Source organism: Engystomops pustulosus, chromosome 11, assembly GCF_040894005.1.
Source record: "Engystomops pustulosus chromosome 11, aEngPut4.maternal, whole genome shotgun sequence".
NCBI classification, from domain to species: Eukaryota; Metazoa; Chordata; class Amphibia; order Anura; family Leptodactylidae; genus Engystomops; species Engystomops pustulosus.
The window spans coordinates 19,678,731-19,750,819 of NC_092421.1; the positions used below are offsets into that span (position 1 = coordinate 19,678,731).

At 44.6% G+C, this 72,089-nt stretch overlaps 1 protein-coding gene across 2 annotated transcripts; it reads left to right on the plus strand.

Moving 5' to 3' along the window:
- Positions 1–33,032: 33,032 nt before the first annotated feature.
- Positions 33,033–39,480, plus strand: LOC140105705 (uncharacterized). Of its 2 annotated transcripts, none has more exons than XM_072129730.1 (3): positions 33,033–33,190; positions 36,433–38,383; positions 39,449–39,480. In XM_072129730.1, exon 2 carries the CDS (start codon positions 36,451–36,453, stop codon positions 38,380–38,382), a length of 1,932 nt encoding a protein of 643 aa, XP_071985831.1. In that variant the 5' UTR covers positions 33,033–33,190; positions 36,433–36,450; the 3' UTR covers position 38,383; positions 39,449–39,480. The 2 variants fall into 2 exon arrangements, with proteins under 2 accessions (XP_071985831.1, XP_071985832.1); XM_072129731.1 differs by having other exon boundaries at positions 39,452–39,480.
- The last annotated feature ends 32,609 nt before the right edge of the window (positions 39,481–72,089 follow it).

Genomic DNA, 72,089 nt, shown 5'->3' on the forward strand with positions numbered 1-72,089 from the left:
AGGAGAGAAGAATCCAGAATGTTCTTTGGTGCTTATGCTGAGAGTTCAGCGGCTGGGGGTAACCCCTTTCAGACGGCGCCTGACGACTCAAAAAATGAGGGTTCCCCAGGCGGTATTTAAAAAGTATACAATGAAAGTACGTTTAAATGAGGGTCCTCTTGAGTTTACAAACACAAATGTACAGGATCTGAACCAAGTAGCCACAACCTGTTTAGATGTTTTAAGAAAACGAGAGAATCCAAAAAAAATCCAAAGACAGTTCTGTTAAAGGGAGACTCTATAACAGCAGCCATTGTGGCTGCTATGAGGCCCATGGTGAGGATGTGCGGCACTAATGTCTGAAGTCCTTTCTCCAAAGTCTTTAATACATTATGGATCCTTTACATCATTCAGGGTAAATGAATACCATTAGTTACTAGGCTGCACTCCTGGATAAGGGTTTGAAGGGCTGAAATGTGCGTCGGGGTGGCACACTTTAGGCAAAATCCCAAAGGCTAATTCCTACATATACCTTATATCTCTAAAATTCCTTTTACTCTATTTTAGAATAGATGTTTACATTTTGTATCGGACATATACTTTTCCTATGTATTTACTAGATGTTATATACCCTTCACCCTTACATGGGTTACTAATATATACAAGATCAGTACAGACTTTATATTGATAGATTTGTTGGATTGCTGCCTGTGTTACCTTTTTTGTGCTGTGAATCCTTCCTCCTTTTATATTACGTGTTGTGTCTATGGGATTTTGTTATAATGAATACTATGAGTTTAACTTGGCATTCCATTTCCTTAGTTGGTTGAGTATGCATTAGTGGATTTTGCCATACAACATACTGGGGCACATTTACTTACCCGATCCTGTTGCGTTCCGCGCTGTGCGTTGTCCGACGATAATGGACTCCAAAGCGATTCACTAAGATCATGCACCCGATATCCTGCATGTGTCGCTTTCCCGCTCAGATTAGCCGGAGTTCACCTTCTTCTTCCCGGTGCATGTAAGTGCATTGTCTTGCGACAAAATTTTATTGTTAAATCCTGCGCTCAGTCCGAATCCGTCAGATCGTCCGAAGGTCCGCCCCCCAATCCAATTGCGTGCGAAACAATCCCCTTCTAAATGCCTGTCCCGGTGATCCCCGGAAAGTCGGAAAACCCAACGAAAATACGGCCACGTGACCCTTAGTAAATAAGCCACACTGTGCATAAACTTTACTTGGTAAACTACCAAACTGGCTGAGCATAGGTTGTGCTATAGGCTGGTAAATATATACATATATATGTCTATATATATATATATATATATAGATATATAGATATAGATATATATATATATAGATATAGATATATATAGAACAGCAAAAAAATGGCAGCACTCCGAGATTTGTGGACATCAGAAAAACGTACTCATTTATTCACACATGTGTCAAGGCTACGTTTCGGCTCCTTGCATCTGGAGCCTTTCTCAAGCAAAGGTGCATGTAACACAGTGAAAAATTTATACAAAATACACAGGAAGTGACATCATCTTACAGGTCATGTGATCACAGCAATACCAAGTTTAAATCACATATTTGAATACAAAAAGGACTTTACAATTACATATAAACATTAAGTTAGAGACCTAGTGCAGTCATGTGCATAATAAAAGGAAGATCTAGCGCCTACCTAAGGATCAGTAGCTGGCAGGATGTGGAATAGTGGCGTGCCCCCATGGAGCACCGCCTCTGACACAATCATGTGACTCATATAAACAGAGCTGGCAGTCACGTGACGCCATCTTGTGAAAGGGAGAACCATGTAGTGTATAATAAATACGAGATTATTGTCTCAAAAACGGGTGCCGGGTCTCAATGGGTCCACAGAGTGCCATGCACAGACATCAGTCACATTATCGTGACTGAGTTATCAGCACGGCCCGATCCGTAGCTACCCTTTCAGGACCGGAGTACAGCGGGTGCATAATGCAGGTCAGGTTATCACTCTATATCTGGCCCATAATAGAGACCATTTGCAACCCAAAATAAGTGCAGTCTCCCTATAGATCAATAAAGGTTACTGAAGGAGGTGAATCATGATATGTAGTGTCTGATCCTTAGGATAATCAGCGGAGATCACATCTGCAGAGTGAAGAAAACAGTGGGGTGCCTCTAGTGAAGTGTTTGCGAGATCTAAAAAAGAAGAAAAAGTGGTAAGTATACGGCTTGGTAGGAAATAATCATTATAAATATACAATATCATACACCAATGTTTCACTGATTCAGATAAGGTGACCAAGAACTGGGTTCAAACGCCCTAACATGAGTCATGACGAAAGAGAGTCATTGAGGACTCTTGCCCAGGATGACAACTTGGTTATCAAACCGGCCGATAAGGGCGGGGCGGTTGTCATCATGGACAAGGCTCACTATATAGCGGAGATCGAGAGACAACTAATGGATGTGAATGTATATCAACAAGTGTCCTCTGATCCCAGATTTGCTATAGAACGTTAGCTACTGATCCTTAGGGAGGCGCTAGATCTTCCTTTTATTATGCACATGACTGCACTAGGTCTCTAACTTAATGTTTATATGTAATTGTAAAGTCCTTTTTGTATTCAAATATGTGATTTAAACTTGGTATTGCTGTGATCACATGACTTGTAAGATGATGTCACTTCCTGTGTATTTTGTATAAATTTTTCACTGTGTTACATGCACCTTTGCTTGAGAAAGGCTCCAGATGCAAGGAGCCGAAACGTAGCCTTGACACATGTGTGAATAAATGAGTACGTTTTTCTGATTTCCACAAATCTCGGAGTGCTGCCATTTTTTTGCTGTTCTATGGTTTGATGGACCTTGGTTCAGGTCCTGGGAATTGCACCCGAGTTCATAACTTTTCCCGAGTGCTGCCTCACCTCTTTGTATCTTTATATATATAATACTTTATTATCCCAAACGGGAACTTAAAGTGTCACCTCCGCAGTACATCAAATTGACAAGACATCACATATATAAAAAAACTCACATAAAAAGAACACATATACAATAAAACAGAGTAAAAACACCAATACACATAAATAAATTTCACCTGATATTCAATAACTAATTACTTAAATAGATTATAAAAGTAATAAAATAGTACCCATTCTTCCAATAGTCTCACTTTCTAAAACATTCCTATTTTACCCCTAATTGCGGTATTTGATAGCTCGAGAGCGGCCGGTATAAACGTCTTTTTAAATCTCTCCGACCTGCAGCGCAAGAGAATAAACCGGGAGCTAAAACCACTAATCTGTGCCTGCATCACGCCATACAGTGGATGGTCACTATTATTTCTAATTTTTTCCAATTTCCTTATTATCCCGCACTGTACAAGTTTTTCCCATCTATCAAATTGCAAACCTACTATCGAGGAGGCTTTCTTAATTATTTTATCCATCTTTTGACAGTCCCTACTAGAGATACAATTGCCCCAAGCCACTAGGGCAAATGCAAATGCACTCACCATAACCGTATTATAGAAACCGACCATCATAGTCCTTGGGATGTCAAATGCTCTTAGTCTACGTAAGAAGAATAGATTACTATTAGCACGTCTAGAGACCTTATCAATATGCTCATGCCAGCTTAATTTATTGTCAATGATTACGCCCAAGTATTTATAGCTACCAACCTGCTCCACTTCTGTCCCTGCTATAATAAAAGGCATAACGCCCTTTTTCCTTGAAAAATCTATAACCAATTCTTTCGTCTTATTTACATTTAGTACAAGACCATTTGAGCTGCACCATTCAGTAAAAGTGTTCACTGACTCTCGATATACATTGTCGTCCCCCTCTGTAATACAGCCCACCATTACCGAATCATCCGAGTATTTCTGAAGAAAACAAGCCGGATCATTTTTCCTAAAATCCGAGGTGTATAAAATAAACAAAAAAGGAGCTAACACAGTACCCTGGGGGGCCCCCGTACTGCACACCACCTCATCAGACCATGTGTCACCCAACCTAACCCTCTGTGGTCTGCAGCGCAGATAAGTCATCAGCCATTTGATCATGGTCGGTTCTATCTGCATAACCTGTAGCTTAGACTCTAGCAGTGCTGGAATGATCGTATTAAATGCGCTGCTAAAGTCGAAAAAAGTCAAGCGTACTTCTGTTTTAGGGGATTCAAGATGAGCACATGCTCTGTGTAACAGGTTAATTAATGCATCATCTACTCCCAGCCCACGCCTATATGCAAATTGTAGTGGGTCTACAAAATCCTTCACTACACTAGATAAATGCCGCATAACCAGTCTTTCTAAGATTTTCATGACCACCGGGGTCAACGCTATTGGTCTATAATCGTTTAACGTTTTCGGTCGAGGGACTTTATTCACAGGAACTATAACCGAAGTTTTCCATAAAGTTGGCACTGCTCCACATTGTAAGCTCATATTAAATAAATGTGTAAAAACCTCCCCCAGCTCCCTACAGCACGTTTTCAGAACCCAATTATCCAACATATCTGGACCTCCAGCTTTACTAGATTTTATCCGTCCTAATTCTAGTACCACATCCTCAACTTTTATCGGCGGCATCATCTCCTGTTTTCCTCCCTCGTAGTGTTCCCCCACCACATTTAAATTTACACCATCCCATACATTACTTCCCGACACTATGGAATTACTCATATCATCAAAACGATTAAAGAAATTATTCAATTCGTTGGCCTTCTCTATATCCCCTTCTGCCCCTTCAGTTCGCGTTGGTGTACCGGTGATTAGTTTTAGACCCTTCCAGACCTCTCATATATATATATATGAGAAACATTATGTCTCCTCTGTGGAACTTGGAATGTTATAGTCGTGGCAACTGGTGATTTCACGAGAACACAGCCACGGTAACCCATTATATCATAATAGAGCCCCATCTATACCTACCTGGTTTCTACCTGCTGGGATCAGACTTGGTACTTCCCTGACTCTTGACAGGAAGCACCTAGCTCTTCTCCTTGCGATTTCGCAGCTCTATTATTAGTGATTTTTTTCAGCTCTTCTAAAACTTCCGATCCAGCACCTGTGAATGTAATATCATAAGGTAACAATATTTATTTGTATCAATCTGTGATTTGTTGCATGTCTTCCACTTATGTCACCTATTGCCATCCATTAATGGGAAGGTGGGATACACTGTAAGTAGAGATGAGCGAACACTAAAATGCTCGGGTACTCGTTATTCGAGACAAACTTTTCCCGATGCTCGAGTGCTCGTCTCGAATAACGAACCCCATTGAAGTCAATGGGAGACTCGAGCATTTTTCAAGGGGACCAAGGCTCTGCACAGGGAAGCTTGGCCAAACACCTGGGAACCTCAGAAAAGGATGGAAACACCACGGAAATGGACAGGAAACAGCAGGGGCAGTATGCATGGATGCCTCTGAGGCTGCCTAATCGCACCATTATGCCAAAATTATGGGCAACAGCATGGCCATGACAGAGTGACAGAATGAAGCTAGATAGCATCTAAAACATCCAATAATTGACCCTGACACTATAGGGGACGGCATGCAGAGGCAGCGGCAGCAGGCTAGAGAGTGGCATGGCGACATACCCTAATTGGACTCAGGCTTCAAACCAATGGGTGTCAGAGAGGAACCAAAGGAGGTGAGCAAGAAGCGCTCAAATAATATCGGTACATGATAAAAGTTTGCCAGTATATTTTGTGGATTACACAGCAGGGTGGCGACAAAGTTAACATGGAAGCCATGAAAACAACCCAAAATTCTGCCTGACACAGCTCGTTTGATAAGGGGACCATGTATGCTTACAGTTCATGCCAGTCGCTGCACTGGCTGCCAGTCTCCTTTCGAATACAGTTTAAAATAATAATAACCTCATCCATAAAGCTCTGTATAATGCTGCACCCCCCTACCTCTCCTCTCTTATCTCAGTCTATCGCCCAACCCGTGCTCTTAGATCCGCCAGTGATCTTAGATTAACCTCTACCCTAGTGCGGACCTCCCACTCGCGTCTCCAAGACTTCTCTAGAGCTGCACCAATTCTATGGAATGCTCTGCCCCGGACTATCAGACTAATACCTAACCTCCAAAGTTTCAAACGTGCTCTTAAAACCCATTTCTTTAGGCAAGCCTATAACACTCATTAACTGCATGAAGTTTTAACTCTTCTACTAACCCGTCCTGTGTCGTCCTCCCATCTGTTATCCAGCAACCAACAGGCACCAGACTTCTCTGCAGTCCCATTCACCCTGGACCTGGTATATAAGATGACGGCTGAGTGTTTCAAGCGACAGCAATTCCATTTATTATATTTTTTTCTATTCCCTAAGAAGAATGGCTTGACCATTAAATATTCTTTTACCTCGTGTTACCCCATCATCTTCATAAACCGTAAGCTCTGGCGAGCAGGGACCTCACTCCTGTTGTTCCATACAAATGTTGTGCTCTGTTACATTACATTTGTATTTGTTTCCTATGATTTGTAAAGCGCTACAGAATATGATGACGCTATATAAATAAAGATTATTATTATTATGGAGGCAGTGAACTAGTAGTAGATTAAAGGTGCTGCAACTATGTTAGTTGGATCTTGGGATGGAGCTGGCGCTCTGCAGCCAGGCGAGCTTTCGCCAATCCAAGCCCCTGTCTCTAGGCTACTCCCCAAACAGCACTTCTAAGAACCTTTTGTATAAGATCAAGTGTAGTAGCGTTCTTATAAGTTTAGGATATGCCGGGTGAGGGGAATGTAAACAGATGCGCAAGAAGCGCTGAAATAATATCCCTAAATGGTAAAAGTTTGCAAGTATATTTTGTGGATTACACAGCAGGGTGGCGACAAAGTTAACAACTTTGATGTGGAATGCCCTGTAATAGCTCTTGGGCGGTGTGCCTTTTATCGCCTAGGCTCAGCAGTTTCAGCACCGCCTGCTGTCGCTTAGCGACGGCACTGCTGCTGTGCCTAGAGCTACCGACTGATGGCGCCATGCCCACGGATGGTAATTCGGAGGAGGAGGAGGTGGAGGAGGGGTGGGAGGAGGTATAGTAGGCCTTTGAGACCTGGACCGAAGTAGGCCCCGCAATTCTCTGCGTCGGCAGTATATGACCAGCCCCAGGGTCAGACTCGGTCCCAGCCTGCACCAAGTTAAGTGTAGTAGCGTTCTTATAAGTTTGGGATATGGCGGGTGAGGGGAATGTAAACAGATGCGCAAGAAGCGCATGATGCGCATGGAGCTGGCGCTCCGCTGCCAGGCGAGCTTTCGCCAATCCAAGCCCCTGTCTCTAGGCTACTCCCCAAACAGCACTTCTAAGAACCTTTTGTATAAGATCAAGTGTAGTAGCGTTCTTATAAGTTTAGGATATGCCGGGTGAGGGGAATGTAAACAGATGCGCAAGAAGCGCTGAAATAATATCCCTAAATGGTAAAAGTTTGCCAGTATATTTTGTGGATAACACAGCAGGGTGGCGACAAAGTTAACAACTTTAATGTGGAATCCATGAAAACAACCCAAATTTCTGCCTGACACACCTCGTTTGATAAAGGGACGATGTATGGAGGCAGCTATATGGACGACTTTTGGAGGTAGCAATGGAGACAACGTGTGGAGGCTGCTATGGAGACAATTTAATTTGGATAGTGCCTGTATGTGGCAGTCCCAAACATTTTTCAAACCAGAGGAGCAGGTAGGTGGCCCTCCAGTAAAATGGAATAGATTGAGTGCCTGTATGTGGCAGTCCCAAAAATGTTTCAAACCAGAGGAGCAGGTAGGTGGCCCTGCAGTAAAATGGAATAGATTGAGTGCCTGTATGTGGCAGTCCCAAACATTTTTCAAACCAGAGGAGCAGGTAGGTGGCCCTCCAGTAAAATGGAATAGATTGAGTGCCTGTATGTGGCAGTCCCAAACATTTTTCAAACCAGAGGAGCAGGTAGGTGGCCCTCCAGTAAAATGGAATAGATTGAGTGCCTGTATGTGGCAGTCCCAAAAATGTTTCAAACCAGAGGAGCAGGTAGGTGGCCCTCCAGTAAAATGGAATAGATTGAGTGCCTGTATGTGGCAGTCCCAAAAATTTTTTAAAACAGAGGACCGGGTAGGTGGCCCTCCAGAAAAATGGAATAGATTGAGTGCCTGTATGTGGCACTCACAAAAATTGTTTCAAACAGAGGACCGGGTAGGTGGCCCTCCAGAAAAATTAAATGCATGAAGTACTATAGCAAGAGCCAGTGGGCCCTGTCAAAAAATAGCCATTTTCCTCTGCTTTACTGTACAAAGAGGAGGAGAAGGAGGAAAATGAGGAGGAGGTGGAGTGGATCAATTATTCAGGTTGAGCTTCCTTCACCTGGTGGAGATTGGAAATTCTGAGAAATCCAGCCTTTATTCATTTTAATAAGCGTCAGCCTGTCAGCGCTGTCAGTCGACAGGCGTGTACGCTTATCGGTGATGATGCCACCAGCTGCACTGAAAACCCGCTCGGACAAGACGCTAGCGGCAGGGCAGGCAAGAACCTCCAAGGCGTACAGCGCCAGTTCGTGCCACATGTCCAGCTTTGAAACCCAGTAGTTGTAGGGAGCTGTGTGATCATTTAGGACGATGGTATGGTCAGCTACGTACTCCCTCACCATCTTTCTGTAAAGATCAGCCCTACTCTGCCGAGACTGGGGACAGGTGACAGTGTCTTGCTGGGGTGACATAAAGCTGGCAAAAGCCTTGTAAAGCGTACCCTTGCCAGTGCTGGACAAGCTGCCTGCTCGCCTACTCTCCCTCGCTACTTGTCCCGCAGAACTACGCACTCTGCCGCTAGCGCTGTCAGAAGGGACATACTGTTTCAGCTTGTGCACCAGGGCCTGCTGGTATTCATGCATTCTCACACTCCTTTCCTCTGCAGGGATGAGAGTGGAAAGATTTTGCTTGTACCGTGGGTCCAGGAGAGTGAACACCCAGTAATCGGTGCTGGAATAAATTCTTTGAACGCGAGGGTCACGGGATAGGCAGCCTAGCATGAAATCTGCCATATGCGCCAGAGTACCAACGCGTAAGAATTCACTCCCCTCACTGGCCTGACTGTCCATTTCCTCCTCCTCCAACTCCTCCAACTCCTCCAACTCCTCTTCTTCTGCCCATACACGCTGAACAGTGAAGGACTCAACAATGGTCCCCTCTTGTGTCTCGCCAACATTCTCCTCCTCTTCCTCCTCATCCTCCTCCACCTCCACCTCCTCCGATATGCGCTGAGAAACAGACCTGAGGGTGCTTTGGCTATCAACAAGGGAATATTCTTCCCCTGTCTCTTGTGACGAGCGCAAAGCTTCCGACTTCATGCTGACCAGAGAGTTTTTCAACAGACCAAGCAGCGGGATGGTGAGGCTGATGATGGCGGCATCGCCACTGACCATCTGTGTTGACTCCTCAAAGTTACTCAGCACCTGACAGATATCAGACATCCACGTCCACTCCTCATTGTAGACTTGAGGAAGCTGACTGACCTGACTACCAGTTCTGGTGGAAGTTGACATCTGGCAGTCTACAATCGCTCTGCGCTGCTGGTAAACTCTGGATAACATGGTCAGTGTTGAATTCCACCTCGTGGGCACGTCGCACAACAGTCGGTGAGCGGGCAGTTGGAGGCGGCGCTGCGCTGCCCTGAGAGTGGCAGCATCTGGGCTGGACTTCCTGAAATGCGCACAGATGTGGCGCACCTTCGTGAGCAAATCAGACAGATTGGGGTATGTCTTGAGGAAACGCTGAACTATCAGATTTAACACATGGGCCAGGCATGGCACATGTGTCAGTCTGCCGAGTTGCAGAGCCGCCACCAGGTTACGGCCGTTGTCACACACAACCATTCCCGGCTTGAGGTTCAGAGGTGCCAGCCACAGATCAGTCTGCGCCGTGATGCCCTGTAATAGCTCTTGGGCGGTGTGCCTTTTGTCGCCTAGGCTCAGCAGTTTGAGCACCGCCTGCTGTCGCTTAGCGACGGCACTGCTGCTGTGCCTAGAGCTACCGACTGATGGCGCCGTGCCCACGGATGGTAGTTCGGAGGAGGAGGTGGAGGAGGGGTGGGAGGAGGAGGAGGCATAGTAGGCCTGAAACACCTGGACCGAGGTAGGCCCCGCAATCCTCGGCGTCGGCAGTATATGAGCAGCCCCAAGGTCAGACTCGGTCCCAGCCTCCACCAAGTTAACCCAATGTGCCGTCAGCGATATATAGTGGCCCTGCCCGGCAGCACTCGTCCACGTGTCCGTGGTCAGGTGGACCTTGTCAGAAACGGCGTTGGTCAGGGCACGGATGATGTTGTCTGACACGTGCTGGTGCAGGGCTGGGACGGCACATCGGGAAAAGTAGTGGCGGCTGGGGACCGAATACCGAGGGGCGGCCGCCGCCATGAGGTTGCGAAAGGCCTCGGTCTCTACTAGCCTATAGGGCAGCATCTCCAGGCTAAGCAATCTGGAGATGTGCACATTAAGGGCTTGGGCGTGCGGGTGGGTTGCACTATATTTGCGTTTCCGCTCCAGCGTCTGGGGTATGGAGAGCTGAACACTGGTGGATGCTGTGGAGGATCGTGGAGGCGACGATGGGGTTTTTGTGGCAGGGTCCTGGGCAGGGGGCTGACTATCAGCTGACACAGGGGAAGGAGCAGTGGTGTGCACGGCCGGAGGTGAACGGGCTTGTTGCCACTGAGTGGGGTGTTTAGCATTCATATGCCTGCGCATACTGGTGGTAGTTAAGCTAGTAGTGGTGGAACCCCTGCTGAGCCTGGTTTGGCAAATGTTGCACACCACAGTCCGTCGGTCATCCGGTGTTTCCTTAAAGAACCTCCAGACTTCTGAAGATCTAGCCCTCGCCGCAAGAGCCCTCGCCACGGGAGCTTCACTAGTTGACACATTTGGCGCTGATGCACCAGCTCTGGCCCTGCCTCTCCGTCTGGCCTCACCACTGCCTCTTCCAACCTGTTCTGGTCGAGGACTCTCCTCCGTCTCAGAAGCACTGTGTTCACCCGGCCTCTCAACCCAGCTTGGGTCTGTCACCTCATCATCCTCCGATCCCTCAGTCTGCTCCCCCCTCGGACTTCCTGCCCTGACAACAACTTCCCCACTGTCTGACAACCGTGTCTCCTCATCGTCGGACACCTCTTTACACACTTCCACTACGTCAAGAAGGTCATCATCACCCACAGACTGTGACTGGTGGAAAACCTGGGCATCGGAAAATTGCTCAGCAGCAACCGGACAAGTGGTTTGTGACTGTGGGAAGGGTCCAGAAAACAGTTCCTCAGAGTATGCCGGTTCAAATGCCAAATTTTCCTGGGAGGGGGCAGACTGGGGGGGAGGAGGCTGAGGTGCAGGAGCTGGAGGAGTGGCGATTTCGGTGACATGGGTGGACTGCGTGGAAGACTGACTGGTGGTGGACAAATTGCTCGAAGCATTGTCAGCAATCCACGACATCACCTGTTCGCACTGTTCTGGCCTCAACAGTGCTCTACCACGAGTCCCAGTAACTTCAGACATGAACCTAGGGAGTGTAGCTCTGCGGCGTTCCCCTGCTCCCTCATCAGCAGGTGGTGTCTCACCCCGCCCAGGACCACGGCCTCTGACCCCTGCAGTAGTTGGACGCCCACGTCCCCGCCCTCGTCCTCTACCCCTAGCCCTCGGGATAAACATTTTTAAAATGAGAGTTATAACTTTATTTTTTTTTTAACTTTTTTTTGTTTTTTTTTGTGTTTTTTGTTTTTTTTTTGTGTTTTTTGTTTTTTTTTGAGTTTTTAAAACCAAACAATGCTATCCTATTGCTATGGCTATTTTCTAGCCAAGTATCAAAGCACACTACTATGCCAGATGAGATGACACTGAGTTAGTGCCTAATTGAAATCCAACCTCTACTAAATTTTCCCACTTCGGTCTTTGCTATGGATATGTGCGTCACTAAGCGCAGAACACAGCGGTCGCAAGTCTCACTACAAATTGCTCAGAATTGGCTAGTACATGCACTGCAGAAAGTACAGCCACCAGCAGATCAACCAGAAATCAAATATATAGAACGCTACTGTAGGCGTAAGTAAGCTGTTTATATTCTCCTATGGCTATTTTCTAGCCAAGTATCAAAGCACACTACTATGCCAGATGAGATGACACTGAGTTAGTGCCTAATTGAAATCCAACCCCTACTAAATTTTCCCACTTCGGTCTTTGCTATGGATATGTGTGCCACTAAGAGCTAAACACAACGGTAGCAAGTCCCCCTGCTAATTCCTCACAAAATGGTACTAGATGCAAATTAAAATAAAAAAAGTAGAACGTTATTGTAGCCCTAAGAAGGGCTGTTGGGTTCTTTGAGAATCACTCCTGCCTAACAGTAAGCTAATAGAACACCCTAACGCTTTCCCTGACCAGCAGCAGCTCTCTCCCTAGCGGCATCCAGACACAGAATGATCCGAGCAGCGCGGGCAGCGGCTAGTCTATCCCAGGGTCACCTGATCTGGCCAGCCAACCACTGCTATCGACGTGTAAGGGTACCACGTCATGCTGGGTGGAGTGCAAAGTCTCCTGGCTTGTGATTGGCTCTGTTTCTGGCCGCCAAAAAGCAAAACGGCGGGAGCTGCCATTTTCTCGAGCGGGCGAAGTATTCGTCCGAGCAACGAGCAGTTTCGAGTACCCTAATGCTCGACCGAGCATCAAGCTCGGACGAGCATGTTCGCTCATCTCTAATTCCCCCACTTTGTATAGAAAATATAATTGATATTATCTGAGTCAGAGAAATGATCTCATATAGAAGGTGGGAGTAAAATAATTTCATAGTATGTAGATTGTAGCCATAGCTCAGATAATAATTTCATGTTCAGTCACCAATATGACCTAGTTTCACTTGAGCTGTAAAGTATTTTTCGGACTATAAGGCGCACCGGAGTATAAGGCGCACCATCAATAAATGCCTGCTAAAATGTCTAGGTTCATATATAAGGCGCACCTGATTATAAGGATGAATGACCAGCAGGTGGCAGACCTGTGCACAGTTCAAGGCAGCTGTTGTATGTAAGTAGGGTTCATATATAAGGCGCACTGGACTATAACGCGTTTCTTTGATTTCTGAGAAAATCCAAAGGGTTTTTTGTGCGCCTTATAGTCTGTAAAATATAGCTAGACACAATTTAAATACTAAATAAATCTCACAAGTTTCTCTTCACTTCCTTGTAGTTATGATGACACTCATAAACATGACCACTACAGCCCATCACTGGCCTCAATGATGTAACATAAAAGGCACAAGACACTGAAGAGCAGTGATTGGCTGCAGCAGTCACATGGTTGTACATGAGATCATCAATGCATTACAATTGAACAGAGATCAGTGGAGAATATTAAAATGGCAGGATGTCTGCTTTAGGGTCCCAAATTGACCCATACGAGGGCTGTGGGTAGGCAAAAACTAAAATAATAAACTTTGGTACTTACATAGATGTGAGTCCGATGAGGCATATTGGACTCACATCTCCAGATCCTGCGTCGGTGCCTCTTGCATTGTACCAATTAAGCGGAGCCTACACTGTGCATGCGGGTTACCTACAGCGCTGGTGCAGTGAAGACAGGGTGTACTACGTCGGCTTCACTTCTCCGATCACACAGGTGCCAAGTGGAACAAGGGACAAGGTGAGTATCATTTTTTTTTATACGCCCGCATATAAATTCCTCAGGGCAATTTGGAACGCTAAACCACCGGCCCATAAAGTCAATTTTGTCCTTTGCCATGTATGCAGAACACTGCAAAAGCCCCGGGAACTTTTTTGTTTAATGGTTGATTGCAGGCACAATTTTCTTGGGAATTAATCTTTGGATGTCAAAATTGGCAAATAATACAGTAGAGCGATAAAGGGATGAGTCATCCCATCATCACTCGGATCCCTGAAAGCTTACTATGCCTATGTGTGTTGACTATACGAGGTAGGTATTACATGTTATTTGCAGTCAGTCACTACTTTCCTAGGAAGACTGGATACCACAGACGTTATCGTGTTGCTGTTGACTAACATACAACTATGAAGCCAAGGAACGCAAATATCTCTTATCAATTTCCCTGGAATGTGTTTCAATGTTGGAGATTCTCTACACTGTCCGGCCTGCCAGTAATATACTTTATCGGGAAATTATACTTTTTTTTACATCAAATATACCCATATAGATACATTTTAATAAAAATGAAATGTATTACCACAGATAAAGAAGCTGTGAGCGATATTTTAGAGATATTTGTTCAGTGTCGGACTTCCTTAGGCCCACCAAAGAAAATCAATTTGGGGACCCACTCTTCATTATCCCCCAGGGAATATACTCTAGCAGTCTCTAAATTGTGGTGTTTTCTGATGGACCTCTGGGGTTCAGTATTGGGTTGAGCCAGGGCCCACCGGAGGATCTTCTGGTACTCTGGTGGGCCAGTCCGACACTGTGCAAACAAAACCAAAAAGAAGTTAGTGCTCTACTCCGATATGCAAATCCATCTGTATTTGATCCACAGATCAGTCTCACCAGCTTAAAAAATGGTTAAACATAGAGGAGTTCCTCGGTAATTCCTCCTGGCTTTCTGTGAATTTCCTGCGGTAGTCTCAATAATGGACCTCGTTCCACGAAAATCCTGTGCTGGAAATTTGGTACAGATAGTGCGGATTACCGGGGTAAACAAGTAAAATGATTTATTATCTTATACTCACAAAAATACGTTTATAAAAGCGTGCATCACATAAAAGTCCATACGGACTAGGTTTCGCCCACTCTGGCTTCTTCCGGGGCCTGATGTCTGACACAATGGGGCACATTTACTTACCCGGCCCATTCGCGATCCAGCGGCGCGTTCTCTGCACAGGATTCGGGTCCGGCTGGGATTTAAGATGGTAGTTCCTGCGCCGTCCACCAGGTGGCGCTGCAGCGCCGAAAATAATCTTAACGCCCCGGAATGCACCATCCCATAGAAGGTGAAGGTGAGCGCTCCCCAAGCGACACATTTTCGGTTTTTAAATGCGGCGGTTTTTCCGAATACGTCGGGTTTTCGTTCGGCCACGCCCCCCCGATTTCTGTCGCGCGCATGCCGGCCCCGATGCGCCACAATCCGATCGCGTGCGCCAAAAACCCGGGGCAATTCATGTACAAGCGGCGCAAATCGGAAATATTCGGGTAACACGTCGGGAAAACGCGAATCGGGCCCTTAGTAAATGACCCCCAATGTCCGGGGTTTAAATCCCAAGGTTGCTCATATTGGTTACAAATTACGTTGAATAAAATCGCATATACAGTCTACATATCAAAGATTACATAAAAAACATATACATTATACATATGACTGATACAAACAAATACGTAGTTAATTATTAGAGATGAGCGAACATGCTCGTCCGAGCTTGATGCTCGGTCGAGCATTAGGGTACTCGAAACTGCTCGTTGCTCGGACGAATACTTTGCCCGCTCGAGAAAATGGCAGCTCCCGCCGTTTTGCTTTTTGGCGGCCAGAAACAGAGCCAATCACAAGCCAGGAGACTCTGCACTCCACCCAGCATGACGTGGTACCCTTACACGTCGATAGCAGTGGTTGGCTGGCCAGATCAGGTGACCCTGGGATAGACTAGCCGCTGGCCGCGCTGCTCGGATCGTTCTGTGTCTGGATGCCGCTAGGGAGAGAGCTGCTGCTGGTCAGGGAAAGCGTTAGGGTGTTCTATTAGCTTACTGTTAGGCAGGAGTGATTCTCCAAGAACCCAACAGCCCTTCTTAGGGCTACAATAATGTTCTACTTTTTTTATTTTAATTTGCATCTTTTACCATTTTGTGAGGAATTAGCAGGGGGACTTGCTACCGTTGTGTTTAGCTCTTAGTGGCACACATATCCATAGCAAAGACCGAAGTGGGAAAATTCAGTAGGGGTTGGATTTCTATTAGGCAATAACTCAGTGTCATCTCATCTGGCATAGTAGTGTGCTTCCTTTGATACTTGGCTAGAAAATAGCCATAGGAGAATACAAACAGCTTCTTGAAGCCTACAGTAGCGTTCTATATATTTGATTTCTGGTTGATCTGCTGGTGGCTTTAGTTTCTGCAGTGCATGTACTTGCCAATTCTGAGCAATTTGTAGTGAGACTTGCGACCGCTGTGTTCTGCGCTTAGTGGCGCACATATCCATAGCAAAGGCTGAAGTGGGAAAATTCAGTAGGGGTTGGATTTCTATTAGGCACTAACTCAGTGTCATCTCATCTGGCATAGTAGTGTGCTTCCTTTGATACTTGGCTAGAAAATAGCCATAGGAGAATACAAATAGCTTCTTGAAGCCTACAGTAGCGTTCTATATATTTGATTTCTGGTTGATCTGCTGGTGGCTGTAGTTTCTGCAGTGCATGTACTTGCCAATTCTGAGCAATTTGTAGTGAGACTTGCGACCGCTGTGTTCTGCGCTTAGTGGCGCACATATCCATAGCAAAGGCTGAAGTGGGAAAATTCAGTAGGGGTTGGATTTCTATTAGGCACTAACTCAGTGTCATCTCATCTGGCATAGTAGTGTGCTTCCTTTGATACTTGGCTAGAAAATAGCCATAGGAGAATACAAATAGCTTCTTGAAGCCTACAGTAGCGTTCTATATATTTGATTTCTGGTTGATCTGCTGGTGGCTTTAGTTTCTGCAGTGCATGTACTTGCCAATTCTGAGCAATTTGTAGTGAGACTTGCGACCGCTGTGTTCTGCGCTTAGTGGCGCACATATCCATAGCAAAGGCTGAAGTGGGAAAATTCAGTAGGGGTTGGATTTCTATTAGGCACTAACTCAGTGTCATCTCATCTGGCATAGTAGTGTGCTTCCTTTGATACTTGGCTAGAAAATAGCCATAGGAGAATACAAATAGCTTCTTGAAGCCTACAGTAGCGTTCTATATATTTGATTTCTGGTTGATCTGCTGGTGGCTTTAGTTTCTGCAGTGCATGTACTTGCCAATTCTGAGCAATTTGTAGTGAGACTTGCGACCGCTGTGTTCTGCGCTTAGTGGCGCACATATCCATAGCAAAGGCTGAAGTGGGAAAATTCAGTAGGGGTTGGATTTCTATTAGGCAATAACTCAGTGTCATCTCATCTGGCATAGTAGTGTGCTTCCTTTGATACTTGGCTAGAAAATAGCCATAGGAGAATACAAATAGCTTCTTGAAGCCTACAGTAGCGTTCTATATATTTGATTTCTGGTTGATCTGCTGGTGGCTGTAGTTTCTGCAGTGCATGTACTTGCCAATTCTGAGCAATTTGTAGTGAGACTTGCGACCGCTGTGTTCTGCGCTTAGTGGCGCACATATCCATAGCAAAGGCTGAAGTGGCAAAATTCAGTAGGGGTTGGATTTCTATTAGGCAATAACTCAGTGTCATCTCATCTGGCATAGTAGTGTGCTTCCTTTGATACTTGGCTAGAAAATAGCCATAGCAATAGGATAGGATTGTTTGGTTCTAAAAACTCAAAAAAAAACAAAAAACACAAAAAAACACAAAAAAAAAAAAAAAAAAGTAAAAAAAAAAAAAAAGTTATAACTCTCATTTTAAAAATGTTTAACCCCAGGGCTAGGGGTAGAGGACGAGGGCGGGGACGTGGGCGTCCAACTACTGCAGGGGTCAGAGGCCGTGGTCCTGGGCGGGGTGAGACACCACCTGCTGATGAGGGAGCAGGGGAACGCCGCAGAGCTACACTCCCTAGGTTCATGTCTGAAGTTACTGGGACTCGTGGTAGAGCACTGTTGAGGCCAGAACAGTGCGAACAGGTGATGTCGTGGATTGCTGACAATGCTTCGAGCAATTTGTCCACCACCAGTCAGTCTTCCACGCAGTCCACCCATGTCACCGAAATCCCCACTCCTCCAGCTCCTGCACCTCAGCCTCCTCCCCCCCAGTCTGCCCCCTCCCAGGAAAATTTGCCATTTGAACCGGCATACTCTGAGGAACTGTTTTCTGGACCCTTCCCACAGTCACAAACCACTTGTCCGGTTGCTGCTGAGCAATTTTCCGATGCCCAGGTTTTCCACCAGTCACAGTCTGTGGGTGATGATGACCTTCTTGACGTAGTGGAAGTGTGTAAAGAGGTGTCCGACGATGAGGAGACACGGTTGTCAGACAGTGGGGAAGTTGTTGTCAGGGCAGGAAGTCCGAGGGGGGAGCAGACTGAGGGATCGGAGGATGATGAGGTGACAGACCCAAGCTGGGTTGAGAGGCCGGGTGAACACAGTGCTTCTGAGACGGAGGAGAGTCCTCGACCTGAACAGGTTGGAAGAGGCAGTGGTGGGGCCAGACGGAGAGGCAGGGCCAGAGCTGGTGCATCAGCGCCACTGTCAACTAGTGAAGCTCCCGTGGTGAGGGCTCTTGCGGCGAGGGCTAGATCTTCAGAAGTGTGGAGGTTCTTTAAGGAAACACCGGATGACCGACGGACTGTGGTGTGCAACATTTGCCAAACCAGGCTCAGCAGGGGTTCCACCACTACTAGCTTAACTACCACCAGTATGCGCAGGCATATGAATGCTAAGCACCCCACTCAGTGGCAACAAGCCCGTTCACCTCCGGCCGTGCACACCACTGCTCCTTCCCCTGTGTCAGCTGCTAGTCAGCCCCCTGCCCAGGACCCTGCCACAAAAACCCCATCGTCGCCTCCACGATCCTCCACAGCATCCACCAGCGTTCAGCTCTCCATACCCCAGACGCTGGAGCGGAAACGCAAATATAGTGCAACCCACCCGCACGCCCAAGCCCTTAATGTGCACATCTCCAGATTGCTTAGCCTGGAGATGCTGCCCTATAGGCTAGTAGAGACCGAGGCCTTTCGCAACCTCATGGCGGCGGCCGCCCCTCGGTATTCGGTCCCCAGCCGCCACTACTTTTCCCGATGTGCCGTCCCAGCCCTGCACCAGCACGTGTCAGACAACATCATCCGTGCCCTGACCAACGCCGTTTCTGACAAGGTCCACCTGACCACGGACACGTGGACGAGTGCTGCCGGGCAGGGCCACTATATATCGCTGACGGCACATTGGGTTAACTTGGTGGAGGCTGGGACCGAGTCTGACCCTGGGGCTGCTCATATACTGCCGACGCCGAGGATTGCGGGGCCTACCTCGGTCCAGGTGTTTCAGGCCTACTATGCCTCCTCCTCCTCCCACCCCTCCTCCACCTCCTCCTCCGAACTACCATCCGTGGGCACGGCGCCATCAGTCGGTAGCTCTAGGCACAGCAGCAGTGCAGTCGCTAAGCGACAGCAGGCGGTGCTCAAACTGCTGAGCCTAGGCGACAAAAGGCACACCGCCCAAGAGCTATTACAGGGCATCACGGCGCAGACTGATCTGTGGCTGGCACCGCTGAACCTCAAGCCGGGAATGGTTGTGTGTGACAACGGCCGTAACCTGGTGGCGGCTCTGCAACTCGGCAGACTGACACATGTGTCATGCCTGGCCCATGTGTTAAATCTGATAGTGCAGCGTTTCCTCAAGACATACCCCAATCTGTCTGATTTGCTCACGAAGGTGCGCCGCATCTGTGCGCATTTCAGGAAGTCCAGCCCAGATGCTGCCACTCTCAGGGCAGCGCAGCGCCGCCTCCAACTGCCCGCTCACCGACTGTTGTGCGACGTGCCCACGAGGTGGAATTCAACACTGACCATGTTATCCAGAGTTTACCAGCAGCGCAGAGCGATTGTAGACTGCCAGATGTCAACTTCCACCAGAACTGGTAGTCAGGTCAGTCAGCTTCCTCAAGTCTACAATGAGGAGTGGACGTGGATGTCTGATATCTGTCAGGTGCTGAGTAACTTTGAGGAGTCAACACAGATGGTCAGTGGCGATGCCGCCATCATCAGCCTCACCATCCCGCTGCTTGGCCTGTTGAAAAACTCTCTGGTCAGCATGAAGTCGGAAGCTTTGCGCTCGTCACAAGAGACGGGGGAAGAATATTCCCTTGTTGATAGCCAAAGCACCCTGAGGTCTGTTTCTCAGCGCATATCGGAGGAGGTGGAGGTGGAGGAGGATGAGGAGGAAGAGGAGGAGAATGTTGGCGAGACACAAGAGGGGACCATTGTTGAGTCCTTCACTGTTCAGCGTGTATGGGCAGAAGAAGAGGAGTTGGAGGAGTTGGAGGAGGAGGAAATGGACAGTCAGGCCAGTGAGGGGAGTGAATTCTTACGCGTTGGTACTCTGGCGCATATGGCAGATTTCATGCTAGGCTGCCTATCCCGTGACCCTCGCGTTCAAAGAATTTATTCCAGCACCGATTACTGGGTGTTCACTCTCCTGGACCCACGGTACAAGCAAAATCTTGCCACTCTCATCCCTGCAGAGGAAAGGAGTGTGAGAATGCATGAATACCAGCAGGCCCTGGTGCACAAGCTGAAACAGTATTTCCCTTCTGACAGCGCTAGCGGCAGAGTGCGTAGTTCTGCGGGACAAGTAGCGAGGGAGAGTAGGCGAGCAGGCAGCTTGTCCAGCACTGGCAAGGGTACGCTTTACAAGGCTTTTGCCAGCTTTATGTCACCCCAGCAAGACACTGTCACCTGTCCCCAGTCTCGGCAGAGTAGGGCTGATCTTTACAGAAAGATGGTGAGGGAGTACGTAGCTGACCATACCATCGTCCTAAATGATCACACAGCTCCCTACAACTACTGGGTTTCAAAGCTGGACATGTGGCACGAACTGGCGCTGTACGCCTTGGAGGTTCTTGCCTGCCCTGCCGCTAGCGTCTTGTCCGAGCGGGTTTTCAGTGCAGCTGGTGGCATCATCACCGATAAGCGTACACGCCTGTCGACTGACAGCGCTGACAGGCTGACGCTTATTAAAATGAATAAAGGCTGGATTTCTCAGAATTTCCAATCTCCACCAGGTGAAGGAAGCTCAACCTGAATAATTGATCCACTCCTCCTCCTCCTCCTCCTCATTTTCCTCCTTCTCCTCCTCTTTGTACAGTAAAGCAGAGGAAAATGGCTATTTTTTGACAGGGCCCACTGGCTCTTGCTATAGTACTTCATGCATTTAATTTTTCTGGAGGGCCACCTACCCGGTCCTCTGTTTGAAACAATTTTTGTGAGTGCCACATACAGGCACTCAATCTATTCCATTTTTCTGGAGGGCCACCTACCCGGTCCTCTGGTTTGAACAATTTTTGGGACTGCCACATACAGGCACTCAATCTATTCCATTTTACTGGAGGGCCACCTACCTGCTCCTCTGGTTTGAAGAATTTTTGGGACTGCCACATACAGGCACTCAATCTATTCCATTTTACTGGAGGGCCACCTACCTGCTCCTCTGGTTTGAAGAATTTTTGGGACTGCCACATACAGGCACTCAATCTATTCCATTTTACTGGAGGGCCACCTACCTGCTCCTCTGGTTTGAACAATTTTTGGGACTGCCACATACAGGCACTCAATCTATTCCATTTTACTGGAGGGCCACCTACCTGCTCCTCTGGTTTGAAGAATTTTTGGGACTGCCACATACAGGCACTCAATCTATTCCATTTTACTGGAGGGCCACCTACCTGCTCCTCTGGTTTGAAGAATTTTTGGGACTGCCACATACAGGCACTCAATCTATTCCATTTTACTGGAGGGCCACCTACCTGCTCCTCTGGTTTGAAGAATTTTTGGGACTGCCACATACAGGCACTCAATCTATTCCATTTTACTGGAGGGCCACCTACCTGCTCCTCTGGTTTGAAGAATTTTTGGGACTGCCACATACAGGCACTCAATCTATTCCATTTTACTGGAGGGCCACCTACCTGCTCCTCTGGTTTGAAGAATTTTTGGGACTGCCACATACAGGCACTCAATCTATTCCATTTTACTGGAGGGCCACCTACCTGCTCCTCTGGTTTGAAGAATTTTTGGGACTGCCACATACAGGCACTCAATCTATTCCATTTTACTGGAGGGCCACCTACCTGCTCCTCTGGTTTGAACAATTTTTGGGACTGCCACATACAGGCACTCAATCTATTCCATTTTACTGGAGGGCCACCTACCTGCTCCTCTGGTTTGAAGAATTTTTGGGACTGCCACATACAGGCACTCAATCTATTCCATTTTACTGGAGGGCCACCTACCTGCTCCTCTGGTTTGAAAAATGTTTGGGACTGCCACATACAGGCACTATCCAAATTAAATTGTCTCCATAGCAGCCTCCACACGTTGTCTCCATTGCTACCTCCAAAAGTCGTCCATATAGCTGCCTCCATACATCGTCCCTTTATCAAACGAGGTGTGTCAGGCAGAAATTTGGGTTGTTTTCATGGATTCCACATCAAAGTTGTTAACTTTGTCGCCACCCTGCTGTGTAATCCACAAAATATACTGGGAAACTTTTATCATGTAGCGATATTATTTGAGCGCTTCTTGCTCACCTCCTTTGGTTCCTCTCTGCCACCCATTGGTTTGAAGCCTGAGTCCATTTAGGGTATGTCGCCATGACACTCTCTAGCCTGCTGCCGCTGCCTCTGCATGCCGTCCCCTATAGTGTCAGGGTCAATTATTGGATGTTTTAGATGCTATCTAGCTTCATTCTGTCACTCTGTCATGGCCATGCTGTTGCCCATAATTTTGGCATAATGGTGCGTTTAAGCAGCCTCAGAGGCATCCATGCATGCTGCCCCTGCTGTTTCCTGTCCATTTCCGTGGTGTTTCCATCCTTTTCTGAGGTTCCCAGGTGTTTGGCCAAGCTTCCCTGTGCAGAGCCTTGGTCCCCTTGAAAAATGCTCGAGTCTCCCATTGACTTCAATGGGGTTCGTTATTCGAGACGAGCACTCGAGCATCGGGAAAAGTTCGTCTCGAATAACGAGTACCCGAGCATTTTAGTGTTCGCTCATCTCTATTAATTATCTCAACAATATTGCACTTAAACAGATAACAACTCTATAAAATACTCCAAAATAGCTAACAACCAAAATAAGGATTTAAATACTTCGTATACCACCGGCCATTGGGCAACGTATGTACCATACTCATTATGGTTACCTTAGGAAGATAGAGCTGTTATCTGTTTAAGTGCAATATTGTTGAGTGAATTAACTACATACACTCACCGGCCACTTTATTAGGTACACCATGCTAGTAACGGGTTGGACCCCCTTTTGCCTTCAGAACTGCCTCAATTCTTCGTGGCATAGATTCAACAAGGTGCTGGAAGCATTCCTCAGAGATTTTGGTCCATATTGACATGATGGCATCACACAGTTGCCGCAGATTTGTCGGTTGCACATCCATGATGCGAATCTCCCGTTCCACCACATCCCAAAGATGCTCTATTGGATTGAGATCTGGTGACTGTGGAGGCCATTTGTGTCCAGTGACCTCATTGTCATGTTCAAGAAACCAGTCTGAGATGATTCCAGCTTTATGACATGGCGCATTATCCTGCTGAAAGTAGCCATCAGATGTTACAGGGTACATTGTGCTCATAAAGCAACAATACTCATATTTTAGGTCCATAGAGCTCTTTGACTGTGTTTAATATAATTATTTTGTTTTGGTGGATAAATTAAATATTTGAATTGCGAATCATTTTTCCTTTAACTTAACTTTTTTGTTGTACAGGAAAAATTCTATTATAGTTTTTTTAGCCTGGGTTGGAACATTTACTAAGGGTCCGCACACCGCATTTCCGTCAGGTTTCCCGACTATTTCCTATTAACGTCGAATTTAACAGTGGTTTTTGGTGCACGCGATCGGACTTTGGCGCAATCCTGTCGACTTTCAGGGGGCGTGGCCTGTTTTTTTAAACTTCACTACAGACTTTGCCTCCCCCCCCCCCCCAACTACTTTGCTGGACTCCATGGAGTATACTAGAAAGAAATGGTTGAGATTCTCAGCACAATTTCCTTAAGAGTCAGAACACCCTCCCATTAAAGTGGTTTTCCCATCTGGGCATTTACATTTAATTAAATTCATTTTCCATAAATAAACATTTCTTCAATTGGATGTTATTAAAAAAATATTCCTGTGTGAAGATAATTTCTCATAAATGTTGCCATGTTGTCCCTTAAAAAACGAGTTGGCTTCCTTGGATACGACCACCTCTGCTGGAGGGCTTGCACAAAGAAACAAAAGATTTTTGTATATGAAATGTCCGGTAGTTACTGCATATCTCACAGCCGTCCTGTGGTAATGATTGCTGAATCCAGGTGGTCAGGCAGGACTCAATAGTGCATGTCTGGCCACCGCTGCCAAAATGTGAGGTGGTCGTATCCAAGGAAGCCATCTGGTTTCTAAGGGACCATATGACTACATTTATGAGAAATTATCTTTACACAGGAACATTTTTTTTAATAACATCCAATTAAAGAAATGTTTACATATGGCAGATGAATTAAATTAAATGTATATGCCCAGATGGGAAAACCCCTTTAAGTCCTTTTTATATAATCCAGGTTTACCTTCCAGCCTTAGAGGCCCCATGACCAGGATTTGGCATGGCTTGCAGATAAAGTAGATTAAAGGTCTAAGAAGTTATTAAACCTTCTGGACCTTTAGGAAAAATGTAACCTCCCATCTTTATTTGGATATCTACAAAATAAATCCTTATTTCTTTGTCTTTATGTTCTTCATAGGGGTATTCCGGGAATATTAACGTCTGATACAAAAACCCATGATGATTTAAATGAATGAATATAACATAACCCAATGTCATTAGTCACAAAATGGAGCTTAACTAGTTTGATTATATGATTCACAAAATTTTATGGCCTCTCTAAACTCTGCCAGTTTTTACCAAGATGGTCGCCACTGGAAACTACAAGTCCCATGAACCTTTAGTTTTCAGTAACTCCTCCTCCCTCTTATGCTCTGCTCCCAGTGATGATGTAACAGTCTGTCCTGCTGTGTTACTATAGTAATGATGTGTAACTGCCATCCCTGCACATTACATCATTGAGATGGCGTCTCACCACAACACCAGCCATACTGGATGCACTGCAACCAACCAACTACAGCCAAACATAGTGCTGATCACATGACCTGCCCAGGCAGATGCAGGACATGTGATGTGGACATGTGACCAGCGGCCATCTTCTGTCCTGTGCTTGCTCCATGCAGAGAAAATCAAAGGACTGATTAAAGGCCCAGTAGCATTTTAATTCTTCATTACACTGTATATCAACATCATTTTTCTGCCAAGGGGAACAAAATTTTAAATAACAACTAATTTATATATTAGCTTATATTTTAAGTACCCATACGTATATGAATTATGCTGATTCCTGGAATTCCCCTTTAAGTTTTGGTACCCACTGCGATTGAAAGTTGAATACTTCTACAGATCATCTTAATTCAGCCATATACAGTATACTGATTAACCCAATCCAATCCACCTTGACATACATACCGTACATACTTTTATGGGTAAGGAAATACTGCCTGAAACATGGCATTCAATTTGGGATAAGACTGCTAAGTCATCTCAATGTGCACAATACAAAGAAAACTAATATAAACTGCTAATGTCTTGGTAGACATTGCTTCAGATGATCTACCCAAATTAACCCAATGCCTGCTGATGGTGTGATAAGGAGGAGGCATCTGTTCCCCATATATTTTAGACTTGTCCTTTAATGGTTCCTTATTGGAAGATGGTCAAATACATTTTGTTTTGGGAACCCAGATACCCTCAGACCTGAGTGTCTACTTGCTTAATGTTTTCCCCAAACAAATGAGGAAACGTGCTATTAAGCGGCTTCCTTGCCTTCTTACAGTGGCTAAATTTCTTATTTTGTAGACCAAAGATTGCACCAAAAATAATAATAATAATAAGTAAATAATAATGATTCTTTATTTATATAGCGCACACAGATTACGCAGCGCTGCACAAAGCATGACCAATCGCTCCCTGTCTCCATGGGGCTCACAATCTAAACAACCTAACAGTATATTTTCGAGTGTGGGAGGAAACCGGAGGAAACCCACACAGACATAAAGAGAACATACAAACTCTTTGAAGATGTTGACTGGGTGGGACTCGAACCCAGGACTCCAGCGCTGCGAGGCAGAAGTGCTACCCACTCAGCCTACGCTATATGCTGCACATAACACAATCTAAGTGGCCTCTCAAAAGGACACACAATGCCAAATCAGAAAGAGGATGCATGCCACTTTACAAATTAAAAATACATTTTTTTATAGGCATAAATTAAAAATACAAATTCATAGCAAACATAAAAGGTAGTGAGGCAAGCAGACGTGTCTCTTCATCACACTTCTACATATCACTCATGCTGCATCACACTTTTCAGCATTGTTCCAAAGAAAAATCTTGCACTCTGTTCTTTCCTTTACAGGTTCACCGTGGTGCAGATGAAGAAATGTTGGACACATTGGGGCACATTTACTTATCCGTCGGAATGCACATCTTCCGCGATCCACGTAGATCCTGCGCCCGATTTCCTGCATGTGTTTCTTCCCTGCTCAGGTCCGCCGGAGTTCACCTTCTTCTCTCTGGAGAATGTAAGTGCTTGGCTTGTGACACAAATTTGAATGTTAAATGCTGCTCTTAGTCCAAATACGTCAGAGCGTCCGACAGCCTGGCCTCTGGTTTGTGTCGTGTGAAAGCTGGCGCGATTGCGACACAATCCGATCGCGTGTAACACAATCCCCAGCGAAAAGTCGAGAAACCCGATGAAAATGCGACCGCGGGATCCTTAGTAAATAAGCCCCCATTGTGGTGGTCCATCAGCATGGCTATGGCAAGAAGCAAACATGTGACAGAGGTTTGAGCCGGGAACAGTGGAACAACCTGGCATCCAGTCCACAGCGGGGAACTCAGGACGGATGGTGTTACCAGTGGCAATCAGCAATCACCTTTCAGGTGGGTCTCAGCTACTTCACACACAATCACTGGAGATGGTGCCAGTACATTGCCTACTGCAGATACAGCTACTCCACATAGTGAGGATGCTAGTGGTGGGTATGTTGGATTTTTATGAGAATTCTGCCAATTTTTGAGTTGCTTGGAGAATTTCATGTGGTCACAGCTTTAGGACAATTAGGGGGCCTGTCCTAGTGCCTCAGAGCTGGCGGCTAGGTCTGCCTGTGAATGTTGTGGTGGAGTCAACCTCCACCTCCTCATCTGAGGTGCGTGTGCAGACCGACAAAAAAGATAGGTCATAGTGACCCCTACTAGTGTTGGTTGTGGCTAAGAGGAGTTTATATAATTGCTTTGATGGCTGTCTAGGGGCTCACTTACAGACGAAGGTCTGTAAAAAATCTGGGATAGGGAAAATTTAGAAATCTTTACTCTGTTGTCTTTGGAGCATTTAAGCACAGAGCATTGGGAGAAGAGAGAAGAGCATAAAAATGAGGATCATGAGAATTGGGGAGAGATTTGTCTAATACAGGCTGTCCCTGGGTTACATACAAGATAAGTTCTGTAGGTTTGTTCTTAAGTTGAATTTGTATTTAAGTCGGAACTGTATATTTTATAATTGTAGATCCAGACAAAAAATTTTTTTGCCCCAGTGACAATTGGTGTTTCAAATTTTTTTGCTGTAATTGAACCAAGGATTATCAATAAAGCTTCATTACAGACACCTTACAGCTGATCATTGCAGTCTGGGACTATAGTAACATCCAGAGAGCTTCACCAGAGGTCACAGTGGGCAGAGGGGTCCGTCTTTAACTGTGGGTCGTCTGTAAGTCGGGTGTCCTTAAGTAGGGGACCGCCTGTAATACGTAACTAGCTCCAGGCTTTTGCTATCTTGGGGAGTGTGGTAGGAGAGAAGAATCCAGAATGTTCTTTGATGCTTATGCTGAGAGTTCAGCGGCTGGGGGTAACCCCTTTCAGACGGCGCCTGATGACTAAAAAAATGAGGGTTCCCCAGGCGGTATTTGAAAAGTATACAATGAAAGTACGTTTAAATGAGGGTCCTCTTGAGTTTACAAACACAAATGTGCAGGATCTGAACCAAGTAGCCACAACCTGTTTAGATGTTTTAAGAAAACGAGAGAATCCAAAAAAAATACAAAGACAGTTCTGTTAAAGGGAGACTCTATAACAGCAGCCATTGTGGCTGCTATGAGGCCCATGGTGAGGATGTGCGGCACTTATGTCTGAAGTCCTTTCTCCAAAGTCTTTAATACATTATGGATCCTTTACATCATTCAGGGTAAATGAATACCATTAGTTACTAGGCTGCACTCCTGGATAAGGGTTTGAAGGGCTGAAATGTGCGTCGGGGTGGCACACTTTAGGCAACATCCCAAAGGCTAATTCCTACATATACCTTATATCTCTAAAATTCCTTTTACTCTATTTTAGAATAGATGTTTACATTTTGTATCGGACATTTACTTTTCCGATGTATTTACTAGATGTTATATACCCTTCACCCTTACATGGGTTACTAATATATACAAGATCAGTACAGACTTTATATTGATAGATTTGTTGGATTGCTGCCTGTGTTACCTTTTTTGTGCTGTGAATCCTTCCTCCTTTTATATTACGTGTTGTGTCTATGGGATTTTGTTATAATGAATACTATGAGTTTAACTTGGCATTCCATTTCCTTAGTTGGTTGAGTATGCATTAGTGGATTTTGCCATACAACATACTGGGGCACATTTACTTACCCGATCCTGTTGCGTTCCGCGCTGTGCGTTGTCCGACGATAATGGACTCCAAAGCGATTCACTAAGATCATGCACCCGATATCCTGCATGTGTCGCTTTCCCGCTCAGATTAGCCGGAGTTCACCTTCTTCTTCCCGGTGTATGTAAGTGCATTGTCTTGCGACAAAATTTTATTGTTAAATCCTGCGCTCAGTCCGAATCCGTCAGATCGTCCGAAGGTCCGCCCCCCAATCCAATTGCGTGCGAAACAATCCCCTTCTAAATGCCTGTCCCGGTGATCCCCGGAAAGTCGGAAAACCCAACGAAAATACGGCCACGGGACCCTTAGTAAATAAGCCACACTGTGCATAAACTTTACTTGGTAAACTACCAAACTGGCTGAGCATAGGTTGTGCTATAGGCTGGTAAATATATACATATATATGTCTATATATAGATATATATATATAGATATATAGATATAGATATATATATATATATAGATATAGATATATATAGAACAGCAAAAAAATGGCAGCACTCCGAGATTTGTGGAAATCAGAAAAACTTACTCATTTATTCACACATGTGTCAAGGCTACGTTTCGGCTCCTTGCATCTGGAGCCTTTCTCAAGCAAAGGTGCATGTAACACAGTGAAAAATTTATACAAAATACACAGGAAGTAACATCTTCTTACAGGTCATGTGATCACAGCAATACCAAGTTTAAATCACATATTTGAATACAAAAAGGACTTTACAATTACATATAAACATTAAGTTAGAGACCTAGTGCAGTCATGTGCATAATAAAAGGAAGATCTAGCGCCTACCTAAGGATCAGTAGCTGGCAGGATGTGGAATAGTGGCGTGCCCCCATGGAGCACCGCCTCTGACACAATCATGTGACTCATATAAACAGAGCTGGCAGTCACGTGACGCCATCTTGTGAAAGGGAGAACCATGTAGTGTATAATAAATACGAGATTATTGTCTCAAAAACGGGTGCCGGGTCTCAATGGGTCCACAGACTGCCATGCACAGACATCAGTCACATTATCGTGACTGAGTTATCAGCACGGCCCGATCCGTAGCTACCCTTTCAGGACCGGAGCACAGCGGGTGCATAATGCAGGTCAGGTTATCACTCTATATCTGGCCCATAATAGAGACCATTTGCAACCCAAAATAAGTGCAGTCTCCCTATAGATCAATAAAGGTTACTGAAGGAGGTGAATCATGATATGTAGTGTCTGATCCTTAGGATAATCAGCGGAGATCACATCTGCAGAGTGAAGAAAACAGTGGGGTGCCTCTAGTGAAGTGTTTGCGAGATCTAAAAAAGAAGAAAAAGTGGTAAGTATACGGCTTGGTAGGAAATAATCATTATAAATATACAATATCATACACCAATGTTTCACTGATTCAGATAAGGTGACCAAGAACTGGGTTCAAACGCCCTAACATGAGTCATGACGAAAGAGAGTCATTGAGGACTCTTGCCCAGGATGACAACTTGGTTATCAAACCGGCCGATAAGGGCGGGGCGGTTGTCATCATGGACAAGGCTCACTATATAGCGGAGATCGAGAGACAACTAATGGATGTGAATGTATATCAACAAGTGTCCTCTGATCCCAGATTTGCTATAGAACGTTAGCTACTGATCCTTAGGGAGGCGCTAGATCTTCCTTTTATTATGCACATGACTGCACTAGGTCTCTAACTTAATGTTTATATGTAATTGTAAAGTCCTTTTTGTATTCAAATATGTGATTTAAACTTGGTATTGCTGTGATCACATGACCTGTAAGATGATGTCACTTCCTGTGTATTTTGTATAAATTTTTCACTGTGTTACATGCACCTTTGCTTGAGAAAGGCTCCAGATGCAAGGAGCCGAAACGTAGCCTTGACACATGTGTGAATAAATGAGTACGTTTTTCTGATTTCCACAAATCTCGGAGTGCTGCCATTTTTTTGCTGTTCTATGGTTTGATGGACCTTGGTTCAGGTCCTGGGAATTGCACCCGAGTTCATAACTTTTCCCGAGTGCTGCCTCACCTCTTTGTATCTTTATATATATAATACTTTATTATCCCAAACGGGAACTTAAAGTGTCACCTCCGCAGTACATCAAATTGACAAGACATCACATATATAAAAAAACTCACATAAAAAGAACACATATACAATAAAACAGAGTAAAAACACCAATACACATAAATAAATTTCACCTGATATTCAATAACTAATTACTTAAATAGATTATAAAAGTAATAAAATAGTACCCATTCTTCCAATAGTCTCACTTTCTAAAACATTCCTATTTTACCCCTAATTGCGGTATTTGATTATTGCCGGTATAAACGTCTTTTTAAATCTCTCCGACCTACAGCGCAAGAGAATAAACCGGGAGCTAAAACCACTAATCTGTGCCTGCATCACGCCATACATTGGATGGTCACTATTATTTCTAATTTTTTCCAATTTCCTTATTATCCCGCACTGTACAAGTTATTCCCATCTATCAAATTGCAAACCTACTATCGAGGAGGCTTTCTTAATTATTTTATCCATCTTTTGACAGTCCCTACTAGAGATACAATTGCCCCAAGCCACTAGGGCAAATGCAAATGCACTCACCATAACCGTATTATAGAAACCGACCATCATAGTCCTTGGGATGTCAAATGCTCTTAGTCTACGTAAGAAGAATAGATTACTATTAGCACGTCTAGAGACCTTATCAATATGCTCATGCCAGCTTAATTTATTGTCAATGATTACGCCCAAGTATTTATAGCTACCAACCTGCTCCACTTCTGTCAATGCTATAATAAAAGGCATAACGCCCTTTTTCCTTGAAAAATCTATAACCAATTCTTTCGTCTTATTTACATTTAGTACAAGACCATTTGAGCTGCACCATTCAGTAAAAGTGTTCACTGACTCTCGATATTCACTGTCGTCCCCCTCTGTGATACAGCCCACCATTACCGAATCATCCGAGTATTTCTGAAGAAAACAAGCCGGATCATTTTTCCTAAAATCCGAGGTGTATAAAATAAACAAAAAAGGAGCTAACACAGTACCCTGGGGGGCCCCCGTACTGCACACCACCTCATCAGACCATGTGTCACCCAACCTAACCCTCTGTGGTCTGCAGCGCAGATAAGTCATCAGCCATTTGATCATGGTCGGTTCTATCTGCATAACCTGTAGCTTAGACTCTAGCAGTGCTGGAATGATCGTATTAAATGCGCTGCTAAAGTCGAAAAAAGTCAAGCGTACCTCTGTTTTAGGGGATTCAAGATGAGCACATGCTCTGTGTAACAGGTTAATTAATGCATCATCTACTCCCAACCCACACCGATATGCAAATTGTAGTGGGTCTACAAAATCCTTCACTACACTAGATAAATGCCGCATAACCAGTCTTTCTAAGATTTTCATGACCACCGGGGTCAACGCTATTGGTCTATAATCGTTTAACGTTTTCGGTCCAGGGACTTTATTCACAGGAACTATAACCGAAGTTTTCCATAAAGTTGGCACTGCTCCACATTGTAAGCTCATATTAAATAAATGTGTAAAAACCTCCCCCAGCTCCCTACAGCACGTTTTCAGAACCCAATTATCCAACATATCTGGACCTCCAGCTTTACTAGATTTTATCCGTCCTAATTCTAGTACCACATCCTCAACTTTAATTGGTGACATCATCTCCTGTTTTCCTCCCTCGTAGTGTTCCCTCACCACATTTAAATTTACACCATCCCATACATTACTTCCCGACACTATGGAATTACTCATATCATCAAAACGATTAAAGAAATTATTCAATTCGTTGGCCTTCTCTATATCCCCTTCTGCCCCTTCAGTTCGCGTTGGTATACCGGTGATTAGTTTTAGACCCTTCCAGACCTCTCATATATATATATATGAGAAACATTATGGGGGTCATTTACTAAGGGCCCGATTCGCGTTTTCCCGACGTGTTACCCGAATATTTCCGATTTGCGCCGATTGTACCTGAATTGCCCTGGGATTGTGGCGCACGCGATCGGATTGTGGCGCATCGGCGCCGGCATGCGCGCGACGGAAATCGGGGGCGTGGCCGAACGAAAATCCGACGTATTCGGAAAAACCGCCGCATTTAAAAACCGAAAAAGTGTCGCTTGTGGAACGCTTACCTTCACCTGGTCCGAGGTGGTGCATTCCGGCGCGATGAGATGACTTTCAGCGCAGCAGCGCCACCTGGTAGACGGCGGAGGAACTACCTTCTTAAATCCCGGCCGGACCCGAATCCAGAGCAGAGAACGAGCCGCTGGATCGCGAAAGGGCGAGGTAAGTAAGTCTGCCCCTATGTCTCCCCTGTGGAACTTGGAATGTTATAGTCGTGGCAACTGGTGATGTCACGAGAACACAGCCACGGTAACCCATTATATCATAATAGAGCCCCATCTATACCTACCTGGTTTCTACCTGCTGGGATCAGACTTGGTACTTCCCTGACTCTTGACAGGAGGCACCTAGCTCTTCTCCTTGCAATTTCGCAGCTCTATTATTAGTGATTTTTTTCAGCTCTTCTAAAACTTCCGATCCAGCACCTGTGAATGTAATATCATAAGGTAACAATATTTATTTGTATCAATCTGTGATTTGTTGCATGTCTTCCACTTATGTCACCTATTTCCATCCATTAATGGGAAGGTGGGATACACTATAAGTTTATTGCCCATTCCCTCATCTTTTATGCATTTTTGTCCTTGTCCCCACATTGATCTTTCCCTTTTCAGTTTGTAATGAGACTTTATTAAATGTCGGTTTGTAGTTTACAGCCAACGGTCACCTGACATGACTAATAATGTCCTCCCATTAACCCATGGCCTTCAGTACAAAATGTGGAAAATTACAATCTATGATATTAGTGGTAATAAAAAAAATAGAACAATTGCAGTGATGTTTCCCCACTGCTTTACACTGCAGGTCAGGTTGTTCTGATGATGATCTTCTGTCTATAAACACAAAGCTATAACATGTTCAAATACAAATGAGTGTCAGTAAAGGAGATTAAAGGGTTTAATATTGTTATTTAAAGGGCACCTACCACCACGATTCTACCTATAAAGGTAGATCGGGTGGTAGGTGGATGTAAGGGACGTGAGGAGAGCTCTTTTTAGAGCTAATCCTCACGTCCCCGCTAACTTTTAATAAACTTTATTCCCCTAACATGTAAATTTAGTTATGCGGCTACTGGGGCGTGGAGTAGCCGGGCACGAGGCTACACAGCGCGGCTACTCCACGCCCCAGTAGCCACGTTACTCCTCCTACCCTGTGTGTTCGGCGCGCAGCTCATCGTAGCTGCGCGCCCTCGCCCGACATGCTGGCGTTCTGCGCATGCGCAGAACGCAGCTGAGCAGCCACAGCTCCGAGGCCGGAGCTACTGCGCATGCGCAGAACTCCGGCTTGTCGGATGCCGCGAGCTGAACACACAGGGTAGGAGGAGTAACGTGGCTACTGGGGCGTGGAGTAGCCGCGCTGTGTAGCCTCGTGCCCGGCTACTCCACGCCCCAGTAGCCGCATAACTAAGTTTACATGTTAGGGGAATAAAGTTTATTAAAAGTTAGCGGGGACGTGAGGATTAGCTCTAAAAAGAGCTCTCCTCACGTCCCTTACATCCACCTACCACGCGATCTACCTTTATAGGTAGAATCGTGGTGGTAGGTTCCCTTTAAAGTACATTTTTATGGTATATTTACCAATACATCAAAATATTGATCATCCAATACATTCCAACCATGATGTCATAGGCCGCCAGCCGGTCCTGGATGAGGTCTATGGTAGTTTTCATTAAATGAACAAACCTAGATCCTGCTCCTTTGAATAAAATATCAAAATATTTTATTGTATAAGTCAGATTTTCTGTCATTTATATCATTGTGATACATTGCAACTTATAAAAGCTGGATAATGGACAGGTCCCCTCAGTAATTTTTGGGGGGGTTTTAGAACATGCTATTAATACATCTGATGGCAAATGTATATGTACAGTATATCTGCCCTGCCTGACACTCATCTCCTTAAAATCTACAACGAGCCCATAGAAATATTTATCGTATCCAAGAAAATAATTTGCAAAAAAACAAAACAAAAGTACAAATCTAAATTGATCACTTTATTAACATAATTGTAAAAATAGTCATCAATACTATCCATAAAATACACAGACATACAATGCAATATTAAAAAAATGATGATGGGACACAGTAGAATATTACATAAATGGTGTACAATCAAATATAAATAAAAATATGTAGATAGAATTTAGTTACCGTATTTTTTGTACTTACTATAGGACGCACCACAGATTTAGGCTTCCAAAAAAAGTAAAAATATATTTTACACCAATTAAAATATCCCTGTTGGTCGCACTAAAGCACAGCACACAAAGACATACATTTACACAGACAGCCCTGCATCATCCATAGATCACACTCAGCTCTGCATCATCCATCCAGATATATACTCATCTCCGCATCATCCATTCATATACACACTCAGCCCTGCATCATCCATCCAGATACACACTCATCTCTTCATCATCCATCCAGATACACACTCAGCTCAGCATTATCCATAGTTACACATACAGCTCAGCATTATCCATAGTTACACATACAGCTCTGCATCATCCGTCCACATACACACTCTGCTCTGCATCATCCATCCAGATACACACTCAGCCCTGCGTTCATCCATCCAGATACACACTCCGCTCAGCATTATCCATAGTTACACACTCAGCACTGCATCATCCATCCAGATACACATTCAGCTCAGCATTATCCATAGTTACACAACTCTGCATCATCCATCCAGATACACACTCAGCACAGCATTATCCAAAGTTACACACTCAGCACTGCATCATCCATCCAGATACACACTCTGTTCTGCATCATCCATCCAGATACACACTCTGCTCTGCATCATCCATCCAGATACACACTCAGCCCTGCATCATCCATCCAGATACACACTCATCTCTTCATCATCCATCCAGATACACACTCACCCCAGCATTATCCATAGTTACACAGCACTGCATCATCCGTCCAGATACACACTCAGCTCAGCATTATTCATAGTTACACATACAGCACTGCATCATCCGTCCAGATACACACTCATCTCAGCATTATCCATAGTTACACATACAGCCCTGCAACATCTGTCCAGATACACACTCAGCTCAGCATTATCCATAGTTACACACTCAGCACTGCATCATCCATCCAGATACACACTCAGCCCTGCATCATCCATCCAGATACACACCCAGCACTGCACAATCCATCCAAATACACACTCATCACAGCTATACACACAGAACACCCCCCACATACACACATACTTTCCCCATTCCCCTTCTTCTCACCCTGTCCCAGCGCAGCATGCCAGTATCAGACCTGTGGTGATGTAAGACGCATGTGATCAGTCACATGATTCTGACATCACCGCAGGTCCTGTACCTGTATGCAGAGGAGAGTGAGAGAGCAGTACGGAGGCTCCTCTCTGGGAGATCGGGGGCAGCCTGGGATTTTTTAGCAAGATTTTTTCTTGCTAAAAAGTGCTTCTTATAGTCCAGAAAATACGGTACATGGTTACTGAGAACTACCATGGCTAGAAAGACCACCAATAATAAATTATAGTCCATACAATGGGGTTTACTGTATATTTGCATGGATAAGTTTGCATGACATACAAAGTTTAAAGAGGTTCACCAATGCCCCCTCACTGTATGATCTGACAAGTATGAATTATTTGAACATTTTAAATATTTTTAAGTTTCATCATTTTTCTATTATAGATCATCTGATCTGTGATAATGACTCCAGTAACTGGATCCATTTCTGCTCATAACTTCTTTGACTTTGTGGCAACATTGGACCATTTGAACCTGCCACTACTAAAATGCTGTGTCCCAGCCATTGTGACATCCATGGAGCCCAAACATCTCCTAATTAAGACCAGCATGTTATCAGACCACCTACATTGGCTCGGAGGACGGGACCTCGCCAATGTGTTGAATTTCTTCTCAGTCATTGTATTTGCAAGACCTGATGCCATTTATCTGAATGCTCAACTTATTGAGAAAACCTGCAAACAAATGGTGTATGCTGAGCATCAGGGTGATGGGGACATCGCCAGAGAAGCTATGATGCTCCTACTTAACATCAGCAGCTACAGATTTGAATGTGTCATATTCTTTCTCATGACCTATCTGGACTGCCCAAGATATTGGATAATGAAGACTCTGGCAGCAATATCATCTAAGCATGCAGATAAAATTATCAAGCATCTCCCCGAGATTTTGGCAAAAGTGAAATCCATGACTGAGTTCACCATTGACCGCCACGTTGGGATTGCAATCTATCATCTCATGCAAACCTTCAGTGACATATTACTGAAAGAGGAAAGAGAATCGGAAAGAAAACTCTTTCCTGAATGTATCAAACTTATTGTTGATGTCACATGTGTCACCTGTCCTGAAGTTCACCAGGACAGAAGAAACACCCCTGACCAACAAACATCCACAACTACTGAGAAGCCTAAAACTGTAGAAGAATTGATAAAACATAAACCATGGCCAAGTGAGAGATCTAATGACTTTGCAATCCACCATACTCTCCAAGCCCATCCAGATACCTCTCTTACCATTGATGAAGGTCAGAATGCTATGTTCTACTACGTTCAAGAGATCCTCACTGACAAGAAAAGGCAACAAGATCTCATCAAGTACTTGCTTCCAGTTTTACAATCATCTTTACATGCAGCCAACATTACCAGCACTGTGTTCTTCTCCGAGCTACTCCGCCATCCTGGCATTATAGACAGGAAAGTCATGACACATCTAATCACGGTCATGATGGAGAAGGCTTCAAGTCCTGACCAGGTAGAACGATTACTTGCAGTGAAAGCATTGGGAAACGCAACAGAAGGATCACCAAAATTTGTATTACCAACTTTCCTCAAACATGTCAATATCTTATTTGAGATTTTACAAGAGCCTAGACAACCAATTTTTATTACCGAGGTTCTTAAAACATTCTCAAAGCTTTCCCGGATAATGAAGCCCAAAAACCACCAGGAAACCTTCCACAAAATAATCGAACTTTGTAAACAGTACATGAATGACATGGATGCTGCCATCCAGGCTCAGTCTCTTGAACTATTTGTGGATCTGGCACAGAGGTACAGCGGGAGCAAGTCTCAATACTTCAAGCAACATGTGCAGGATTGCCTCTCGACATTGTTCATTAAGCTTCACAGTGAAGATATCCGCATTGTAGCCACCGGCACGGCAGCCTTGTTCCATTCCTTACCTTTCATTCACTGCAAAGAACAGAGGAAGCTTCTAGGGGGAAACTCTAGCGGACGCACTCATTTATGGAGCATCTATGAGAAGATAGGCCAAAAGCAGCCAAACCTTACAGCAATGATGATCCTTCAGTGTGTAAAATTGTTATGGGTTGTAGAAGATCGGAAGGCAGTACTTAAGCATCTGGAGATGCTTACGGATTCTATTCCAGCAGAAGAACTTCCTTCTCAAGACTTGAGAGTCATTTGTCGCAATCTCAACATTTTGCTTTACCACGGAAACCCTACAAGAGAATGGGCAGTAAATGCCACCTTTGACATATTATCCACCAAGTGGGGCCGAGATGAATTGCTGAGAGTCCACCCCAATCCAGAAATGAAAGAATTTTGGAGGAAAACGTACATAATGTGTGACAGATGTATAGAAGAAAAAGGCTAAAGTAAGTGTATTTCTTATATTGTAGGGTTTTCGTTGCTGCTTACATCCAAATAGGCAGGATCGGACCATTCTACAGGTGAAAATGTGTATGCTCTGATGGGCCTCTGAGCTTGGTGGGCCTCCAGGCCCTGGTTGTGCAGTACTTCATACAGATATTATGCAGTATACCGTACATCATTTCAACCACCCTATAATAAAATGGGTGAATTATCTAACAAACTCTGCAGTTTATTTTACTGTAGATGTATTTTAGATCTAGTGTAGATATAGTAAGTTCCCTCCGTGGGCCTTCTCAAACACATTGCAGCATCTCCCCATTGTCTCAAGACTTTATATTATGACTAAATATCACAGAACTTAGAAGGCCTAGCATAAATGCAAATGCCTGTCAGCAGTTTACTGACAGGGCTCCAGCAGTGCGAGACAATGGCTAGAAAGCAAGCAATTGGCCAGCTGTGTTTTATGAATTCTCGAATGGTTATTATGGGCGGCACGGTGGCTGAGTGAGTAGCACTTCTGCCTTGCAGCGCTGGGGTCCGACAGGGCTCCAGCAGTGCGAGACAATGGCTAGAAAGCAAGCAATGGGCCAGCTGTGTTTTATGAATTCTCGAATGGTTATTATGGGCAGCACGGTGGCTGAGTGAGTAGCACTTCTGCCTTGCAGGGCTGGGGTCCTGGGTTCGAATCCCACCCAGGTGAACATCCTCAAAGAGTTTGTGTGTTCTCTCTGTGTTTGCGTGGGTTTCCCCCGGGTCCTCCGGTTTCCTCCCACACTCCATAACATACAGTTAGGTTGTTTAGATTGTGAGCCCCACGGGGACAGGGACCAAATTGCCATGCTTTGTGCAGCGCTGTGTAATCTGTGTGCGCTATGTAAATAAAGAATTAATTATTATTAATCAATTTTGCTGGTAGGCCCTTGGCATTCCAGTCTAACATTGCACATAGGGGTTGGAGTAGCAGGTTTTAGAGACCTCGAGAGAGCTGCACATCCATATATTTGTATGTTTATTATATAATGTATCCCATGTTTGTCAAACTGCTCCAATAACATATATTTCTTTAGCAGAAACACCTTGTGTGTGGCCAGAATTGGCAAACTACGAACAATTGCAAACCTGGACACCTTCTGAAAAGATATGTAAAGGTGATTGCTTTTTGCTTTCCGTTAGAGGGAAACTTGTACTTTGTCTTGTATAATAATTATAATACAAACAAATTAGGACAGATTCACTTATAGTTGGCCATTTATCAAGACTGACATTTTTCACGGCTACTTAAGTAGTGTGCACCTATTATTTGACCAAGAGTAGACCACATCATACATTGGATTTCACCAGAAACCTGACGAGAAGGTTGTTACATGCGGTGGAGTCTGTAGTCTCAGCCTGCTCTCCAACTCTGGTGCAGGAACTGGCGCAGGCAGCAAAATAAATGCCGTACTTATCCACAAAACTTTTTGCGGAAATAACATAGAAAAAGATACTAATCAGAGACCTTTTCCTACACCAAATTGGTGTTGATAAATGGCCTCCATAGAGTCTACAGATTAGATTGTCTAGTGTAACTTTGCACAGTCTTAAAGTGATCTAGAATTAGCAACCATCAATAGATACTTTCATCGATCCGATGCTGCTGAGGAAGGAACTAGAGTTCCGAACCGCGGACAACTTTTACTTTTGTGGAGTCTATCTATATTCACCATCTATGCTGACAATACAGACCATATAGACTACAAGCGGTCCCCTACTTAAGAACACCCGACTTTCAGACGACCCCTAGTTACAAACGGACAACGGGATATTGGTATTTTACTGTCCTTTAGCCCTAGGCTACAATAATCAGCTATAACAGTTATCACAGATGTCTGTAATTAAGATTTATTGTTAATCCTGGTTCTTATTACAACCCAAAATTTTTAAAATCCAATTGTCACAGAGACCAAAAAAATCTTTGCCTGGAGTTACAATTATAAAGTATACAGTTCCGACTTACATACAAATTCAACTTAAGAACAAACCTTCAGAACATATCTTGTACGTAACCCAGGAACCGCCTGTATATCTACAACTATATCTACATTGGCGATACAGACCTTTTAAACTATACCCAGAGGTCGGACACAGATCCGATTACCTTTGGACAAATCTCTTCTTCCATATCGGATATATAGATATGGAAGAATTATATTATATATTATGTTATATATAATTATTTTATGCCTTGGTTTACACCATTTTAGCACAATTTAGGTCATGCCTCTATCAATGGCGCTATTAATCAGGACACCCTTTAATCTCTTTTTTTTGGAATAGGAATAAATGTAAATCATCAGCTGGAGGAACGCCACTGTTATATATCCACCAGACAAAGAAAAAGCACCAGAGTAAAGTATATGGGCGGCCCTGCTGAACCTGAAGAATGAACAGATAAGAACAATTCACCCATATCAAAGTCTGTCACTATCTGTGGCCATAACTTCCTATGTCCTATTGTCCAGAACTGGCACGAAGACGCATCCATGGATTGGACGGCCTTCCAGAAGCTTTTCGAAACAAAACCTTCTGCATTATCCAGTGAGAACTAGTTTGACGTTTTGGCTATTTAATTGATTGTGTTTGTAGATGCCCGTCATCAGAACATTACAGTAACCCCAGGTCATGTTGGGCATGGTCTCTATAGACACATTTCTATATTGCTATACTCACAGCATCGGGGGTCTCTCGCTCTCCCTATAGTTTTAGATGAAACGCTAGATTCGTCTTCTTCACCCTCTATGTATTAGGGTCAAATCTTCTATTCAATGGTCCACAATTCGGTTACTGGCAGATATATAGTAACCATAACCATTCTTTTCAAGTTAGTACCAATCATGGTTCCCATGTATGACGGCAGCTCCTACTACACACTGCCTGGGGCTCGTTGGGTAACTGTGGATCACCTTGACATTTTAAGGTTATGGCTGTAGCTTTAGGTAAATTCCCAGGTTTATTCACAATCTTTATATGTGGCATGAGTTGCACCCCTGCCAGATTGTAGTTCTACTCCTCAGGTTAAATGATTAACGTCCCTACCGAAAAACATAGGGTCAGCAACCCTGATCTTTTCCTGCTATGAAGAAAATGTTTCTAGCACATACGGTATATATGGAACATTTATTTAACATTTTGCCCTAAGTCTTCACTTCAATGAGACTTAACCTCATAAAAATCAGCAACTGACCTCCATATTTTATCCATTTTCTGCAGGAGGATAATAATACTATATGTTGCTACTCATTCGTGTTGCTAGTAAAATATATCCATAGCATTACATTAATTTTAAAGAATAATTCTTGCATACATGTCACCATTTATGAATATTGAATATACTTCACAGCCACGTTCCAGCAGATCACTGTATGGAGAATGGCGCAGTCATCATTGTAATAGTGTTATGTAAATTGGTGGCAGACAGGCAGATATATATATTCAACTCTAAAGATTTTACATGTAGAGGAAAGATTCATTGTCTCATTTTTTGCCATTTCATGCTTTTGTAACCTGACGATATGAATAAAGTTTACTGTGAAAACCTAATGTTCGGAGTGTTGTTCCCTCTTATTGATCTATACACATTCTTTAGGTTTTTACATGGATCGTCTTCACAAGGAGCGTAGCCATTACATGCATCTACTATAATGTGAAAACAGCGGTGGTAGGGCAGGAGAATAGAAAGAACTTAAAGACACCCGACTTACAGACAACCCATAGTTACAGACAGACCCCTCTGACCTCTGGTGAAGCTTTCTGAATGCTTTACTATAGTCCCAGACTGCAATGATCAGCTGTAAGGTGTCTGTAATGAAGCTTTATTGATAATCCTTAGTCCAATTACACTAAAAAATGTTTAAACTCCAATTTTCACTAGAGCAGAATTTTTTTTTGTCTGGATCTACAATTATAAAATATACAGTTTCAACTTACATACAAATTCAACTTAAGGACAAACCTCCGGACCCTATCTTGTATGTAACCTGGGGACTGCCTGTATTATTTTATTTCTATGACAATTTTACTTTATTTCCCATTTTTTTATTCTGAGAGTTGGAAAACTGATATTTATTTATTAGTGAGGTGCATAAAATAACAGGTTACTGAAGATATGACACGTGAGAATAGAAGAGGAGAGAATAGGAGTATAGGAAATCTTATAGAAATAACTTCCATGTGTGACACTGAGGCTTTTCTTTAGCTGGAGCCTAAGTAGTTTATTGAGAAATACAAATCATCTTGCAAAAAAACAAAGTTTTTTCATAGCTATATATGGTCTATATAGCTTTCCATTCCATCCTTACTCATGCAAGATAGATTAGGAGAAGCTGATGAAAGGTCTAGTGATGTAAGTAGACTATTGAAGCAATCCTTTCCTTTAAAGAAAAAAAACAAAAAAAAACCTTCTCAAATTCATACACTGAAAATACATAAGAATAGTTGGTTACATTTTAAATCTCTCTATACCTAGATTTCACTTGGTGATGTAGCTCTGTAAGAAGATGCGCCTGTATAGACGAACTCATCAGAAACTTTAGCAGCTTCTCCTTATCTATCTGTTGTTAGTGTATGTAAATACACGAGTGGAAGCTGATATATACATACGGCTAAAAGTAGTAAGAAAAGGAATAGGAGTGGGGGTTGGGGTAAAAGAACAGGAACATTGTTCTTTAATAAATTCTATTACAATTAGGGATGAGCAAACCTTCAGGTCTGGATGAACTTGGTTAAAAATCCAGTTAAAAATCCTGTTTGAATCCCAAAGAGTAACATGCCATGCTGGCACCAATTGCGGGTGTTATCTATTTAAACTGAAATTAACGTGGGGTGCGCGCACCAGCTCTCACCAGCTCACCATTCCCTGTGATGACATAGGGGAGCGCCGATTCTCCCCAGAATGGCGATCGTGGCTGGTAAAAGCAGGTGGTGGGCGCCTCACATTAATTTTAATGCCACTGGCAGCTTTGTCAGCGGCATTCAATTAGATAACACCCAATTATCACGGGTGTTATTAGTTGCAGTGTTGAGCTGGTTTCGGACACAAACTGAAATTCGTCTGGGTTCAGGGACTTGCAACTTGCAAAGTTCAGTATAGACCCGAAATTTGCGGCTCATACCTACTCAACAATTATGTTTACTTTTGTCATCTTCACTGGAGATTTATGCAATTTGGTTTAAAGTTTGGTTCATTCTTAAATCACTTGCCTGGGGGTAACTACAGATGTAGCAGCAATAGCAGTTGCTATGGGGCCCAGAGTGTCAGGGCCACCTGACCTGTCACACTAAAGAATGGAGGATGTGCACCATTATATACATATTGGGGCACATTTACTTACCTGGTCCCTGTGCGATCCCCGATCCGGAATGCCCGACGAGGATGAAGTCTGCTGCGATTCACTACCAGCATGCACCCGATATCCTGCATCTGTCACTTCCCCGCTCCGGTCCGCCGGAGTTCACCTTCTTCTTCCCGGTGCATGTAAGTGCTTGGCTTGCGACACAATTTTAAATGTTAAATCTCACGCATTGTCCGAATCTGTCGGATCGTCCGACGGCCTGTCGCCCGATTTGTGCCGTGTGCCGTGTGAAAGCCAGCGCAATTGCGACACAATCCCTGGTGTTATCCCAAAAAGTCGGGAAACCCGAAGAAAATGCAGCTGCGGGACCCTTAGTAAATAAGCCCCATTATGCTGCACATTGTGCACCATAATATCTATATAACAGTGCACAGCAGCTCTCGGGTCCTCCCAGGCAGTAGCAGGGAATGCTGTATAATTTGCAGCATGGCTGCCCAGTCTAATCACGGTGCTGTGAAATGTGGTAGGCTCACCGCACCGTCACTGTGCACAATAGACCTCTATGGCGGTTGTGAGCTAGCCCCCATGTACAGATTTTACATTATACTGTACTTTGAAAAGATTAATGGAAAAGCTACACGTTTTTACAGAGAGATATGACGAAGCAAAGTTACTACATTTCCACAAACCCTGTGCAGTCTGCACTATGTGTGCTATGTGCAGTTTGCCTGTGTGGTGCGCAGAGGGCGCAGGATTCAGGATTTCTGGTGCACGTTCTTCATGAATCTGGCGCCCCCTGCACTGCTACAACAGAGTGCACCGCTTATTTGGTGCACCTTTAACATAGGGTGTGCGGCACAATTCTTTCGGCAGGGGCGTAACTAGGAGAGGCAGGGCCCCATAGCAGACTTCTGAATGGGGTCCCCCTTTTAAAAAATATGCATATTTGAATACTCACAAATGTGAGTTACAATCACACACATTTATACACTCGTATAAGCACACATTTATATACATATCCATACAGCATATACACACCATATGCACACAGACAGCATAAACATACATGCAGTATACACACACCATATGTGGTGCAGACACTTCTGAAATACCTGTGCAAGCAGTTTGCACTGAAAAGAACGTGCAAAGTCCAACACAAAACTGGCGCAAGCACCTTAGTAATTGTGGAGCATTGCGTAATACCGACTTTATGTACACATTTTGGGGCAAAATTTAGCCAACCTTGTATTATCACTTCTGAAACTGGTTATGATTTCAGAAGAGTGTAGAAACATGATACCAATGGAAACCACATTAATGCCTGCAAAAAACTAATGTAATAACTAAAGCGTACAGCTTTGTATGTTTCTGAATATTATGTCTAAAATGAAATTGATGTCATATGCAGATTCTGACACAGAGTAAGCCATAGATTAGTAACAGACTTCACATTATTCGCTTCTCTTCTGATAAGGTGACATAACAACAACCTTCTGTTATGTAGTGAAGCTAACCGGGCTTCAAGTGAACCACACTAAACCCCCAAGCCCACTACCAGTACCTTCTTCTGTAATATGTACATCCCTTGGAGGTGTTTTTAGCATATTTTTAGATTGTAGCATGAATGAAATATGTAGGATGCAGTCAGACAGACAGTCAAGTAACCCCGCCTCCTGCAGTCAGATAATCCCGCCTCCTGCAGTCAGATAATCCCGCCTGCTGCAGTCCGTCTACTCTGCCCACTCCACGCATCTGGCCCAGCCCTGCCTCCTAGATCTCCAGATAGCCAGAGAATGACATCAATATTATCTGTTGACAGGTTTAGTGAGGGCTTATTTTTGGTGAAAACAGTTGTTCTTTTCAGTTGTATCATATAAAGGCACGTAACTTTCTGATCACTTTTTATAACATCTTTTTGTGAGAGTATTTGACTTAAAATTGTATATTAAGGGAAATCTTTCGTTTTTTTACGTCGTTCACCAAGTGGGTTCAATATTGTTTTAGATTTAATGTACAGATTGATATGGATGCGTTGATACCAAATATGTACTTTGTGTGTTTTTTTTATTTTATATACTTCATTTGGTTTTATAAGTAATTGGGCTGATTAGGGGACTTTTATTTTAGTTAATTATTATAAAATGATTTTAACTTTTTACTTTTTACACGTTCATCTGATCGCTTGTTCAAGCCTTTACACTGCAATACACATGTATTGCAGTGTTTAGTTACATACAGCATGCTCAGTTACATACAGCCGGGTCCTACCAGGAAGCGGAACCCGGAGCAGATATGAGCCGGCAGCCTTGTGGCACTTGTTTGACCCCGGGGCTGTGGCAGGAGGGATCGGATCCCTTGGTGAGCACACAGTGGGGGTCCGATCCACAGGGGGCACACTAACACGCATCATGCTTGACCGTGGCGTGTAAGGGGTTAAACACCCGGAATCAGAGTTTTTAGAACCCCGGGTGTTAGTGCTGGGTCTGGGCTGTCACAGTGCTGGGTGGGATGGCTGCTGCCATGTTTTAGGCCAGGGCTTACAGCCCTATGTAAAACCCTTGGGTCAGGTGAAGGGGGTTTGGGTTCCCTAACCGTGTGTAGCTCGGTGGAACACAGTGGATGTCAGAACCAGAGCTGGACCTTGCTCTGTGGGGAAGTCTGAGGACTGAAATGGTGCTCCTAACCCAGGAGGGTGAAGTACGGTACTGTGCCTGTTAATGTGTACTGTGCTTAATGTCATGGACTGAGATTTATCATTTGGACTCTGCATTTTGTTTTGCCATCTGGAGCAAGCCCTTTTACTTGTTATGTTTATGTATACACCAACACAGAAGAAAGGGCAAATAATCAATGTAAACAACCTTGTGGTTAAAAAGTCAATTTCATTTTATTATTTTATATACATACAAAATGACAAACAAAAATTGGAGCAACATACAGAAAGAATTGCACAGTACCCAATGTAAACTCAAGGCATATATAGCAGCAGAGATTCCTTAGGGCAATAAAATAGTGCCAATAGCCCAAAATGAGGCCAATAGATAGTAATACTAAAAATAGTAAGGCTCTAAAGTTAGCATAGCCAAGGATAATAGAATAAATAAGGAGAAACCACTTCAATGCATATAAGTAACATACAGACCGTGAGTGCTGTGCAAAACCCCGACACGTGTTTCGCCAGGAAACGGCTTCGTCTGGGGGACTACTAAGCAAAGGGAGAGGCAGCTTAAAAAAGGGGACCGTCCTATCAGAAATCGCCTGCAGTTATTAAATGTTAAACACCTGATATGTAAAGAAAGGTGTTAGGTGTGCCAACATGGAGTTCATGACGTCACCGCGTCCAAGACGCGAAATCGCCGGACTAGAATCAGAAAGTCTCGGCAATAGCACAAATATCGCGGGACCACGAAATATCGCGATGTATGCAGGCATTTAAGTGGGAGGATGCCGAGTTTGTCACACATACGCAACCCGTGACGTCACAGCGTCGCGAGACGCGTGATTACCGGAATGGGCCCAAGAGGGTCTCAACATGATCTCGCGAGACTACGGATCCTACTAATAACGGGACAATTAGAGAATAAAAATAATACATACAAGGTAAGTATTTAGAGAAATCCTAAAAGCAGGACCCCAATAATATATGAAACAAGAATTATGTGTACCATGTGAAGTATAGACATAAATAAAACATCCACCGGGATATTATGAGTGTAGTGTACTTAATAGGTATATAAATGTTAATTATGTGTATGAGTGACGTTGGACAAGCACAGTAGTATACCTACTGTGGATACATAGAGACACACTTCAATATAAAAACCAGTACATGATAACATGAGATTCATCGTGGAAAATTATTGTATATAAAGTGACCAAAAAACCCACACGTGTTGGTGTAAAGTGCAAGTGCAAAAGAAAACGTGACACAAAACATGCATAAGAATATCATATAATTATATAAAAATGGGAAAAAAAGGGGGACGGGGACGAAGGGGCTGGGAATGGGGAAGGATATTTAATGTCCCAATAGGAATAATGAGGGCTGATGACTTGAATGGAACAACATCAAATAGATAGACACACCAGGAGCATCCAAAAGAGCGGTCCACTAAGAAATAAAAACAAAACACAAAAGAGACATGATAAAAACAAGTTAAACAAACAAAAAAGACATATAAAAAAGTAAACTTTGGATAACTAATGATATCATCTCCAATTTACTTAGCAAAAAATCCAAACCACAGAAAGTAAAGGAACCCTGAAGCTTATAAAAATGGTACATAGCTCAGATTTTCATTCAATCCTTTGGGGGTAATGGTATCAAGTATAAAAATCCATCTAGCCTCTCTCTGTGCTAGAATTCGTTTCCAATTACCCCCTCTGCCATCAAGTAGGACCCTATCAATACCTCTTACCTTCAAGAGTGAGCTGTCACAGGCATGATGTTGCTTGAAGTGTCGTGGAATGGTCTTTAAATTGCTGTCAAATTCCACGTCTCTGGCGGATTCAATGCCAAGGACGTGTTCCCTGACCCTCCTTCGCAATTCTCTTGATGTAAGGCCAACATATGATAGACCACATGGGCAGGTCGCCAGGTATACGACCCCTATAGTAGTACAAGTAATGGAATGAGTAATCACATATTTTTTCTGCTGAGATGAATCCCAAAACTCAATCGAATTTTCCACATTCGGACAGGCCACACATGATCCACAGGGGCGACATCCCCATTTGGGTCCCTTGGATCCAAACGCTTTATTGGGTACTTGTCCCCTATAGTAGCTCTTGACTAATTGATCTTTCAAGTTCTTTGATCTCCTGAATGTCATCAAAGGTTTTTTTGAGAGATATTTCTCCAAAGTGGGATCTGATCTTAAAACTGGCCAGTACTTGGTAAGAATGGATCTAATGTTTTGATTTTGGAAGTCATAAGTAGTAATAAATCTTACCAGATTTTTATCCTTCTGTTGTCTTGACTTTATTCCCAAAAGGTCAGCCCTTTTTGTTTGTTTGGCTCGTTGGTAACCTCTCTCGATCGATCTCTTTGAGTATCCCCGTTGTTATGTTTATGTCCAAAATAAAGACACCTCTTTTGTTCATCTTAAAGACTGTTATTATCTATATGACGTTAGATGTCAGCTGGACATTACAGCGATATGACATACAGTTCCATAACAGTAATGAAGTAGCTATGCACCACATTTATCTGGAATATGGAAGACTATAGAGTTCAGATGTAGAACACGTCATCCCACACTCCAGGAGGTATTTATCACGACATTGTCCCCACTATTGTGATGTAACAAAAGTTACAAGCTGTGCTGCAAGCATCTTTCTCATTATTGGAGTTTAATGAGTTTTTGCTAACAATTAATAACCATGATATGTAATACTGTTTATGACTATTCCGCAGATGGGGCAGATCTAAGTTCTTCTAACTTATTATTGACAATTTGAAGGAATTCAGAAGAACCAGTGGCAAAAATTCAAAGGAAGCCTTCTACGCAATTGGCTGGTAAAAGGGAACTGAAGTTCTGTACATTGCCAAGAAAAACCAAAGCAAACAATGGGACAGCGTCTAAACTTCTAGCAGATGTTCCTCTTATTGCATTATAAATCCCTATCCACAGAGCAGCAAAACAAGGGATTTACTTTTAAAGGCAGAATATGACAGCATCCAAATGTATTGCATTTCTTTGTTAAATAATAGATAAGAATTTAGATGTTAAAGGAATATTACTTTTCCCACACATGCAGGTTATCCATTGTATGATGAAAGATATACAATTTCCCAATATTCTTTCTTTTTCATTTGCTCATGTTTTATTAAGACTAGAGATGAGCGAGCATACTCGTTCGAGTATTAGCGCACTCGAAACGGCTCGTTGCTCGGACGAGTATTTCGTCTGCTCAAGAACTACTGCTCGAGAACAGTGAAGAACACAGCGAACACAGGATCATTAAGGATCATTAAGTTTCATTTAAGTGAAGAACACAGTGAAGAACACATTGCAGATGTTTCCGTACATCTGCTAACTTATCAGAAGACATTAGAACTGTGTTCTTCACAATAGTATGTGAAGAACAGTGGGGCACATTTACTTACCCGGTCCATTCGCGTTCCAGCGCCGGCTTCTCCGCCGAGCGTTCGGGTCTTCCGGCGATTCATGAAGGTTCTGCAGCCGATGTACACCAGGTGTCGCTGCTGCGCCGAGGTCCGCCGAGTTGCGTCGGAGTTCACTGATCTCTTCCTGGTGCATGTAAGTATGGCGCGTGCGACCAATTTTTTTTTTAAATGTGGCGGTTTTTCCAAATTCGTCACACTACGCGTGCGCCAAAAACTCGGGGCAATTCAGGGGAAATCGGCGCAAATCGGAAATATTTGGGTAACACTTCGGGAAAACGCGAATCGGGCCCTTAGTAAATGACCCGCAATATGTGTGAAGAACACATTGCAGATGTTTAACACGGGTCATTCTCCTTTTTGAAGTTCCACGAATATTCCATTGAATTTAAAAAACGAAGAAACAGGACTGACTTCCTTATTTCTCAATCAAATGACACATTTTTTTGGAGAGCCTTGGTCCCCTTGAAAAATGCTCGAGCCTCCCATTCACTTCAATGGGGTTCGTTATTGGAAACGAGCACTCGAGCATCAGAAAAATTTTGACTCGAGTAACGAGCACCCGAGCATTTTAGTGCTCGCTCATCTCTCATTAAGATCTCTGCTGGCTGTCATTTTTTATTGCCAACTGAGTGCTTGGAAAATGACCAAAGACAGATTTGTATGATTTGATTCAATGGACAGAAGCATATGGCCAAAACACTTTACTATAGGTCCACACAGACCTGTGTGTGAGCCAACTGCCTGGGATGTAGGTCCTTTCCCTGAGCAAGTTTCTTGCTCTGACAGTCTTTTCAACAAAGTTTTTTAGTTATTAATTAAATCCATAACTTCCAATAACAAAAGCACAAGTCCAAATATATCCTTCCTCTTCTATAATATTTGAATCATCAAGTGATGCCACAGTGGTCATTTCAGGCTACTTTGGTCTCAGATTTTTGTTCACCCCTTGGTCTTACTGCAGTATTCTTTATATTTTCAGAACTCTGATTGGTCTCTGATTGGGCAGCTAATATTGGTTTCTTGTAGTACATTGTGTGTGGATGGCATCATTTTCCTTTCACTGCTATATATGCTTATTGGGTGCCCCAATTGACAGCTCTATATCTTCCCTTTTCTTCTATGTAGCTGGTCACAGAGCATCCATTAGTATCCCCAGTATTCACTATATACAGCCCCCCAGCAATCACTATATACAGCACCCAGCATGACTATTTAGAGTCTCCCACCAATAACTATATACAGCCCCCCAGCAATAACTATATACAGCCCCCAGCAGTAACTAAATGCAGTCCCCCAGCAGTAACTATATACAGTCCCAAAGCAATAGCTATATATAGCCCCCCCAGTATTCACTATATACATCCCCCCAGAAATCACTATACACAGCCCATAGTAATCACTATATACAGCCCCAAGTAATCACTATATACAGCCCCCTAGCAGTCACTATATACAGCCTCCTAGCAACATCTATATACAGCCCTTTAACAATAACTATATACAGCTATCAGTATTCACTATATACAGCCCCCAGTAATCACTATATACAGCCATCTATAACTATATACATCCACAGTAATCACTATATACAGCCCCAAGTAATCACTATATACAGCCCCCTAGCAGTCACTATATACAGCCTCCTAGCAACATCTATATACAGCCCTTTAACAATAACTATATACAGCTATCAGTATTCACTATATACAGCCCCCAGTAATCACTATATACAGCCATCTATAACTATATACATCCACAGTAATCACTATATACAGCCCCCAGCAATAACTATATACAGCTCCCCAGTAATCACTGTATACAACCCCCAGTAATCACCATGTACAGCTCCCCAGCAATAACTATATACAGCTCCCCCATCAATAATTATATACAGCTCTCCCAGCAATTACTATGTACAGCCCCCAGTAATCACTGTTTACAGCCCCCTGTAATCACTATATACAGCCCGCTATAATAACTATATACAGCCCCTTATAACTATACACAGCCCTCCTATTATAACTATATACATCCCTCCTATAATAACTAAATACAGCCCTCCTTTTAGAACTATAAACAGCCCTCCTATTATAACTATATACAGCCCCCTATAACTATATACCGCCCTCCTATAATAACTATTTAACAGTTAAGAAGTTATCGTCATTAGCAATAGAGCACAATTCCCAGAAAGATGGGGCATACGCTGAACCATTGTTCATCTCTTCTCAGTAAAAGTTTCTTGTCTCCTTTATTTCCTATTTAGTTTTTCATTAATCTCTCAACCTTTCCACTGCTTTGTTCTTTGCCTATTTGTCATGACGTAAGTGTTGGATAAGAAGCATAGGGAGCAGTCTCAACAAATTAGTTGGGCACTTCCAAGGAAAACGCATAGAAATGAATTACGCCAAGTACATCAAGAATTAAAGCAGAAGACTAAATTCCTGGAATATTCAGAGATAAATATTAGCCAGATGTTGGGTATAAACATGTTTAAGAAGTAGTAGTTTGTTAAATATTACAGAGTATTCAATAAGATTGCATTATAGCATTCAAACTTCAGTGCTTTAGGATCCAGCTACTGATCATGGAAATTACTTTATGCAATTACATACATGCATAATTACACCAGTGCGCTGCCAGCGCTTCTTACCCGTCCCGGCTCCTGGCTCGCTCCCCTCCGCTGTGCGCGCGCGGCCCCGACTGCTAGGGCGCGCGCGCGGCACCATCTCCAAATTTAAAGGGCCAGCGCGCTGGCCATATTGCCCAATTCTTCATAAGCCTGCCTCTTCCTGTAAGCCTTGCCGGATCTTTGTGCCTCATAGCCTAAGAGAAAGCTTCCAAGAGAGTATTCCTGCGTTCCTGTGTATTCCTGCGTTTCTGTGTATTCCTGCGTTCCTGTGTATTCCTGTGTGTTCCCGCTCCTGAGTCCTGTGTTGCCGTGTTACCCGAGTTCCTCCGTGTTGCTGTGTTCCGTGTGCCTGTGTTCCCGTTCCCACCTGCCTGGACCTCCTGTTGCTGACCTCGGACTTGGACTTGACGTTGCATCTCTGCCGCCTGCCCTGACCCTGTACCTGGACCTGTCTACGAGATTGTCATCCGCTAAGGTACCTCGACCTCGGCTGCCACCGTGGGCTAGTCACACCTGGGAACGACCTAGTGGTATTCTGCCGCAGCAAGTCCAACCCGCTTTGCGGCGGGCTCTGGTGAATACCAGGTGCCGCTAGGCTCCGGTTCTGGGTGTTGGCTAGTTCCATCTCCCGTGGTGGTCCAGAGGATCCACTGATCCTAACAATGTTATAATGTCTGTGCAATTGTAATTAACAGTTTTCAAAAATCTATTTCAGATCTGGCCAATGCACACAAATGTATGGGAGACATATACGTCCTGCATAGTTGTCTGTAGCACCCGTGCTTGGTATGGTGAGCACAATGTGTGCTCACCGTACCGTACCGTACCGTGCCGTGGCAGCAAAAAAGATAGAGCATGCTTTATCTCTTGGCCGTAAGCACTGTGTGCGCCATTAACTATAGAGAGGGGAGGGGCGAGCATGGCTCGCTTCTCCTCCTCTCCAGCATTCCCGACGTGTGCCGCCCGGCCGTGGCTGTGTGGGCACACATTCGTGTGCATTCATCCTAAGATTTACTTTCCTCCAAATTGTCTCCAGAAAAGGTAGCAGAGCCTCAGTGGGCCCCTTTGCAGTGACCCAATGTGGCGGCATTAAAAAATTCTTCTGTTCCCTAAAATATTCCCTAGTTTATTATTCCAAACAGCCCCCCTCATATTTATTTTATATAACTCCACCTCACCTACGGATTCATTAGATACAGCCCCCCTCACCCCTATGAATTCATTAGATACAGCCCCCCTCACCCCTATGGATTCATTAGATACAGCCCCCCTCTACCCTATGGATTCCTTATGTACAGCCCTATGACACCTAAAATAAAATAGTTGTGTCTATGCTATTAATGTACTTGAAGGGGAATCCTCTTTGACAATAGCCTTGTAGCTACAATGCAGAACAGGAAGAGATTATCCATATCCTTGCAAAAGTGAGATGTGATTCTGTGAAGAAAGTGAAACACAGGAAAATCCCTTATGGATGGGCGAAGCCTTCTATTAGAGCTGTACCTTCCTGAGTCATGGATTTCTATATATGTCAGAAGAAGGATATGTGGTATAAATCCAGTATCACCTATGCTGGCATATGCTTCTATGCCTCAGTGTAGCTATTAAACACGATTATGGGTTTCTCACAAATTTGTTATTGGTGAAGTTTGACTTTAGTAGGGACTTTAGCCTCCAGAAGAAGTCACCTGCCAGCGGCTCCAACCACTGTGCACGTATAGCAATGGTATTGATTTTAATTTCATGGCCACAAAGATGGTTACAGGAACGAATCTCCTGTTTTGTGTTTTTCCTGCCTTGATATTACCAGTGTAAAATGAAGAAACCAGGAGAAAACAGGAGAACTCATGGCACTTTACTTACAAAATACCCAACCAAACAAATGGAGGAACAATTTTGCACAGCAAAATTTGTAGTCCAGCGCTCAAAAGGTCGGCATAAAATCCATTGGTTTATTCCAATGGATTTTATGCCGACCTTTGAGCGCTGGACTACAAATTTTGCTGTGCAAGATTGTTAAAGATAAAAATACAGGAACAAATCCTCGGTAAACAAGCTCATCCAATGCGTTTCAACATCTGTGACTTAGGGTGATGGCACACGTGGTGTTCTGAACTCGTTTTTTGGCCCATTTTTAAGAAGTCTGTCAAAAACGCATGCATTTTCAAAAATTTTTTTTAACGCATGCATTTTTGACGGACTGCTTAAAAACTGGCCAAAAACGCGTTCAAAACGCCTTAGGGTGATGCCACACATTGGCATTGTGAACCCGTTTTTGGTTAGTTTTTAAGCAGTCCGTTAAAAAATGCATGTTTTCTGAAAATGTATCCGTCATTGACAGGTTTAAGCAATTATCTTAATTAAAACTGGTCAAAATGCGTTTTTTAATGCATGCGTTTTTGGACGGACTGCTTAAAAACGGACCAAAAATGGGTTCAAAACGCCATGTGTGGCATCACCCTTAGTCATGGTCTGAGCAATCTTTTAGTAACAGGTCCGCAGCCAATCACTTGTACCTCCATGTACCTCTTATGTCTTTGTGGGTATGCACCCTATCGTCTGTGTATTCCCCATCTCTCTGGAGCACTATTACTCAGAGCCCTATACAGTATAAAGCGTATATAGTATGGAAACATTGGGTAATGTTACTTTCCAGAATAAGTCTTAAATTGTGTTGAGGTTTTGATAAAAGAATAATCCTGTAAGAGGAAGTGTGCAATAAGCAGAATAATCTGCAGCGTGTTCTGCACATGCTTTCTGTGTTCCATTATTTCACAAGAAATTCTTCTAATCCAGTGGAAACATTTATTAACCCTTCTGTGTGTGTGTGTATATATATATATGCACAGGCAGTCCCCGGGTTACATACAAGATAGGTTCCACAGGTTTGTTCTTAAGTTGAATTTGTATGTAAGTCGAAACTGTATATTTTATAATTGCAGATCCAGCCCAAATTTTTTTTTTGTCCCAGTGACAATAGGAGTTTCAAAATTTTTTCCAGAATTTGGACCAAGAATGATCAATAAAGCTTCATTACAGACACCTTACAGCTGATCATTGCAACCTGGGACTAAAGTAACATCCAGAGAGCTTCACCAGAGGTCCCCGGGGGCAGAGGGGTCCGCCTGTAGCTAGGGGTTGTCTGTAAGTCAGGTGTCCTTGAGTAGGCGACTGCCTCTATATATATAGTAATATAACATTATAGTACCGTATTTTTCGGACTATAAGGCGCACATAAAAACCTAAGATTTCCCTAGAAATCCAAAGTGCGTCTTATAGTGTGGTGCGCCTTATGTATGAAACGCGCTCCAGGCCACAGCAGACCAGCGCCGCGGCATGGCCAGCAGTACTAGAGGGGGACTCGGCAGTGACTGGAGGAGGCAAGGCGGAGGAGGGCAGCGGACCCTACTTACATAGGTCCGCGCTGCCGGAGACCCTTGACAGCAGATCTCCAGTGGGAACTGCAGACCACGTGGCGCACAGGCGAACAACAGGCGCCATAGCGCCACGTGCACGGACACCCTTCTCCCTGTGTGACCGCTCACCTCTGCGCCCTGTGTCCTATTCGAGGTGTCGCTCACCTCTGCGCCCTGTGTCCTATTCGGGGTCTCACTCACCTAGGTATGCATTCGGGTCACTGCTCTCCGCTCGGCATCCAAACCACGCCCCCGGACCCCTTCTAACCCAAGCAGCCACCAGGAACTTGCGCCTTATAGTCCGGAGCGCCTTATGTATGCACCTAGACATCGTAGCTGGCCTTTATTCATAATGCGCCTTAGAGTCCGGTGCGCCTTATCATCCGAAAAATACAGTAATAGTAATATAATAGTAATATAACATTATAGTCTGAAAAGTTTAGTATGTTAGTAAAGTTAGTATTAGTAAAATATCTGTCAGAACCCCCCACCCCCATAAAATAACTACTGGATTTTGTCTACAATAAGTTGCACGAGTTAACCGATTTCTTTCTTAGTGTTCTAGAGTAGAGCAGGGTGCGATACGCCAAAACCCAGGGTCTCACCGTATCTACTTTGCTGCTGTTCATGCCATATAACGCAAGACCCTGGGCATGATTTTTTGGAGTACATGCTGTTGATTTTATTTAAAGGGGTGACTTTCCTTCTCTTTTTTGCCCCCTATCAAGACATACATCTGAATGGCATATAAAATGTATGAATTTATTATGAGCTTTGAGGCTATAAACACTTTGGTGACATTTCTTTAGGCCCAGAGGACAGGTTCTTTATCTGGAAGTGCTCCTCACAGGACTTGAGCCTGCTTAAAGGACAGCTACCACCAGGATGAAGGATTGTAAACCAAGCACACTGACATACTGGTGTGTACCCCCTCTGGCAAGAGCCTCTCTTCTTTTAGCTTCGTATGCCCTGTTTTTTTTTTAAAGGCTTTTAAATTATACAAATGAGCCTGAGGGTCTCCGGGCTCTATAGGTGTTAATGGAGCCCCTAAGGCTCATTTGCATAATTGTTAAAGCCTTTTTGTTCCCTTAAAAACAAGGGCATTGGGAAGCTTAAAAAAGAGCAGATCCTGCCAGAGGGGGCACACACCAGTATGCCAGTGTGCTAGGTTTACAATCCTTCATCCTGGTTGGTCCTGGTCCATTTATTTTCCTGCAATTGTTCCACTAAAAGGCACTTTCTTGTCACTTTTTCTGTATGTGCTAATTTCTTACATTGTTTATAGGGAAATATACATTTCCTGTGGTTTTCCACCAAAGAGGAAGATATGAGAACATGTTACATTGAGTAAGGATGTGATATCACGTAGTTACGTCATTTCTATTACGTTTTAGAATAAAAACCAACTTCTCTTTTTCTCACATTGATGTTCCTGTGATTTTTCCTGTTTTTATTCCTGTATAACATCTTGCTTCGCTTTAAACCTGTATAGCATGTTATTTGATACTATCCCAAAGGAAATATCTAGGTTTACACTAAACATGGGTGACTATGGGTTGTTCTGGTCCGGATAGGACTACAATATCCCACACAACCTTATGATAAATGTGGCGATGTTCTGAAATAAAGCAGAAGTTACTGTCATTTCCATTACTTTACTATGTATTGGAAAGGTGATTGTTAAAAAGTTATTGAAATTGGTCTCTTCAAGGCCCCTTTCAGGTGGCCGTATATAGAGCCACGCCTTATGCTAGCCGTACGGAGGGCAGATAGCATACGGCCGCCATAGAGGTGCATTGTATACGGCATGGTACGGTACGGTGAGCATGCACATATGTAATTGTACCGTTTTGTCGCTGAAAAAAAAAGGGTGTGCTCTATCTTTCAGTATATGTACAGCAAGACAACATTTCCCCTTATGGAGATGGGAGAGATGTGGAGTGCTCACCCCTCCACCTCTCCAGCTAAACCTATGCTACAAGAATACATTAAAAATAGTCAATAAAAAAAAACACAGTACCTCTCCATTTTCAAACACATGTAGAGTAGAGAAGAGGCAAAAGAAACCTTGTTTGTGCGTTATTCCCCCTTGGTGTAGCGTTCTTTTGAGCTTGACGCATCCGTGGATCCAGCGGCTCCCAATGGAAATGCGGTGCGAGTGTCCGGTCTTCCGACTCAAAAACTCAACTCCTCCAACGTTGGTTCCGCTATGTTCCAGAAAGGGAACACTGCTAGTGACGGCGATCCCTCCCCACATCTCCTGCCTGCACCGGGCTCCCTCCAAGCCAGAAGACTGACCCTACACCCGCACAGACACTTCCAACACCACCCGGAAGTGGAGCCGCCTTTTTGGAGAGGTATGACATGTATATGTATGGTGGTGCTCAAACTTAGTAGAATACAGAAAAGGATTACCGTATTTTCTGGACTATAAGACGCACTTTTTTTCCCCAGAAAATGGGGAAAAAACAGTGGTGCGTCTTATAGTCCAGATGTAGGGAATGGAGGGCATCTGGCTGCGCTCTGCCAGCTAATCCTGGCAGTAAGCGCAGCCCTTCACAGTGAAGCGCAGCGGCTGTGCTGAGTGCCGCTGCGCTCCTCTCCTCTTCTCAGCCCTCCACTGCTGGAGGGAATGGAGGGCTGCACCCCTGCGCTCTGCCAGCTCTGATGTATATCATGTATATCAGGGCACTGATATACATGATAGTTATGGCAGCAGTGGAGAGAGAGAGGAGGAGGAGAAAATCACTGACAATCCCCGCTGGTAAGTAGCCCGAGAGGAGCCGAGCCTGTACAGCGCTGTGTCTGTGTCCAGCTCTCCCAGCACAGGATCAGATAAGTGATTAGTGCTCCCTTCCCCCGGTCTCTGCTCTCACACTCTTAACCACTTGTTGCCTGGTATGTAGTGGCTGCTGTCCCCCTGGTAGATTGTAAGCTCTTGTGAGCGTTGTACAAGCACTGTCATCTCCTGTGTCCCCCTCCTTATAGATTGTAAGCTCTTGTGAGCGTTGTACAAGCACTGTCATCTCCTGTGTCCCCCTCCTCATAGATTGTAAGCTCTTGTGGCCATTGTACAAGCACTGTCATCTCCTGTGTCCTCCTCCTTATAGATTGTAAGCTCTTGTGGCCATTGTACAAGCACTGTCATCTCCTGTGTCCCCCTCCTCATAGATTGTAAGCTCTTGTGGCCATTGTACAAGCACTGTCATCTCCTGTGTCCTCCTCCTTATAGATTGTAAGCTCTTGTGACCATTGTACAAGCACTGTCATCTCCTGTGTCCTCCTCATAGATTGTAAGCTCTTGGGACCTTTATACAAGCACTGTCATCTCCTGTGTCCTCCTCCTCATAGATTGTAAGCTCTTGTGGCCATTGTACAAGCACTGTCATCTCCTGTGTCCTCCTCATAGATTGTAAGCTATTGGGACCTTTGTACAAGCACTGTCATCTCCTGTGTCCTCCTCCTCATAGATTGTAAGCTCCTGTGACCATTGTACAAGCACTGTCATCTCCTGTGTCCTCCTCCTCATAGATTGTAAGCTCTTGTGGCCATTGTACAAGCACTGTCACCTCCTCTGTCCCCCTCCTCCTCATTGATTGTAAGCCCTTGTGACCATTGTACAAGCACTGTCATCTCCTGTGTCCCCTCCTCCTTATAGATTGTAAGCTCTTGTGGCCATTGTACAAACACTGTCATCTCCTGTGTCCTCCTCCTCCTCCTCCTCATTGATTGTAAGCTCTTGTGACCATTGTCACATATACTCATACCTATACAACCCTGGTAACTCTTGAGACCCCCTGACTACGTGCCAGCATAATTCTATCTAAAGATAGGCTGCTCGCCCCTGCCCCTCTCCGAAGAGGAACATGGCTGCACTGCCCAGTTATTTACTGTTACTTTATTAAATACTTTGAAATACTATTTGGGGAAAAAACATTTTTCTTATTTTTCCTCCTCTAAAACCTAGGTGCGTCCTATGGTCCAGTGCGTCTTATAGTCCGAAAAATACGGTACTTTTTCATCATCAAGAAAGAAAGGAGGAAGTTGGCACTCACCGCGTCTTAAAATATCATCGTCTTTATTCTTTACATCATAAAAATAGCATGCGTTACAGGGAGAGGAACACAGGAGCGTTTATAGGGACGAGTCGTTTTGTGCATAAACTAGCGCTTCATCTTGCAATTATTGAAGATTATTGAAGAATGGCGCACGATCTTCAATAATCTGGCTCACACTGCACAGGGCAATAGTGCAAAAACTGAGAGCACCAGTTGTTTTCCCGTGCACTAAGTTTAATGGGCGTGTGCCGCAATTATGTTGGACTTGCCAACATAAATATGGTGCACGGTGTGAATCCGCACCGGAACGCCCCTTTGGTTGCACAGTATAGTGCATCCGCCACACAATACAGTTGGAAATGCTACATAAATACATCTGCAAGCAGTTTGCACTGTAAACGGGTGCAAATAGAATAATAAATGTGCTGCATAGTATCCAGAACCAAACCTCTGGTGTGCCATAGCAAACTAAGTTAGGAAATGAATCTTTATCTGTAGCTCTTATTCCAAATTTTGGGGCACATTTACTTACCCGTCCCATTGCGTCCGCCGATCCGGAATGTCTGACAAGGATTCGGAGCTGCCGCAATTCACTGACAGCGTGCACCCGATTTCTTGCGTCACTTCCCCGCTGAGGTCCACCGGAGCTCACCTTCTTCTTCCCGGTGTATGTGAGTGCATGTCTTGTGACACAAATTGATTTGTTAAATTCCGCGCTTAGTCCAAATCAGTCGGGTTGTCAGACGGCCACGCCCCCGATTTGTGTTGCATGAAAGCGGGAGCGGATGCGCCAAAATACGATTGCGTGCACCAAAAACCCCTGTACAATTCAGGGCAAATATTCGGTAAACCCGATGGAAATGCGTCCGACCCTTAGTAAATGTGCCCCTTTGTCTTTCTATAGCACAGAGAACAAGATCCTGAGGTGTTTTCAAAGTGCATATTCTCACCTTTATAATCTGATATAACGCTCTCCCTCCAGTCTCTAAATGTGACTCTTCTCATGCAAAAAGACACTCTTTTAAGCTTGTTTGCGTAAGACTTTTAGCAATTTTTTTGTAGGTAAATGGGTGTAAGTATTTAAGTATGAAATAGTGAATTATTAGAATAATATGTCATACCATTTATTTACAAAGGTCTGTAAATAAACCAAAATGTGTTTCTTTAGAACACAATCACCACAAATGTAGATGTAGATGTGGAATATATGTTGTTGAAAATTATATGAAAAACATGAACATTTCAGGTACTTTCATCCCCCTTCATGATTTCTGTAGGTGTTAGGATTTTTTCAGGCCATGGACCACTTTTGATACTAGTCATCATAATTAGAGATGAGCGAACATGCTCGTCCGAGCTTGATGCTCGTTCGAGCATTAGCGTACTCGAAACTGCTCGTTGCTCGGACGAATACTTCGCCCGCTCGAGAAAATGGCAGCTCCCGCCATTTTGCTTTTTGGCGGCCAGAAACAGAGCCAATCACAAGCCAGGAGACTCTGCACTCCACCCAGCATGACGTGGTACCCTTACACGTCGATAGCAGTGGTTGGCTGGCCAGATCAGGTGACCCTGGGATAGACTAGCCGCTGCCCGCGCTGCTCGGATCATTCTGTGTCTGGATGCCGCTAGGGAGAGAGCTGCTGCTGGTCAGGAAAAGCGTTAGGGTGTTCTATTAGCTTACTGTTAGGCAGGAGTGATTCTCAAAGAACCCAACAGCCCTTCTTAGGGCTACAATAACGTTATACTTTTTTTATTTTAATTTGCATCTAGTACCATTTTGTGAGGAATTAGCAGGGGGACTTGCTACCGTTGTGTTTAGCTCTTAGTGGCACACATATCCATAGCAAAGACCGAAGTGGGAAAATTTAGTAGGGGTTGGATTTCAATTAGGCACTAACTCAGTGTCATCTCATCTGGCATATTAGTGTGCTTTGATACTTGGCTAGAAAATAGCCATAGGAGAATACAAACAGCTTACTTACGCCTACAGTAGCGTTCTATATATTTGATTTCTGGTTGATCTGCTGGTGGCTGTACTTTCTGCAGTGCATGTACTTGCCAATTCTGAGCAATTTGTAGTGAGACTTGCGACCGCTGTGTTCTGCGCTTAGTGACGCACATATCCATAGCAAAGACCGAAGTGGGAAAATTTAGTAGGGGTTGGATTTCAATTAGGCACTAACTCAGTGTCATCTCATCTGGCATAGTAGTGTGCTTTGATACTTGGCTAGAAAATAGCCATAGGAGAATACAAACAGCTTACTTACGCCTACAGTAGCGTTCTATATATTTGATTTCTGGTTGATCTGCTGGTGGCTGTACTTTCTGCAGTGCATGTACTAGCCAATTCTGAGCAATTTGTAGTGAGACTTGCGACCGCTGTGTTCTGCGCTTAGTGACGCACATATCCATAGCAAAGACCGAAGTGGGAAAATTTAGTAGGGGTTGGATTTCAATTAGGCACTAACTCAGTGTCATCTCATCTGGCATAGTAGTGTGCTTTGATACTTGGCTAGAAAATAGCCATAGGAGAATACAAACAGCTTACTTACGCCTACAGTAGCGTTCTATATATTTGATTTCTGGTTGATCTGCTGGTGGCTGTACTTTCTGCAGTGCATGTACTAGCCAATTCTGAGCAATTTGTAGTGAGACTTGCGACCGCTGTGTTCTGCGCTTAGTGACGCACATATCCATAGCAAAGACCGAAGTGGGAAAATTTAGTAGGGGTTGGATTTCAATTAGGCACTAACTCAGTGTCATCTCATCTGGCATAGTAGTGTGCTTTGATACTTGGCTAGAAAATAGCCATAGGAGAATACAAACAGCTTACTTACGCCTACAGTAGCGTTCTATATATTTGATTTCTGGTTGATCTGCTGGTGGCTGTACTTTCTGCAGTGCATGTACTAGCCAATTCTGAGCAATTTGTAGTGAGACTTGCGACCGCTGTGTTCTGCGCTTAGTGACGCACATATCCATAGCAAAGACCGAAGTGGGAAAATTTAGTAGGGGTTGGATTTCAATTAGGCACTAACTCAGTGTCATCTCATCTGGCATAGTAGTGTGCTTTGATACTTGGCTAGAAAATAGCCATAGGAGAATACAAACAGCTTACTTACGCCTACAGTAGCGTTCTATATATTTGATTTCTGGTTGATCTGCTGGTGGCTGTACTTTCTGCAGTGCATGTACTAGCCAATTCTGAGCAATTTGTAGTGAGACTTGCGACCGCTGTGTTCTGCGCTTAGTGACGCACATATCCATAGCAAAGACCGAAGTGGGAAAATTTAGTAGGGGTTGGATTTCAATTAGGCACTAACTCAGTGTCATCTCATCTGGCATAGTAGTGTGCTTTGATACTTGGCTAGAAAATAGCCATAGGAGAATACAAACAGCTTACTTACGCCTACAGTAGCGTTCTATATATTTGATTTCTGGTTGATCTGCTGGTGGCTGTACTTTCTGCAGTGCATGTACTAGCCAATTCTGAGCAATTTGTAGTGAGACTTGCGACCGCTGTGTTCTGCGCTTAGTGACGCACATATCCATAGCAAAGACCGAAGTGGGAAAATTTAGTAGGGGTTGGATTTCAATTAGGCACTAACTCAGTGTCATCTCATCTGGCATAGTAGTGTGCTTTGATACTTGGCTAGAAAATAGCCATAGGAGAATACAAACAGCTTACTTACGCCTACAGTAGCGTTCTATATATTTGATTTCTGGTTGATCTGCTGGTGGCTGTACTTTCTGCAGTGCATGTACTAGCCAATTCTGAGCAATTTGTAGTGAGACTTGCGACCGCTGTGTTCTGCGCTTAGTGACGCACATATCCATAGCAAAGACCGAAGTGGGAAAATTTAGTAGGGGTTGGATTTCAATTAGGCACTAACTCAGTGTCATCTCATCTGGCATAGTAGTGTGCTTTGATACTTGGCTAGAAAATAGCCATAGGAGAATACAAACAGCTTACTTACGCCTACAGTAGCGTTCTATATATTTGATTTCTGGTTGATCTGCTGGTGGCTGTACTTTCTGCAGTGCATGTACTAGCCAATTCTGAGCAATTTGTAGTGAGACTTGCGACCGCTGTGTTCTGCGCTTAGTGACGCACATATCCATAGCAAAGACCGAAGTGGGAAAATTTAGTAGGGGTTGGATTTCAATTAGGCACTAACTCAGTGTCATCTCATCTGGCATAGTAGTGTGCTTTGATACTTGGCTAGAAAATAGCCATAGGAGAATACAAACAGCTTACTTACGCCTACAGTAGCGTTCTATATATTTGATTTCTGGTTGATCTGCTGGTGGCTGTACTTTCTGCAGTGCATGTACTAGCCAATTCTGAGCAATTTGTAGTGAGACTTGCGACCGCTGTGTTCTGCGCTTAGTGACGCACATATCCATAGCAAAGACCGAAGTGGGAAAATTTAGTAGGGGTTGGATTTCAATTAGGCACTAACTCAGTGTCATCTCATCTGGCATAGTAGTGTGCTTTGATACTTGGCTAGAAAATAGCCATAGGAGAATACAAACAGCTTACTTACGCCTACAGTAGCGTTCTATATATTTGATTTCTGGTTGATCTGCTGGTGGCTGTACTTTCTGCAGTGCATGTACTAGCCAATTCTGAGCAATTTGTAGTGAGACTTGCGACCGCTGTGTTCTGCGCTTAGTGACGCACATATCCATAGCAAAGACCGAAGTGGGAAAATTTAGTAGGGGTTGGATTTCAATTAGGCACTAACTCAGTGTCATCTCATCTGGCATAGTAGTGTGCTTTGATACTTGGCTAGAAAATAGCCATAGGAGAATACAAACAGCTTACTTACGCCTACAGTAGCGTTCTATATATTTGATTTCTGGTTGATCTGCTGGTGGCTGTACTTTCTGCAGTGCATGTACTAGCCAATTCTGAGCAATTTGTAGTGAGACTTGCGACCGCTGTGTTCTGCGCTTAGTGACGCACATATCCATAGCAAAGACCAAAGTGGGAAAATTTAGTAGGGGTTGGATTTCAATTAGGCACTAACTCAGTGTCATCTCATCTGGCATAGTAGTGTGCTTTGATACTTGGCTAGAAAATAGCCATAGGAGAATACAAACAGCTTACTTACGCCTACAGTAGCGTTCTATATATTTGATTTCTGGTTGATCTGCTGGTGGCTGTACTTTCTGCAGTGCATGTACTAGCCAATTCTGAGCAATTTGTAGTGAGACTTGCGACCGCTGTGTTCTGCGCTTAGTGACGCACATATCCATAGCAAAGACCGAAGTGGGAAAATTTAGTAGGGGTTGGATTTCAATTAGGCACTAACTCAGTGTCATCTCATCTGGCATAGTAGTGTGCTTTGATACTTGGCTAGAAAATAGCCATAGGAGAATACAAACAGCTTACTTACGCCTACAGTAGCGTTCTATATATTTGATTTCTGGTTGATCTGCTGGTGGCTGTACTTTCTGCAGTGCATGTACTAGCCAATTCTGAGCAATTTGTAGTGAGACTTGCGACCGCTGTGTTCTGCGCTTAGTGACGCACATATCCATAGCAAAGACCGAAGTGGGAAAATTTAGTAGGGGTTGGATTTCAATTAGGCACTAACTCAGTGTCATCTCATCTGGCATAGTAGTGTGCTTTGATACTTGGCTAGAAAATAGCCATAGCAATAGGATAGCATTGTTTGGTTTTAAAAACTCAAAAAAAAACAAAAAACACAAAAAAAAACAAAAAACACAAAAAAAAACAAAAAAAAGTTAAAAAAAAAATAAAGTTATAACTCTCATTTTAAAAATGTTTAACCCGAGGGCTAGGGGTAGAGGACGAGGGCGGGGACGTGGGCGTCCAACTACTGCAGGGGTCAGAGGCCGTGGTCCTGGGCGGGGTGAGACACCACCTGCTGATGAGGGAGCAGGGGAACGCCGCAGAGCTACACTCCCTAGGTTCATGTCTGAAGTTACTGGGACTCGTGGTAGAGCACTGTTGAGGCCAGAACAGTGCGAACAGGTGATGTCGTGGATTGCTGACAATGCTTCGAGCAATTTGTCCACCACCAGTCAGTCTTCCACGCAGTCCACCCATGTCACCGAAATCGCCACTCCTCCAGCTCCTGCACCTCAGCCTCCTCCCCCCCAGTCTGCCCCCTCCCAGGAAAATTTGGCATTTGAACCGGCATACTCTGAGGAACTGTTTTCTGGACCCTTCCCACAGTCACAAACCACTTGTCCGGTTGCTGCTGAGCAATTTTCCGATGCCCAGGTTTTCCACCAGTCACAGTCTGTGGGTGATGATGACCTTCTTGACGTAGTGGAAGTGTGTAAAGAGGTGTCCGACGATGAGGAGCCACGGTTGTCAGACAGTGGGGAAGTTGTTGTCAGGGCAGGAAGTCCGAGGGGGGAGCAGACTGAGGGATCGGAGGATGATGAGGTGACAGACCCAAGCTGGGTTGAGAGGCCGGGTGAACACAGTGCTTCTGAGACGGAGGAGAGTCCTCGACCAGAACAGGTTGGAAGAGGCAGTGGTGGGGCCAGACGGCGAGGCAGGGCCAGAGCTGGTGCATCAGCGCCAAATGTGTCAACTAGTGAAGCTCCCGTGGCGAGGGCTCTTGCGGCGAGGGCTAGATCTTCAGAAGTCTGGAGGTTCTTTAAGGAAACACCGGATGACCGACGGACTGTGGTGTGCAACATTTGCCAAACCAGGCTCAGCAGGGGTTCCACCACTACTAGCTTAACTACCACCAGTATGCGCAGGCATATGAATGCTAAACACCCCACTCAGTGGCAACAAGCCCGTTCACCTCCGGCCGTGCACACCACTGCTCCTTCCCCTGTGTCAGCTGATAGTCAGCCCCCTGCCCAGGACCCTGCCACAAAAACCCCATCGTCGCCTCCACGATCCTCCACAGCATCCACCAGTGTTCAGCTCTCCATACCCCAGACGCTGGAGCGGAAACGCAAATATAGTGCAACCCACCCGCACGCCCAAGCCCTTAATGTGCACATCTCCAGATTGCTTAGCCTGGAGATGCTGCCCTATAGGCTAGTAGAGACCGAGGCCTTTCGCAACCTCATGGCGGCGGCCGCCCCTCGGTATTCGGTCCCCAGCCGCCACTACTTTTCCCGATGTGCCGTCCCAGCCCTGCACCAGCACGTGTCAGACAACATCATCCGTGCCCTGACCAACGCCGTTTCTGACAAGGTCCACCTGACCACGGACACGTGGACGAGTGCTGCCGGGCAGGGCCACTATATATCGCTGACGGCACATTGGGTTAACTTGGTGGAGGCTGGGACCGAGTCTGACCCTGGGGCTGCTCATATACTGCCGACGCTGAGGATTGCGGGGCCTACCTCGGTCCAGGTGTTTCAGGCCTACTATGCCTCCTCCTCCTCCCACCCCTCCTCCACCTCCTCCTCCGAACTACCATCCGTGGGCACGGCGCCATCAGTCGGTAGCTCTAGGCACAGCAGCAGTGCCGTCGCTAAGCGACAGCAGGCGGTGCTCAAACTGCTGAGCCTAGGCGACAAAAGGCACACCGCCCAAGAGCTATTACAGGGCATCACGGCGCAGACTGATCTGTGGCTGGCACCGCTGAACCTCAAGCCGGGAATGGTTGTGTGTGACAACGGCCGTAACCTGGTGGCGGCTCTGCAACTCGGCAGACTGACACATGTGCCATGCCTGACCCATGTGTTAAATCTGATAGTTCAGCGTTTCCTCAAGACATACCCCAATCTGTCTGATTTGCTCACGATGGTGCGCCGCATCTGTGCGCATTTCAGGAAGTCCAGCCCAGATGCTGCCACTCTCAGGGCAGCGCAGCGCCGCCTCCAACTGCCCGCTCACCGACTGTTGTGCGACGTGCCCACGAGGTGGAATTCAACACTGACCATGTTATCCAGAGTTTACCAGCAGCGCAGAGCGATTGTAGACTGCCAGATGTCAACTTCCACCAGAAGTGGTAGTCAGGTCAGTCAGCTTCCTCAAGTCTACAATGAGGAGTGGACGTGGATGTCTGATATCTGTCAGGTGCTGAGTAACTTTGAGGAGTCAACACAGATGGTCAGTGGCGATGCCGCCATCATCAGCCTCACCATCCCGCTGCTTGGCCTGTTGAAAAACTCTCTGGTCAGCATGAAGTCGGAAGCTTTGCGCTCGTCACAAGAGACAGGGGAAGAATATTCCCTTGTTGATAGCCAAAGCACCCTCAGGTCTGTTTCTCAGCGCATATCGGAGGAGGTGGAGGTGGAGGAGGATGAGGAGGAAGAGGAGGAGAATGTTGGCGAGACACAAGAGGGGACCATTGTTGAGTCCTTCACTGTTCAGCGTGTATGGGCAGAAGAAGAGGAGTTGGAGGAGTTGGAGGAGGAGGAAATGGACAGTCAGGCCAGTGAGGGGAGTGAATTCTTACGCGTTGGTACTCTGGCGCATATGGCAGATTTCATGCTAGGCTGCCTATCCCGTGACCCTCGCGTTCAAAGAATTTATTCCAGCACCGATTACTGGGTGTTCACTCTCCTGGACCCACGGTACAAGCAAAATCTTGCCACTCTCATCCCTGCAGAGGAAAGGAGTGTGAGAATGCATGAATACCAGCAGGGAAAAAGTTCACGGTCCAGCCGGGCTCCAAACATCAAGGTATTCTTTATTTCATAGCAAATACAAAAACTTTTTAAAATCCACTTAGACAGACAACAGTGCCTACGCGTTTCGGACAGTGGCTTTGTCCTTAGTCATGGCTGAGCCATGACTAAGGACAAAGCCACTGTCCGAAACGCGTAGGCACTGTTGTCTGTCTAAGTGGATTTTAAAAAGTTTTTGTATTTGCTATGAAATAAAGAATACCTTGATGTTTGGAGCCCGGCTGGACCGTGAACTTTTTCTCTTGCGCCATTTATGTTCCCCGGGCAGAAGGGGAGGTCCGTGCCGTACTCAACACTGAAGGTGGAGGTGAGCTGGCAAACTTTTTTCTGTTCACTATATATGAATACCAGCAGGCCCTGGTGCACAAGCTGAAACAGTATTTCCCTTCTGACAGCGCTAGCGGCAGAGTGCGTAGTTCTGCGGGACAAGTAGCGAGGGAGAGTAGGCGAGCAGGCAGCTTGTCCAGCACTGGCAAGGGTACGCTTTACAAGGCTTTTGCCAGCTTTATGTCACCCCAGCAAGACACTGTCACCTGTCCCCAGTCTCGGCAGAGTAGGGCTGATCTTTACAGAAAGATGGTGAGGGAGTACGTAGCTGACCATACCATCGTCCTAAATGATCACACAGCTCCCTACAACTACTGGGTTTCAAAGCTGGACATGTGGCACGAACTGGCGCTGTACGCCTTGGAGGTTCTTGCCTGCCCTGCCGCTAGCGTCTTGTCCGAGCGGGTTTTCAGTGCAGCTGGTGGCATCATCACCGATAAGCGTACACGCCTGTCGACTGACAGCGCTGACAGGCTGACGCTTATTAAAATGAATAAAGGCTGGATTTCTCAGAATTTCCAATCTCCACCAGGTGAAGGAAGCTCAACCTGAATAATTGATCCACTCCTCCTCCTCCTCATTTTCCTCCTTCTCCTCCTCTTTGTACAGTAAAGCAGAGGAAAATGGCTATTTTTTGACAGGGCCCACTGGCTCTTGCTATAGTACTTCATGCATTTAATTTTTCTGGAGGGCCACCTACCCGGTCCTCTGTTTGAAACAATTTTTGTGAGTGCCACATACAGGCACTCAATCTATTCCATTTTTCTGGAGGGCCACCTACCCGGTCCTCTGTTTTAAAAAATTTTTGGGAGTGCCACATACAGGCACTCAATCTATTCCATTTTACTGGAGGGCCACCTACCTGCTCCTCTGGTTTGAAAAATGTTTGGGACTGCCACATACAGGCACTCAATCTATTCCATTTTACTGGAGGGCCACCTACCTGCTCCTCTGGTTTGAAAAATGTTTGGGACTGCCACATACAGGCACTCAATCTATTCCATTTTACTGCAGGGCCACCTACCTGCTCCTCTGGTTTGAAACATTTTTGGGACTGCCACATACAGGCACTCAATCTATTCCATTTTACTGGAGGGCCACCTACCTGCTCCTCTGGTTTGAAAAATTTTTGGGACTGCCACATACAGGCACTCAATCTATTCCATTTTACTGCAGGGCCACCTACCTGCTCCTCTGGTTTGAAACATTTTTGGGACTGCCACATACAGGCACTCAATCTATTCCATTTTACTGGAGGGCCACCTACCTGCTCCTCTGGTTTGAAAAATGTTTGGGACTGCCACATACAGGCACTATCCAAATTAAATTGCCTCCATAGCAGCCTCCACACGTTGTCTCCATTGCTACCTCCAAAAGTCGTCCATATAGCTGCCTCCATACATCGTCCCTTTATCAAACGAGGTGTGTCAGGCAGAAATTTGGGTTGTTTTCATGGATTCCACATCAAAGTTGTTAACTTTGTCGCCACCCTGCTGTGTTATCCACAAAATATACTGGCAAACTTTTACCATTTAGGGATATTATTTCAGCGCTTCTTGCGCATCTGTTTACATTCCCCTCACCCGGCATATCCTAAACTTATAAGAACGCTACTACACTTGATCTTATACAAAAGGTTCTTAGAAGTGCTGTTTGGGGAGTAGCCTAGAGACAGGGGCTTGGATTGGCGAAAGCTCGCCTGGCAGCGGAGCGCCAGCTCCATGCGCATCATGCGCTTCTTGCGCATCTGTTTACATTCCCCTCACCCGCCATATCCCAAACTTATAAGAACGCTACTACACTTAACTTGGTGCAGGCTGGGACCGAGTCTGACCCTGGGGCTGCTCATATACTGGCGACGCAGAGAATTGCGGGGCCTACCTCGGTCCAGGTCTCAAAGGCCTACTATACCTCCTCCCACCCCTCCTCCACCTCCTCCTCCTCCGAATTACCATCCGTGGGCATGGCGCCATCAGTCGGTAGCTCTAGGCACAGCAGCAGTGCCGTCGCTAAGCGACAGCAGGCGGTGCTGAAACTGCTGAGCCTAGGCGATAAAAGGCACACCGCCCAAGAGCTATTACAGGGCATTCCACATCAAAGTTGTTAACTTTGTCGCCACCCTGCTGTGTAATCCACAAAATATACTTGCAAACTTTTACCATCTAGGGATATTATTTCAGCGCTTCTTGCGCATCTGTTTACATTCCCCTCACCCGCCATATCCTAAACTTATAAGAACGCTACTACACTTGATCTTATACAAAAGGTTCTTAGAAGTGCTGTTTGGGGAGTAGCCTAGAGACAGGGGCTTGGATTGGCGAAAGCTCGCCTGGCTGCAGAGCGCCAGCTCCATCCCAAGATCCAACTAACATAGTTGCAGCACCTTTAATCTACTACTAGTTCACTGCCTCCATAATAATAATAATAATAATCTTTATTTATATAGCGTCATCATATTCTGTAGCGCTTTACAAATCATAGGAAACAAATACAAATGTAATGTAACAGAGCACAACATTTGTATGGAACAACAGGAGTGAGGTCCCTGCTCGCCAGAGCTTACGGTTTATGAAGATGATGGGGTAACACGAGGTAAAAGAATATTTAATGGTCAAGCCATTCTTCTTAGGGAATAGAAAAAAATATAATAAATGGAATTGCTGTCGCTTGAACCACTCAGCCGTCATCTTATATACCAGGTCCAGGGTGAATGGGACTGCAGAGAAGTCTGGTGCCTGTTGGTTGCTGGATAACAGATGGGAGGACGACACAGGACGGGTTAGTAGAAGAGTTAAAACTTCATGCAGTTAATGAGTGTTATAGGCTTGCCTAAAGAAATGGGTTTTAAGAGCACGTTTGAAACTTTGGAGGTTAGGTATTAGTCTGATAGTCCGGGGCAGAGCATTCCATAGAATTGGTGCAGCTCTAGAGAAGTCTTGGAGACGCGAGTGGGAGGTCCGCACTAGGGTAGAGGTTAATCTAAGATCACTGGCGGATCTAAGAGCACGGGTTGGGCGATAGACTGAGATAAGAGAGGAGAGGTAGGGGGGTGCAGCATTATACAGAGCTTTATGGATGAGGGTTATTATTATTTTAAACTGTATTCGAAAGGAGACTGGCAGCCAGTGCAGACTGGCATGAACTGTAAGCATACATGGTCCCCTTATCAAACGAG

Bases quoted from the DNA above. Each gene is read 5' to 3' on its own strand.
- LOC140105705 (XM_072129730.1), top strand. From the start codon at position 36,451: ATGACTCCAGTAACTGGATCCATTTCTGCTCATAACTTCTTTGACTTT.